The 63502-nt window shown below is 31.2% G+C and overlaps 5 protein-coding genes and 1 pseudogene across 8 annotated transcripts in view; 1 reads left to right on the forward strand and 5 right to left on the reverse strand.

Annotated features, from left to right (window-relative positions):
* LOC101506599 (sialyltransferase-like protein 1) overlaps positions 1 to 858 on the reverse strand; it is a 5589-nt gene extending 4731 nt beyond the window's left edge. Inside the window, exons 1-2 of one of the 2 annotated variants that reach the window (XM_004493016.4) lie at positions 541 to 856; positions 378 to 454 (exon numbers count right to left, since the gene is read on the reverse strand). In XM_004493016.4, the coding sequence (XP_004493073.1) occupies positions 378 to 454; positions 541 to 655 (192 nt within the window). In that variant the 5' untranslated portion in view covers positions 656 to 856. Of the gene's footprint in view, positions 1 to 377; positions 455 to 540 lie in introns of both variants that reach the window. The other variant, XM_027332953.2, reaches the window with a different exon arrangement.
* Positions 859 to 1854: 996 nt separating this feature from the next.
* On the reverse strand, positions 1855 to 7427 carry LOC101506936 (uncharacterized). Its single transcript, XM_004493018.4, has 9 exons — positions 7166 to 7427; positions 6702 to 6748; positions 5240 to 6532; positions 4242 to 4330; positions 3460 to 3562; positions 3280 to 3384; positions 2787 to 2904; positions 2354 to 2527; positions 1855 to 2240 (listed from the first exon to the last, which is right to left on the reverse strand). Exons 1-9 carry the CDS (start codon positions 7323 to 7325, stop codon positions 2086 to 2088), a joined length of 2244 nt encoding a protein of 747 aa, XP_004493075.1. The 5' UTR covers positions 7326 to 7427; the 3' UTR covers positions 1855 to 2085.
* Positions 7428 to 8840: 1413 nt separating this feature from the next.
* Positions 8841 to 18655, reverse strand: LOC101507480 (probable alpha-mannosidase At5g13980; annotated as a pseudogene).
* A 2107-nt stretch (positions 18656 to 20762) lies between these two features.
* Positions 20763 to 32572, reverse strand: LOC101507790 (alpha-mannosidase At3g26720). 2 transcript variants are annotated; one of them, XM_004493019.4, is made up of 29 exons: positions 32106 to 32569; positions 31929 to 32012; positions 31697 to 31785; positions 31050 to 31224; positions 30766 to 30885; positions 30595 to 30678; positions 30429 to 30500; positions 29677 to 29790; positions 29439 to 29539; positions 28752 to 28845; positions 28470 to 28637; positions 28301 to 28390; positions 27745 to 27810; positions 27565 to 27621; positions 26571 to 26790; positions 26144 to 26283; positions 25918 to 25986; positions 25449 to 25508; positions 24567 to 24638; positions 24336 to 24383; positions 24108 to 24227; positions 23827 to 23892; positions 23406 to 23518; positions 23171 to 23255; positions 22749 to 22859; positions 22576 to 22671; positions 21892 to 21939; positions 21314 to 21382; positions 20763 to 21236 (listed from the first exon to the last, which is right to left on the reverse strand). In XM_004493019.4, exons 1-29 carry the CDS (start codon positions 32304 to 32306, stop codon positions 20997 to 20999), a joined length of 3072 nt encoding a protein of 1023 aa, XP_004493076.1. In that variant the 5' UTR covers positions 32307 to 32569; the 3' UTR covers positions 20763 to 20996. The 2 variants fall into 2 exon arrangements, with proteins under 2 accessions (XP_004493076.1, XP_073222216.1); XM_073366115.1 differs by lacking the exon at positions 25449 to 25508 and having other exon boundaries at positions 32106 to 32572.
* Positions 32573 to 35447: 2875 nt separating this feature from the next.
* On the forward strand, positions 35448 to 38036 carry LOC101508112 (uncharacterized). Its single transcript, XM_027332795.2, has 2 exons — positions 35448 to 35824; positions 36597 to 38036. Exons 1-2 carry the CDS (start codon positions 35528 to 35530, stop codon positions 37503 to 37505), a joined length of 1206 nt encoding a protein of 401 aa, XP_027188596.1. The 5' UTR covers positions 35448 to 35527; the 3' UTR covers positions 37506 to 38036.
* A 12306-nt stretch (positions 38037 to 50342) lies between these two features.
* On the reverse strand, positions 50343 to 60322 carry LOC101508428 (histone-lysine N-methyltransferase, H3 lysine-9 specific SUVH4). Of its 2 annotated transcripts, none has more exons than XM_004493020.4 (16): positions 60058 to 60322; positions 59292 to 59936; positions 59076 to 59195; positions 58308 to 58373; positions 57826 to 57880; positions 57563 to 57672; positions 57234 to 57407; positions 55755 to 55853; positions 54718 to 54816; positions 53666 to 53715; positions 53491 to 53579; positions 52672 to 52831; positions 52355 to 52460; positions 52073 to 52255; positions 51713 to 51946; positions 50343 to 50705 (listed from the first exon to the last, which is right to left on the reverse strand). In XM_004493020.4, the coding sequence occupies exons 2-16, from the start codon at positions 59874 to 59876 to the stop codon at positions 50592 to 50594; spliced, it is 2244 nt and encodes a 747-aa protein (XP_004493077.1). In that variant the 5' UTR covers positions 59877 to 59936; positions 60058 to 60322; the 3' UTR covers positions 50343 to 50591. The 2 variants fall into 2 exon arrangements, with proteins under 2 accessions (XP_004493077.1, XP_012569186.1); XM_012713732.3 differs by having other exon boundaries at positions 59292 to 59962.
* Positions 60323 to 63502: the final 3180 nt, after the last annotated feature.

Raw genomic sequence — 63502 nt, forward strand, 5'->3', positions numbered from 1 at the left:
TTCACAGTAGAGAATCTCATAATTGATTTTGCCACCGGCCAACATGATTTTCGTAAAAATACGTTAACATTCATATGTTTTATCACCATTCTCGTAAACTTGATTTTGTCTCCAAAAATTTATTTACCTAGAAATGATCATTAGGCTGAAGAATTTATAAGTAGTTTTTACATAAAACTTGTTTTCAGATAAAAGACATCCAAATATATTTCAGTTCAAACTCAATTGCAACCAAATCAATTTCATTAAAAAACATAACCCAAACACACACACACACACTCAAACTGAGGTTCTCACAAACCAATTAGAAACTATGCATAGCAAAAACACCACAAATTGAAAGATAAATAATGAAATTATTCAGATCCGAAAATTACCACACATTGCTGAACAGTAGACTGAAATTGTAACAAGACGCGAATGGAGTCGGAGTTGCGATCTGAATAAAAGGAGCCTGAAAATGCGAAAAGGAAATAGAAATAAGGAAAGGTGTTAATTAATAATAAGGAAATAGAAAGAATGAGGATTGTTTGTGATTACCGGTGAAGAAAGAGGATTGGATGGAGAAGAGGAGGAAGAGGGAGAAGAATGCAGCGGCACACAACAGATACAGAATCCTCGGTTTCGCGGAAGCTAATTGCTTGTGCTGTCTCATTGGTGTATACTAGCTATTTGCTACAACCACACACACACTCCCACTCAGTGAGAGAGAGAGAGAGAGAAAGAGGGGAAAGTGTTGTGCAAGAAGATACTGGAAAGAAGGAGCACTCAACGACGACGTTTTCCGCTCTGATGTAGTGATGAACTTCGACTTTGCTTCTAATGATGGAACAGAATCGAACTATCACGCTCTTACATCTTGCATTTGCATTTTTATTTTTTATAAATAAGTTTTTTTTTTTTTTTTTTTTTTTTAATTTGTAAGAAAATACATTTCAATGTACCATATATTTAGACATTCACAATTACAATTGAAACAAAAATATCATTCTTTCATAGTATGATTGTTTGTTATTGTCTACGATTGTACTTTTAGATTGATCTAAGTCTAATATTGTTTCTCTAATGCTAATTTATGTCTCACATTGTTACCTATTTCATTTATGTCTTAGTTTTTTTATCTACTTCAATTATTATATTAAAAAGTGTAATTTTTAATTTTATTTTAATATTTTTATTCAATCCTCTTTATTTCTCTTTTTTTTTTGTCTTTTTCTCATTAACGGTTTTTTTTACTCAATGGTAGTTATTATTATATAAGAAGTAAATAAAAAAGATAATTTTGGTAGAAAAATAGGCTACCTCAAATTTGTCTATCTGTTTATTATATGTATCGTATAGATTATTGCTAGTAGTCGGGAATATAAGTTTTACACAAGTTTGATTCTCACCACCAAGATATAGCATAAGTCAAACAATTATAAATCCGATGATTATAAAATTTCTCACAAAGAAAAGGTACCAAGATTTATTTTAGTTAGGAGCAATGTGATTATTGTAATATTTATTTATCAACCATTAGATTTACAAAACATCTGACTGTATATAAATAGAATCCTCAGATCGATTAGCTAAATGCAGTTTCAATATTATTTTTTGAGAAAGGCTGAGAAACGTGATGAGAAAATATTACCTTAAAAGAAGTGCATTCAACACTTATAAAATGTAAAAAGTGTTTTCTTAAAATAAAACGCTTATTTTATTTCCTATTTTAGTTCTTTAAGGACATTTGTTAGCATTGTGTGACAAAGAGATTATGTGTTACAAGACACTATTCCTTTTCAGCCAAAGAACAGATTCCCCAATCACACACACTTGGCATGAAAATTCCACCAAATACTCTTAGAATTGGTCTGCACATGGAACCAAAAACGTCTTTAAAAGAGGACTCTGTATCCAATATCTATGTGTTGTTTACCAACTTGGGACAGCACATGCAAACATTATTCTACAGATCCATGCAAACATTTTTTAACTGAAGTCATGGATTATGTACTGACGAAAACATTTATTTTTCCACACAAGTCTAATTTCCTACAAGTAATAAACTCTGCATACAATACACGTAATCCACAGAACTAATAATCAATAACGCCTGCCACCAGCTGTTGACAGAAGAACTCGGTTTGGTTTCTTTCCCTTCTTTCCCAAGTCATTTGTCTTTGGTGTATTTGAACTTCCATTAGATTCTGGTCTAGATATGACATTGGAGTATGATGGTGTCCCCCCATTTCTCAAACCTACAGGTACGAAATTAAACATGTTCAGGCCCTTGAAGCAGCTTGATTCTTCGCTTATAGCATAACACATTTGGGAAGAAGAAAATATAAAAAATTGCAGAATCATATAATACCTGATGTACTAGAAGAACCAGTGATCGAATTGTTAATATGTAGATCACTAGTTTCTTGAGTTTGAAAGGATGGAGAATCATGACCAGCAGCAAAACCAAGCCTAGCAACACTTGAGAATAATTTTCTCTCCCCAACAACTGGAGGACTTGATGACATAGCTGAATTTCCTAGAGCTAAACAAAATGCAAATTAAAAAATTATATACACCATAACATATCATTAGCTGTAATAAATGAAAGTAAAACAATTGAAGAAAACACAGCCAAAATAGCCATAATGCCTCAGGGAAATAGTGGAAATTATGTAGATCTGTGACACTCGACAACTACAGCTCACATGATTAATTCATTCTCTCACATGCATCATTACCATAATAAGGTTTCTGAATTGTGACCACAAATTCCTTATTTCAACATCAAGAGAGCAGATTACCTTCAAAGTCATCCATGGAGAATGTGGGAGGATCATCACGAGAAATAAACTGATAACTGGTTGATATGGGAAGAGCATAATTGGAAGTAGCTTCAGCCTTTAATTTTTCCTTCAGTTCCTACAAAATAAGAATATAACAATTCTACCGTCACGGCAAAGTGCATAGCTGAATGAAATATGTGCATGCCAGATTCAACTGTAATCTAGCAATAATTGGGGTACAGATTCAGAAACCCATGGTTAAAAATAAGCTGCACAACCCTAACGCCTAGCCTGGCTCAAACACCCACGAAGACATCATTAACACATAATTTCCTCTACGTGCACATCAAACAAAGACTGGCAAGAGAAAATAATAAAAAGAAAAAATTGATGCAAGCATTAAGGGTGTAAAGATAAAGCCAAGAGTTATGAAAATCCTATTAACCTCCTTGAAAATTGAAATAATGCATATAAGTTTGTGTGTGTATAATATGTTGGCCTACACTAATACCTTCTTTGCAAGTTGCTTCCTCTGGATTGCACGTTTCTTTATTTCATCCATAAATGGGGCCAGTGCTTCAGGAGGCAACATCTCGCTCAAATCAACTTCACAAAGCTGAAAAATTAGCAAACGTCTATTATAAATCATAATTAAATACTTTGGAACTAAATAACTCTTTTTGAAAGGCACCTGAAATATTGTGGTCAACGGAAAATGACTTAAAAATCGATACCGCCTCCTCATAGCTTCAGATTGAGTAACTGTCTCCAATTGTAGAATCGTTCCACTTATTCTGCAATCAGTAGATTATAATCAAAAAACATTTAATGCTCACAAATACCCCTCCGGAAAGTAGATATTCATTCAAATGTCAATTGTTTGTCCGAACACACAGAATCACAGATACACTAAAACATTGACTAATACCTTCAACTCAACCTATATATTTGATTAGAAAGACAATTATTACAACTACCTAGTATTACTATACACATTATGAAAAAGATACAAGTTCATGCAACATTTAGTGAAATTTGGCCTTTGATAGAGGCCTAGCAGCATTTAGTTCACGTAGCCAACTCACCTAGTGGGTTAAGGCTTAGCGCTTACTGGTTATTATTGTTAACCTTCTCAGAAAATATTTTTGATCAATCCAATACTGGAAGGATTTCTGATAAGGGGAAATCACAAACCAAACTTACAATTGTATTGAAAACTATCATTTTAGTCTAAAGCCACAGTTTAACTCTATCTTGAAATCAACAGCAGAGTCCCGAAAAACAGATTAGCATGTATATGGTGATCTCATACTAGTTTGCCTCATTCATCATTTTTTGCACCCAGACCTAATTCTGTGTGTACTTAAACCATAAATCTAGACAGTAGACATGACAATCACTTGACTGCCCACAAACCAACACATTTTTACATTATTTCAGCACATATGAGATATATTTTGATTTTCTCCAAACCTGTGAGGAAGCATATCATAGCCACCATAATGGTGCAGTAAACATTTTGTGTTCAAAGGATGAAGAATTAGATGTTGACCATCAGCAGCCTGAAAAAGTCACGAGCATAGTAACAGATCAAATGTCATAAAAAGGGGAAATAAATTGAAATCTTTGAAGCATGCAGCAATCAGGGATTGTACGATAAAATTAAAGTAGCAATTCCACAAAGCAATTGTGACAGATTGCAAGATTAAAGGGCTTACAATGGCAATAAGCAATTTAAACATCTACCATGTTAAACTCATTTAAATGAATGAATAAAGGTAATCAGAGACTGATTATGTGATTCAATACTTGTTCCCTTCTCAAGTTACAACTTACAAGAAACCAATTGCAGAGCCTAAACCACAATCCTTCTCCCAAATTGTTTCAGATTTTAGAATCACAAGGACACATTCTCTATCTTCTCCAAAATCAACCAATAAATCATCATTCAATGCCTGCCAATAACATACTGCAATCTGGTTTCTTCAACATACCAAGTTTTTACATTTAAGTAGTCGTAAGTAATGGGGTGATGATAGGGGAGAGGATGGTCAGGGAACAATTATCCATGTTTCAGCAACAAGCAACAACAACCAAGCTTTTTTCAACTAGGCGGGGTTAAGTAGATGGGGTTGAGTACATGGATCAATCAATGCCATAAAGTCCTGTCATGGATTTAGTCTACACATAAATTATTTCTAAATTACTCTTAATGATCTAGCTTACAGTTTTTCTTGGTCTCCCTCTAACACATCCCAGTCAAGCCCATCATAGATAAAGCACAAAGTTGTCTGACTCTAAATGTCCTACCTATATATTACAATTTACATGACGTCAAATTTCTCCACAAAGTCCTTAATATGAATAATAGACCATAATGAATATGACAACATGATTGTTTTATCCAATTAGGAAAATACAAAGCAAGAAATACAGGATAGACACAAAAAAAACTAACTTCAATCAGTTACCTGATAGAAATTGTATGAATCATTTTCCTTTGCATCTTCGATGCCATTTGAAAGCCCTTGAATACAATTTTTCTCCTCATATGAAGAAGACAAATTCATTTCCTGCTCTACTAGCACCTTATCCACATCCAAAGTTTCATCCTGACTTGATCCAGCAGTTGACTTATCCAATATTACAACCTTACTTTGATCGGGGAAATCAGTAGAGGAAGCTCTTGATCCGTTAGAACAGTTTTCGTCATCAGTATCCACAGCATTTGCAGATATTGATGGTATCTGGAGTGCACAATCAATGAGCTTAGAGGATTTTTCACTGTCACAAACTTTGAGCTCATTCCAGTACTTCTTTCTCTGTTTTAATTGCTGCATTGCAGCACAAACATAAGGAAGCTTCTCCAGGTCGTCAACAAGACCTGAATCAGCTCTGGCAAGCCAACCATCTAGATCTGATATTGCATGTCTCACTGAGAGATCTACATCTGACGTGAGTGTGAACTTAGAAAAAGGATCACATATTTCTCCTTGGCCACATGACGAGTTATCAGTCTCTTGTTTATTTTTATGCGACAGATTAAATGAATCCTTCTTCCTCGTTAAGAAAGTGAACTCAATATTATCTCCTACTTGATACTGTTTGACATTTGTGATGTGGACTGTATATAAATCCTTGACAGATATCATCACAAAGCACAACGGACACCTTTTCCAGCAATCACCTTTGTGATCCTCTTCACCCAACAACAAGTATTGTAGAATACATGGGAAACAGAAAATGTGTCCACATGAGGTTATTTGGGGACACAGGGGATGCTCCAAACAAATTGGACACTGAACTGGAAAGGGGGTCAAATATGTCACACATATAATATCTTCCCACTGCAACATTTTATCTGGATCCATTGACTCCGGCGAATAATTTCCTGAATCTAGCACCATGAATTTAAAATTTGCCTGCAAAAACAAATCTTTGTTGTATGGTCTTCTCTTCCGCTGCCTTCTGGCAGGAGGGGGAGGAGGAGGACCCCTTTGTTGCGAACGGGATATTGGATCATACTGAAAATTGAGCAAGTGATTGCCATTCACCATCTGAGATTTCCTCCCTGCCAAAGGGGTGCTTCCATGAGAATTTACAGAGCCGGTAGTCTGTTGATTTCTATGAGAAGAAACTGTTCCTGTTGTCTTCCCTGCGGACTGGGGCGATCCAAATGCCCGTCTTCCTGATTGACTCCTAGAATGAGTTCTAGAGTTATGCTGAGGTGCCTTCATACCGCTTGAAGACCCTAATTCCGTCACCTAAACGAAAAGAAAATAAAAGTAACACATAAATTAATCAGTATAAGCTTCAAGAAAACAAGTTATATTAATCAGTATAAGACATAAGTTCCTTCAAAACAGACATTTCTGGCACAGTTCTATATAAAATTTCAAATAACCCAGCCTTCCACATGGAAAATTAAAATACCTTTTCGGAGGATCCACCAGTATTCTCTGCAGCTGGAGTTGATGGACCTGCCAAATACAAAATGAGTCATAGGAACAAGCAACAGCAAACAGAGAAAGCAAAACATTCAAGAAAAACTCTAAACGACACCCCCCAACTCATCAACTCCCCATTTTCAATCAGCATACAAAATTAAATATCAAAAAACAAAAACAGAAAATTCCTTAACTTTAAACTACATAATCAAGTCAACCACGACCAATAAATTCACAAAATAGTACTAAAAAAACCTCCCCATTTATTTAGTTACAAAATTCTACTCCAAAAAGGTAAACTCTACTCCCGTATAGCATTTCAAATACATAACCGGATCAACCGTAACCACAAAAAAACTATATTAATTTTTTGTTTCAACTCGTCTTCTATAAATTAAACGGCAAAAGAAAAAAGAAATTAGGGAAAAATGTTTAACGCCGGGTAAGAACCTGGATAATCGGAGATCTGGAGCGATCCGAGAGCGTGATTGAGTATTGGGGAAGGAGAAGAGAAGGTATCTGGAATTCCATATTGGGGATTAGGGTTGGAAGTTGAGGAAGACGAAGAGGATGAAGATGCGGCTTGGGTTTGTGAGGGCAAGATGGACATGAAATTTCTGGAAGAGAGGGGGGTTAAGGGTTCGTCACTGCTATCTGTCTATCTATCACCTTCTTTCTAGTTTATGAAATTATTATCAAAATAAATTGCTTTTATTATATTTTTGTTGCGTTTATTTTCGCGGCATGGTGGGGTTTCGGGGAATCCTTGCCGCATCTTTGCCGAATATCGGTTTTCCCGTCACCGGTCTTAATAATTCTTCTAATTACGATTAAGTCCTCCTAAATTTTCTTTCTTTCTTTGGTTTTCTATTATTATTTTTTATATAATTATTATCTTTATTTAGTGTCATTACATTAAAATATATATATATATATAGCGTGAATAATTAGATTTTTAAATGTCTCAAAAGTAAGATTGTAAATTTAAAAAATATAGTTGAATAGACATTCATTTGTGTGATATGTTAGATAATATGTTATAAACTTCGTTTTGTTTTCTTTTTTAAATTGTTAAATAATATGTAAGGTTACAAAGAATGTTAATTTCAATAAAGATTTATGATGTAACTTACAAATAGCCTATTACTAAATAAATATAAATTTAAGTCACAACTAATGTAAGCAAAATACTCCCACTAAATTTGCTAATTTAATTGGATTTGTAAAAAAAAAAATACTCGTTTACATTTATAATATATAACACATAAAAATAATTTATTACACAAATATTTATAGTTTAGATTATGTAATAATATATATAGATGTTGATGTATTTTTTTTATATTTAAATGCTTTTAAAAATATTTAATATGTGTCTAGATAGGTCAATCATATTATAAAATAGATGTTTGGATGGACAAATTCAAACTTATATATGAAGGCTTTTGAGAAAATTAAGAGGTGACAGAATATTTTTTTTATAAGTATATGTATTTTTCAAGATTCAAAAGATATTGTATGGTATGGTTAGGAGAAATTGTTTATGCCCAAAGATAGTATGGGTTTCACATTTTGCAAAATCTATGTTTTGCCATGTTTGGGAAGTGTTAAGATATTCTCCCTTAGGATGATTAGAATTGATTAAGATGATGAAATAGAGGTGTACAAACTAAACTTAAATTGAAACACTACATCGTACCCAAAAAAAATAAAATTAAAACACTACATTTAATCAATTAGATTATATACCTTAATCATTTAGAGTTTAGACAGCTATCTCGAAGCTAAAGATGTAAAATTTTGGTAATTTATTGGGCCTTTGTATAAATTAAAAATATAGACATAAATAAATATCAAAATGACCAATCACTTTGTTTTATAAAAACAAAGTCATAAATATCAAAATCATACAAAAATGCATTCAAAGACCAAACTAAATTTATAACTAATAACAAAATATTTTAATCTTCAAAGACCAATCACGAACCAAAAAAATACATATTTCATAGATTATTTTGGAAAAAAAAAACTATAAGAACTAAAAAAAACTAAAAACCAAAGACATATTAAAGGTCTTTATGGAAGCTGATTAGGAAGAATTGAAGATATGGTTTAATGCAAAATATCCAAGAATCAAAAGCTTCAAACTTTATAACTATGACAGATTATCATGGTCATATGCTAGTTAAAAAAAAAACAAAGACTTGATTCATTCAACAAGTGATTTTACTCTACAATGCATCAAAAAGATGGTTACTATGATCAAAGTAAATGATAAAAGTGCGGATTTCCATTGGAGTAAGCTCCACAGTTAGCTCTTTCGGATCAACTGGACCTCCCCTTGTAACACCTCCATTTCCAGAAGAGCCTTCTACTTTCCAAACAAGTCTTTTCTTCTCCATCTCTCTCCTTTCTTGATTTGCAGATAAGTTCATCTCTTTCACTTCTTGAATCTAATAATACCAAGGAAAAACACACTTCAGTCAGAAAACAAGGTGAACAATGTCTTCGAAAAAGTTTTCATCCTTTTCTGAAACCTTTCATTGTTTACCTTCTTTCCTGGGAAGATCTTTTTCAACTCCACACTTGTTATTACAGACAGATCCTTGTCTTCTTCAATCTGTGCATAAATTTGTGTTAGAACAGCAGAACCAGTTCTGCAGAAAACAGATAAATAGAAGCACACAAGAACCCAAACAATTTATCACAAAGTTCGGTCAATCGTGACTACATCTTCGACAATAGAATAATTGTTGTAGTTTTTCAAATATGCAATGTTTAAATACTACAATCTAGATTATAAGTTTACTCCTAAACCGTACTGCGGAGGCCAAAGCCCTCCACACCCCCAACCCTCCTAGTTGAAACCCAATATTGCTTATCAGTGAATATGAATGAGTTATACTCAACAATTTGGACGGTCAAGAGAGTGAGGGAGGAAAACGTAAAAAAAAAAAAAGGAAAACATGCAACTTGTCAACAGCATTGCAACTCTGAGCAATCTTAAGTCAGAGCAAAGCAAAGTACACATTTGAACTTTTGAATAAGAATTAAAATAGAGACCTCATATAAATGTGCTAATCGAAGAAGAACTGTCCCGTGATCAAGTTCCTGAAAGGTCCAAGAAAGTATAGTTACAAGCTAGAAAGTTTCTGCCCAACAGAATAGATGTGCACTTCCATACGCACACAAAACAGTTAGCTCTTATGTATACTGAACTAAGTCAACTAACACTATAGGGTGTACGGGAATCCCAGTATTTAAGCAAGAGATAAAGACATGAATACCTGTAATGTTATAATAACAATGTTTTCTGGTAGTGTGTAAGAGTCAAATCCTGAAAATGTTGTTACATGGGTATTCATCCAGTCATCTTTATCATCCTACCAAATGAAGTTGATCTTTCAGTGAGTAACACGCATGATATCATTATACACAACAAAATTCATGCATGTATTTCCAACATTGAATTTCACCTTTTCAGAAAAGGCTAACAAAAGTGGAGAATATATTTCCTGGCCAAAAGTACGGCGCCACTTAGCTCCCTCACCCAAGGGATCTATTCTATAATAATATTTACCTTGGACCTGAAAAATAAGAAGTATATTATAGATTCCAAACTTCCAAATTTAATTGACATAGCGGCGACATTTTTTTGCATGCATAAATTGGCAAAAACACTGGTTGGGACTAATATCTTCTTTTCAAGGACTCAATGTAATTGAAAATTGGTTACTTTCATTCTCAGTATATCATCATTAAAAACAATAATGCAGGCCAAATTATTCACATGATATGTCAAAACCTTTTCTAGCTGTCAGTATTAAGACCAATTGCACAGAAATTATGAATTTGACCAAGTAACAATTTATAACCAATATATACATCTAACATTGCTAGGAAAAAAAAATGATAACCTCTATTTTGTTTTCTAAAGTTGGTAAGGAATTCTTACAGTTAGACCCCTGCAATTGTCAGCAACGCAGTCTGTTTCATTTAGCGCTTCTGCAACACCTCTGGAATCATCAAGCAGCAATCTCCTATTGATAACAGGAAAAGGAGAAATTTGGTTAACTTTCGTGAAAAATAAAAGGCCCACATTTTCAAGAAACAAGGCAGTGTTAAGCTAATATGACATTAAATTAACTGTAAATGCTAGTATCGTTGCTACACTTAATTTGAAATCAATATAGAGACTGCTTGCGTGAAGAATAAAATATACCTGTGGACCATTAGCTCGATTTGTCCATCTTCTAAGCTGGACCCTCCGATAGATCTATCCGCCAAAACTGAGAATTCTTTCTTATTATCCTTTATGTATATCCCGAGATTAATCTGAAGTGCAAGAAAGTTGCATATTTTATCATATGAAAACAAAACTAACAAAGGAAGAGGGAAGTTAGATCTTGTGAGTATTACTGATTATTTTAACTGAAATGTTCTATAAAAGTTAACATACAGGGTAATAATTTCCAGCAACGGGCTGGTTCACTTCCAGGTCCCAGTCTTCTCTATAGTCGCGTACCTGCAGAAAGATGAAATCCACAGATTAAGTTCTGCCCAAATCAGAAGAAAATGAAAGAATTGAAAGTTGCAGAGGTGCCAATAAGAATTTTTTTGATTAAAATACATGTAGAGAAAATTGTTTCCATTTCTTATATCTCTGAGAGGGAACTAAACTATATTCTTACAATCGAAACATAGCATCAAGAAATATGATGATATGATGATGACAACTTACTCGCTGTACAAGGTAGTAACAAGTGTCAGCAAATTTTAGATGATCAAAACTAATTAAATGCAGTATTGCAAATAATTTAATCTCAGCTGCTTACCCTTTTGATAAAATCACGGCCATTAGAATCTGTGTAAAATGTTTTATTGGTTTCCATAGTAGTTGAAATCCGAGTGGAAACTTCTTTACCAATTCCATCTTCAATAGGTATAGGACCAACCTAATGTTCCATATAAATACCATGAGTTCAAACAATTTAATATTATGTATATAAAATCCATATATGAAAATATATCTCATTTTTTGCATGGCAATGAATACAAGCAACCCCGTCGAGGAAAAATCAAACAGTTATAGACAGATCTCATACAATGACTCTGACAAATGGCACAAATGTAAATAAAAAGGGATAATTTGGAAAGCTTACAATAAATTCTACTTCAACATGTTCCTTTCCTTTGTACTGTCTGGTAATCTGCATAGATATTTAATGCAGACAAGTAGATACAAAAGCCTTATTCCTCATTAATATTGTTATTGTTATTCCGTTTCTGCTAAAGATGAAAGTCTTGTAGCTAATACAAGTACATCACCTGATATATCCATGGATTGATTTGTTGATGCACTTCATCTACTATTGGTCCACGTAGAACAGTCACTGGATCCTATAAATTCAGTCGTTTTTAAGTAAATGTTTTAATAGGACTTTATTTGTAGGGATATTAAATTTCAGAAAGCATTTCAAACCCGTTTTTCATGGTTTATGAGATATGTGCCATTTGGACGGAAGATATAGGCGCCAGCATTCTGTGACAGAAATTAAATGACAAATTTAAATTCAACATATGATGTGTGGAATGGAGAAGTAAAAAATATATTGATATCTATGGTAAGAATGTCAACCTGCGGATCTTTTTGATCAGTTCCGTTAAATCCTGAATAGTAAAGGTAACTTAGTTCAACCTGTTCCTCAACCTTCCATGTCAAAAAGTAAGAGTGTTTAATCAAATTTTAATTTTTTATCCAACAGTGTAAGAGGAAAACTAACGAAGGAATTACAAACGTGATGAGAGGAAAGGAGAAATGACAAATACATGTGAAGCAAAGTAACTAAAATGGAATCATGTGAAGCATCACACACCAAGTTTCTTGCATTAACATAATCAGTACGCTTTTCAAGATCTGTAGAAAACTTAAGCTTCAGATTTCCTTGACCAACTTCAAATCTAGATTTGTCATGAATTTGATGTGTATATACTGATGATCTGGTGGAACCTAAAAACAATCAGAAAGGACTTATCACAAAGTTCATGTTACGAACATGGAAAGCAAATAAACACTTGTTTGATGAATAATAAATCAATTAACCAACTTATATCTGAACCTGTTTTTTTGGCGGTCAAGACAGTGTAGGTGCTAAAACCAAAAGGTGGTACAGAAACTTCAAATGCAAGCCAATACTTGGGTGTTTTGACTGGATTTTGTCCCAAATATGCCTTGACATAATAGTTTCTCAAGTCTACATATACCTCAGCAAGAGGTAGAATTTGAGATTCTATTTCTACACCGTTAGAGTCATGAACTGTAATTTTGTCATCAATAACCTGCATATATTTGCAGTTTCAAAAGACCGATACACCCGTACATAGAGTAAAATACTATTATAATTAAGTAGATCATAAATAATTATTATCCTGTCCTCACAAGTATATACATGTTTATTTTGAAGCTACAAACATGATAAGATACAATTTGAAATATTTCTTTTTATAATCTATGACCAGATTCAAATACTAGAATGACATCACTCACAGGAATTCGAATCACTTCATTCCTCCACCAACCAAGTGAGTTATAAACCACAATAACCTAAATATGGAAAGAGCTGATGAGCAAATCAAAAATTAAATATAAAACAACTGAATGCTAAGAAAAAAAGAGAACAAAATATGCGGTGACTGGTGACAGAGATGTTTGCTTACCAAACTCTTTCCTTGAACCAGTTCAACTTCTGTTGCAGGACAATAAGTTATGTTCAAAAGCGGACACTGAAAAATGAATGAAAAAAACAAGAGGAAAAAACAAAGAATGCGAGTTAAATGCCTTCATTTTCTTTCACTTACAAGTTAATCAAACTTCATCAATTAAATAACTGTTCAATATTCAAGATATTTTACTTGTCGAAACTTTGTAACTGTGTTCTGACATCCAGTAAAAGATGTTGATTCAACCAAGCAAGCCAGTGATGATGAAACTAGTTCCTCTGCCTGCACAAAGGCAATATCACTAGATGACATACTAACAAATTAATATAGGCAATTACTTGAATATGGATAAAGTGAAGAAACTGCACCTCCTTGTAGCCTATCGCCAATCGTTTAGAATAATCATTAGCCACATGCTGCTTTTCTGTGCCAGTGACTGCATCATGGTGTTGAGCAATCGCTAAAGCATCAGCTAATGAGTCTGTATTTGGCCCTGGGTTCGTTCTCCCTCTAAAATATTCTAGTTGTCTAGCAGCCTGATAATTTATCAGTGTAAAATAAATATTCAAATACTAGTGACCAAGAAGACTTCAATTACCTTATATAAACCTATAAATACACAAGTCATACCACATAATAACCACTCATTAATCTGACATAGCGTTTCAAAGCTGGCCTACTGGTAAAGTATCCTGTCCAGTAACCGTTTGCACGATCTGCATAACTGGGTTTGTTTTTCATGCAAATAAGAGAGAAAACATCATACACAGAAAATAAAAATCAAGAAATAAGCAAACAGATTATGCAATAATTACATATTAAACTCACGGGAAAAAATCGTGAGTCTTGATTGGCCAGGACTCATTTGCAGCATATTTTGCATCAGTATATATGGATGGCGTAGAGTACAGAGCATTGACACGTCCATCCTAAAGTTGTCCATCCAAAATCACGAGTAAAAACACAGTCAAATGAATTCTTTTTTATCTATGGATTACTGTTTGTCTTTACATGTGTGTGTGGGTGTGTGAAGTGAATCCTAAGTATTTCAAGGAGGCAATATTTCACATTCTTCTTTGAGAAAGTTACCTTGTTGACATAATGAATAAGCTTGTCCAACTGCCGGTACCATGTATGTGCGTATTGATACTTAAAATCAGTACCCATTGTCCACATGACATGATTTGTTCGAGTTATGTTTGCCTGAAAATAAAACAATATGGGGCAACAATATAGATAAGATCATGCATAGTTGTTAAAGTTCCTTCCACTTCAAACTCAAATAATATAATTGAAGTTTTTGCTCAAGTTCCAAGCTAGAATAATTTCAGTGTGGTTGAGGTAGATTGTCACTCGAAAGCACTCGTTTAAAGAATATCTAAAGGGTAATTACGAGCTAAAATCATAATCCAACATTGCAGTAGACAAATGATTGCAATACATTCAGAATTAACCCTAGAAGTGTTCAATGTGTATCGCTAGATATTCTGAAGCAAACATCGCTCACTCACTTGACTGACCCCAAAACAGATTCAACTATCAGGTGGAAGAGGCTCTAAAGCCATGTCATAAACCAAATCTCTCAAAAACTTAAGCTATTAAGCAGTGGCGGGTAATGAAATAGTTATAATATTTTCACAAACTGATCTTGATAAAAAAAATAAAATGTACCAATTTGGTGCTCAAAAATGTTAAATTCAGTCACATTAGTCTTTCTTAAGATTATTTTTAGAGACATTTTAATCATCATAAAAAACTATTTGACCAACATTTGAAATTATTTAGAACCAAATTGACATGTTTTATTACTAAGAGACCAAATAGATCTCTGTATTTTTTTTTCTTCCAAATTTCAATGACCAGTTTAAGCCATTAGTCAAAATATTATAAGCTTTTCTCTTTCATTCATTCCAAATATCTCAAAATACCTTCTTGTATCACAAAAATCATATATATTCTACAGCAGTTTGAAGACATGCTCAACTTACTTGTGACAATGCAGCAGCAACAAAGTCATTCACTCTATCTTGCACATTGTAATCAAACAAATCCATGTTATCCTTCAACGGGAAGTAGTCAAAATTTAGCACCCAAAAAAATATATATACACAATAGCAAAACTAACAAGTTTTTATTATTTACTTGAACTATTGCTGAATCATCATTAACTTCAAAGTAAAATCCAGAAGGAGGTTCGTAGTTCTCAGGGAATGCACCAGCAAAGATCTGGCAGAACACAAAGGCAATAGGCACACATAAGAAAATTAAAAGAAGTGTTAGAACAGTAACCCTGGTTCAATAGAAAATAGATACGAAAAGCGTAAACAAAGAACACGCGAGATTTAATCACGGAGTTTGGCCAATTGTCTCTAGGTCCCCGATTGCAGAGCGGCTGCAGTAACCTATAAAACACAGACTCCGACACGGACACCTGACACGACATGGACACGTCGACATTGCTGATGTCAAAAACATAGAACACTGACACCGATACATATAAGATAGTTTTTCACCTTTATTGATGCATCTACTACCGAAAAACTAAACATGTAGTTAAATTTCATGGTTTTAATCCACATCATTAATCATCATTAATTTGAGACATCTTTAACCCTTGCAGTTGTGTTTGAGATATGTCCAAGGGATCTAAGGTGTGCCGAAGCAAAGAAAAACAAGTTTTATTTTTGGGACACTTATTTGAGGTGTCGTACCGACGCGTGTCGGATACAGCAACACGCCTAATCCTAGAGGTGTTTGTGCTTCATAGGCAGTAACTTTCTATTGTGATTCAAGTTTAGGGTTACAAGTTACAACTTGTGTTTAAATACTACGGTCCAATTTACGAAAACCCTCCCGCTCAAGCGACCTGCCCGCTTATCACTAAATTTGAACCATACCCAACAAGAAGCATATAGTTTAATAGACGCCAATCACAATGAAAAACAAAGGCAATCATACAAATCTTATATGAGAGAAAAATGATAATTCTTGACGCTCACTTGAGAAGATGAGCCAAGGCTCTTGCTACCCTGCCAGATAACCTCAAGACTCTTCTCCTTTTTGCGTTTAGTCCTATCTTGGTAATCTATCCTACCAAAGAAAAGTGAATCAAAGCCAACCTGCATCCACAGTATAACCAGTTGATAGTTGTTATTTTTTGAAATATGTTAAGCACAAGATTATATGGTTGAAGATTTTTGGCATACTTCAGCTCCCAATAAGTAAGCCTGAACAGCGGAATGTCCAAAGGGATCAATTTGCCAACCAACTCTGGGAGTCACACCGAACTCCTCTTTCAGAAATCGATGTCCGAGTGTAGTCTGATCAATCATGTCTATGTAGTGAGTTACTGCCTCATCGTGCATACACATGCCCCCATTTCTGTGACGTGGAAAAAATAATGAAAGAAATTAGGCAAGAGAATAATACAAAATGGTGAGAGAAGGTAAGGCATATTATTTGAAACCCTACAAACATGAAGAGTGACTTTGTTCTAATCATAATGAAATCGTATTCGGAAATGTGATTTACATGAACTCTAGTTGACCCGAACTAACAAGCTTCTTAACTACATCCTGAACAGCTTCACTCTGATCTCTCCACCATCTCTGGAAAAAGGCCTGCATTGCGTCCACATGTAAAATGGACATATGGTTACCTCCTATGCTTAGATACATAAACAGTGGCAAGAAGGAATGCAAAACAGTGAGTACTTGAGATACAAACACTTGAATTGAATCTGAATATTTATTGTGATATTTACTGAGAGTTGTACAAAACTACAAATATATATAGAAAAAGAAAGAGTATATGGATCCCTGAATTTTGAGACCAAATCAATTAGTCTAAGCTATCTATGGTAACTATGAAAATGTATTAAGATATAAGGAAAGAGAAGTAGCAAACAAAAACAATTAGTGCTAATTATGATTAATTTACAATCAACAATCCCCACAGGATGGAGCTTATATGTAAGATATATCCAGCTTGTCACACACATACTATACAATCAATTTTATAAGTATTAGCAAGCCTATCACACAGCACAGCAGTAGCCATTGATCAAGTATAAAGCATTTTACAGTTAACTTTCAGACAAGCTTTGAAAAAGGTCCATATTACAAACAAAAAAAAAAGAATGTAGTTTCTAAAAGTAACAATTCCATGACTCACATAACTACATTGGACCCTAAAAATAACAGCTTTTTCAGTTACATATTTTCCTCTATGCACAGAAGCAGTATCACTTCACTCCAATAAAGATTGTCAAGAGAGCAAAATCAATCTATTTTTTATGTTTCCTGTTTTCATTTTCACCAATAAAATAACCATTAGAGAAGGTATTATGGAAGTTTCTGAAAACACATTCTAAAAACACATTGAATATTTTTGAAAACTTTCAAAACATTATTTTCAATGTTTCTGGAAAAGCATTCTCTCTAGTTAGCTTCTATTTTCTCTCTATTCACAACTAAAAATTAAAATCTATAACCAAATGTCATTCCAGCTACCCATGTACAAAATAAAATAAAATAAAATAATTGTTAAAAAGTAAACAGCCCTAAATTAATTAAAAACTTACCATTTCCACATAGATAAACTTTCTGTTCTTATCAGCCAATAGAGCATGAACCATGGAATCCAACACATTTTGAACACAAGCCCCCTACACATTGCATCATAAAAACTCCATGAAAATTTGCAATCAACACATACATTGCTCACAAAAAAAAAAAAGAGGGAACCAAAAAAATACATACCTGAATAGAATTGTTGGAACCAACATAGTACTGATCAACAGTTTTCAACCACCCAACATCATCGTGGGTATGAGCAACAAGATGAACATTGAGCTTCCCAGAGACTATTCCCTGCGAGGTGTTGTAAACTATAAACTTGGATTGCCCTTCATAGAAGAGTATTCCCAAAAGGGTCAACAAAAAGATCAATTTTTTATCCATTCGGTTGCTGAAAAATGACGAGTGAAGTGGCGTCTTCACACCCCAAAAGCGAAAAACGTTTTCAGATACTAAAAATGTAACCTTTTTATTAATTAGTCTGATAAAATGAAAGAAGGGAACTTCCACTTGGTGATCATGCACAGTGCTGCTGTTTCAAGCTCACAAGAGCACTTCCATGTGGTTTCAAAGGTTACAGATACAGGTGCTTTTATCAGACACTGTATAAATGGTAAGTTTCACTTTCACACCCAAAAATATAAATGTAAGTCTCTTCTCACCAAAAAAAAGTCTTCATTTTATAAATTAGGTATGTAAAGGCACATGGCTATATTTTAAAATTTATCGTTTTTACTTATATTTTATATTTTATGGCTATATTTTAATTTTTAATGTTATGGACAGTGTATATTATATATCAATCATTAATGTTAAATAAGCTAAATTATATGTGGTCCCTTAACTTAATTTCAGGTAAAATTTTAGTCATTTTTTTTTCGATTTAGTCATTTATTCCTAATAATATCAAATAAAGTATGAAGATATGAGTTTATTTGAAGATTTGCATTACGGATTTGATGAAATTTGTATTATATTGAAGAATATAATTAATTTTATGAGTTTTGATTGATTTTTTTTTTTGAATTTTTGTTTAAAAAATGATAACGTTGTTGAAATTTTAAAACACAAAATATCAAATTGTCATTACCTGAAATTAAGTTAAGGAACAACAGATGTAATTTAGCCTATTAAATATCGTGGTTTTTCCTTAAAATTTGTAATACTATTGCATTTTTAATACTCAATCTCAACTCGTTATTACTAATTGTGTTAAATATAATTTTTTTAAATTAAAATATATTAATATGAGATCAACCATCTTATCTAAATACTTAAATAAATGGCGAGTTAAGTTGACTTAACTTCTAATGTAAAAACTTCGAAATCAGTGGAAGCATCCTTTCATGGGTTGGTATAGTCAATAGTGGATGAACTTTTTTTAATCCAAATAATTAATTACTTTTGGATAACTTATTTTTTGACAAAATACTTTTGGATATCTGGATAAGAGTTATTTAGATCCAGACAAGTGATATTGCCTTTTGGAATTCCTTTTTCCTTTTGCTGAGTCACCTACACATTGAAAGTTGTTGAATGCAAAATATAACTGCCTGCTTCAGCAAGGATTTAAAACGATTTCCTTTTGCTAGATTCCATCACTATTATTGTTTACTACTCCCTCTGCTCCTTAATTATAAAAAAAGATTACAAACATCAAGAAGCTTATATAATATTACAAAATTAGATTGCTATTGTTTACTACTCCTTATTATATAGTAAAAGATTACAAACATCAAGCTTATATAATACTACTTCATTCATTCGTTCTTAAATATAACCGATGTTAAATATAAGAATTGTATATTTACTCTTATTAAAAAAAAATAGTAGTATAATTAATGTATTTATTTTATATAAAAATATGACTAAATTGTCTTTTATGTAATATTGTCATTTCATATTTTAAGATAATTTATATTTGAAAAAAAATGCATGTAGTAATTTGAAATGGACTAATATTTAGGGATCATTTTTTCCAATTAGTGTTTATAATTAGAAACCAAAGTATAAAATTGTAATTTATTTCAATTATACTCAAAATATTAAATATTTTATATATACTATGTAACTTTCTATTAAACATATATCTTACACTAATTATTGATGATTGTTTATTGTTGTTTTCTTTTAGACGTTATCTTTCTACTTTATTTTAGAGCACTACTATAGTCTACAAAGGATTGTCCCAAGAACACGCACGATGAAGACATGACTGTGTTTTCTTTCTTTTTCTTTTCAAACAAATATTAATTAAAATAAATTTGAAAATGTGAAAAAGTGAAAAAAAAAGTCCTTTGGAGAAATACAATGCCTTGTGATTTCGAGGAAGATGATGTTGTACCATTTAGCATTTTTGTTTATTTTATTAATGATTAGAACAAAGTTCCATTTGCCATGTAAGATATGTAACTTTCTATTAAATATCACTGTAAAAAAACAATAGTGGATGATCAATATCGATTTTATTGCAAGAACTCTGAAACAACATATCTATATTATAATTGCAAATGGTGCGTACTAAACAAATAATATTCGTTACGAAGTTGTACATATGTAAAAATATGGTATACATAATAAAAAGTTTCAATTGTTGTTTGGTTTTAGAGATTAACTTTCTAATTTTTTAAACCACATAAGTATACTCTTAATATATAGTTTCTCATGCATTACTCATGACAAATCTTTTTCCTATACTATAATTAACATGTGCATTGCATGGCAGCATGAATCTATTTGAACGAAAGAAAGAAAAAAGAGAGAATCATAGAATGAGAAGAGACCAACATGAGTCAGGAGTGAGTGTGACTGTATCTCAGAGTTCACTACTTACAAAGACTTAAAACCTCTAGAAAGTTTTATTGTGTCCAACATGTATTTATATTCATACTAACTCATATCACAAAACTTCTCATTTATTTACAAGCCAATATGGAAAATACATATCATTTCAAGCACAACAATAAAACATACATGCTTCTCTGTTACATCGCTACACGAATTTCTGCTGCAGGAACTGTTTGGAGGGGATTAAAGTCAACAAAGAATGTCCGAATCTCCATTGGAGCAAGTTCAACAACAAGCTTTGTAGGATCAACAGGTCCTCCTCTCACCACCTTTGATTCTTCATTGAAGCCTTCTTCTACCTTCCAAACTAGTTTCTTCTTTTCCATTTCATCTCTTTCTTGATTTGCAGACAAACTCATCTCTGTAACTTTACTTATCTGAAAAAGTTGAGTTGTTAGAAGGAATCTATACATGTATCGAAAAATAGATTTGAATAGTTAGTTATCACTCTTACCTTCTTGTTAGGGAAAAGCTTTTTCAATTCTACATTTGCGGTTACCGAACAATCTTTGTCCTCTCCAACCTTTACATGTGGTAATACCCAACATACATCAATTCAAGAATATATATATATATATATATATATAGAGAGAGAGAGAGAGAGAGAGAGAGAATCTTTGAAATCTGATTTGATAGTTAATGAAGCTGATATTTCATCTGATGCATGCGGAACATATAAACCATTCATTGCGAAACTAAAATTTATTTGCAAGGGTCAGCTTAACGCTGTAGTTGGATGGACATACTATTATTGATTTCTGACTGTTACATCCATAATAATCTGTATATTTCCATTACTAAGAAATACATGAATGCTTGTTTGTTTTTGAGATTATATGGTATAGGTTAAAATGCAAGTAAAACAGGTCAAACAAAAATCACTCTGATCATGGATAAGAATGCAAGACGGCGTTCCTACACAGTGACATGTAGAAAGAAGCCTTCACAGATTATATTGTAAGGTAAATTTAACTCTAAGAGAGAACCAGATATTATTATAATTTATAAGTAAATCAGCGAAATAATTACAACCTCATAAAGATGAGCTAGCCTTAGGAGTACTTTTCCATTTCCAAAATCCTGCAAAAAGGATTCATAAAAACATCAAATACAAATCAGAGAAAAGATGAAGTAAAATGTTATAGGGCATCTTAAAGCACGATCTATTATATTGTGGCAAAGGAATAAATTGGAGGGTCACATGATGTAAACATGGCAGCTGATCCCATTAGTGATGGAATGTAGAGTGATTCTGTTAGGCACAGTAACAGAATTAGAAAAATGTCATTACAGTTGAGAGTGAAAGGGAGTATATGTAATTGAAAATGAGGGGGTAAAAGTGTTTAGAAGTTTTGTGTGGAATCTTCAGTGTTGTCCCTGGTTTTCTCACTGAATTTGTTTTCCTAGTTGCATTGTTTTCTGCTGTTTTTCTGTATTGAAAGTTATTTCCAATTCTGCCATACTAATTTTCATAGAACTAATATCACTTGAAGATTTCTACAGTTCTATGCTGTGTAGTTTCTGATTGTGCAGGGATAATGTTGCAAATAACATATATTTGTAATAATCGTATTAGACTCATTAATCAGACCCATTAGATTTATAATAGTTTATTTAATTGAATTAGTGTTTGTATCCTATTCACAACTTTGGAAGATATCAGAAATATTTTCTGCAAGTAATATAATAGTCTCCCTAAGTCACTCCCCAGCATACCTGCAGAGTTAGTAGTGCAGTGTTGTTTGGTAAACTGTAGGAAGAATCTATGCCAGAAAATGTTGGTTGTTGAAAATGCAACCAATTATCCCCATCCTGCAAGACAAGTAGAAAAAAGTTATGATATGGGTTTAGTTACCATATTTTTTAAATTTTCCCCCCCTTCAATTTACCTGCTCTGTGAAGGCCAACAGCAATGGTGAATATAATTCCTGGCCAACTGTACGACGCCATTTAGCACCTTCACCTTTATGGTCAACTCTAAGGTACAGTTTTCCTTGAATCTGGTAATACCAGATAAACAAGTACATGTAAGTGGCAAGTTGGTCAGCGAAATTTATTGGTTTATAAAATACGTAATCTATGTCGCAACCACATTGGGAGTCATATGCAAGAAAATGCTGTTCGATGACTTTGATCAATAAAGCAAAAATGTATAATCGCACATAAAAACACCATCCATATCTTTGATAAGATTAAATTAATAAAGGAAACCTTCACTGAGCATCTTCAAAATGTCCTCATATAAGGAGGAAATAACCACAAATCATTATGCAAGAAGAGGTAAATTTGTTCGTCAGAAAATATACTTAACTGTTAAGCCTTCACATTTATCAGCAATGCAAACAGTTTCATTAAGTACCTCTCCAACACCTCTTGCATCGTCATGAAGCAACCTCCTAGAACAATATAAAATAAAATTATAGAACCAGGAGATGTCAATCATTATTAATGCATTATTATCTTCCTATATAGTGAAGTGCAAAGCAACTAGTAGAGATCAATGTCGTAAGAGATGAATGAGAAATATAGCCAATAGTTGACCCAACCTGTGGAGCATAAGCTCTACTTGGCCATCTACCAAACTGGAACCACCAACTGAGCGGTCCACCAAGACCGAGAGTTCCATAGTGCTATCTTGCAAATATATTCCTAAATTAACCTGAAAGAATGATAGGAAGCCATAATATTTTAAAAATATCCATTTAAAGCAAATGGACAAAATCTTATTTGAAACTAAGCAAAAGCTTTATTTATGTGACAAGTGAATCATTGTGAGCTCAATGATTGGAACTCAGAAAATATGAAGAAAAAAAAATATCATGAGAACTAAATTCATTCTCTCAGCAAAAACAGAAGCTTGAAGTAGATAGTTTACAAAATCCTTAAATACACATAAGACTGCACCAGGATTTTATATAAACAGGAAATAGAAGTGTTATTGTGAGTCGTTATTTAAATGAAACATACTGGGTAATAGTTTCCAGCTATGGGTTGGTTCACTTCTAGATCCCAGTCAGACCTGAAATCTCGAATCTGCAAAACAACATTATATTTCAATAGAAATAGAAAATAGAAAATAGTATTAAAATTGGGTTGTTCCTAACTCAACCCTACAAAATCGTCTTTTAAGGTGAGGGATGCCTCTCACTTATAAACATATATTCAGAAAGGAAGGGAACAAAGCTAGAGTTTAAGACATCTCTCAATAATAATACAAAATAGAAGCACAGCAAATAAATTTAACACACCCTTTTGATGAAGTCGCGTCCATTAGAATCTGTGTAGAATGTCTTGTTGGTCTTCATTGTAGTTGAAAATTGAGTAATAACTTCTTTCCCAATGCCATCGTCCACAGGTATAGGCCCAATCTACATAGGCATAAATAGCTTTAAAACGAAAAATTCCAACTGTTTCTGAGCCATATAAGTGAAACTATCAGTTGCTTTCCCAATCATATAACAAGGAAGATAACCTACTGTGAACTCAACTTCAGCATGCTCCTTTGCCTTATATATCCTCAGAATCTGTACACACGATGAAAGCAAATTAAGATTTCCATTCTTAAGCTCCATAGGAAAAGATATCACAAGAAAAACAATTTGTAATTTTACTAAAATTTGATGAGACAGGTGATGCCATGAAATGCAGGAGTGATGTTAATACCTGTAGGGAAGAAACTATTTACGGTTAAGTGAACTACAATTTACCTGAGATACCCATGGATTGAGTTGCTGATGTACTTCATCCAATATCGGACCACGCAAGACAGTAAATGATACCTGAACGTAAATAAATACACAAAGTAAACATTTTCTTAAGCAAAGAATTAGAGCGCAAAAGCATCACGTGATTCTCAAGATATCCCAATTATGTTGACATCTCTAAAAAATCACCTATCATTTGCAATTCCCTAAAAATTTATTCAATAAGAAAAAAGACAGATTACAAAAAATTGGGGGACTAGACCAAAACCCAACATAAACAATCAAGGATATATACAACATATGTCTCCTTAAAAACCTTACCAGAAAAACTCAAATGGGTAAAACCTTGGTTAAGGGAAAAATAATGTTGAGCAAATAAAAGTCTAATCCCTTGAAAAATATCAACAAAAAACGATAATCTGGAAGCCCTAACCTATTACAGTTATACAATTCTAAAAGTCAAGAAGGGACAGTACCCCACCAAGTGTGAGTGATTAATCCCACATCGATTAGGAACGGAGTAAATGTTGGATATATAAGAGAGGTGACTCATATACCCAATGCCTTAAGGTTTTGGGTCGAGATGGGGTGTTAAAGTCTCTTAGAAAGTTTAGCTCATTGTTGTTGTCACACTTCCCCGGACTTCCTAACAAGTGGTATTAGAGTCATTGTTCGACTTGGTGGGAGAGTGAGAGCGGGAGATCCTAGTGTGGATCAAGTCTAGTGTTGTGGGTTACTCACACTTGAGGGGGAAATTATTGGAATTCAAGTGTGTGTGGTTAGTTCCACATCGACTACGAAGACTCCCCACACAGTAAATGTATATTCAATCATAAACTAAAATTATCATTTGCTATTGAAATTTTGAAAGGAAAAGTTTGTAACCTGGTGATCAGATTTAATGGGAAACGAGCCATTTGGACGGAAGATGTATGCCCCGGAAGCCTTAAAAAAAACACATTTCACAATCAAAAAATATATTTTTAATTATATGAGCTTGCCACACATGTAAATATACCACACTCTTAATGTTAGGATATATGAAGTTAGGTAGTTAGAGATGATTTTGTATAAATTGGAGAAAAAAGAATAGAGAGAGGCATTCTCTACATTTGAAAAAGCACAGTCATTTTGGGAGCGGTTTTGGTGCTCTTCACATTTATAAAAGAAAATACCAAAATGATTATGTAACAAAGAAGTTACATCATCTGGTTGAGACCGTCAAACATATATCATCATCTGGTTGAGACCATCAAACATATATCATTGTACAACGCACAAGGATAAAGACAACAATAATTAGATTATGGCAAGAGATACTTCAACACTGAATTTTTTGTGTGCATATGACTACCTGAGTATCTTTACCATCCCCGACATATCCAGAGTAAAAACTGTATGATTGTTCAACTGATGCTGCAACCTTCAGCCATAACCAAAACAATAATAAACTTCAGCATTACTAACTTTATGCCTTAATGCAAACTGAAATTTTAAATTATTAGCATAACATATTCAGATAAAATTTGATCATGGAACATATTTTTAGGAAAACAAATACATTGATAATGAAAACTTACTAGATTTCTACTGTTAACATATTGAGTCAATTTTCCTTCATCTGCAGAATAAAGTAGCTTTAAATTTCCTTGTCCAACTTCTATGCTATTATTAGTACTTCCGTCTGATCTAAACTCCTTTGACATAGTTGAAATACGACCTTAATCATTTGAAGAGTCATAAAAGTTTGAGTTAATAAGTGTAATATTTCAGTCCAACATTACCGAGACAGATAGAAGAAGAGAGAATGTGTCCGGTTATTGTTGATTTATTAGTCCCTTATTCACATCTTATACAGATATATTGCTTTATTCAGCTATAATTCAGGAAAATAATGGGTGTCAGTCTCTATTAATAAAATACCAATTTAACAGTGAACTATTCAGAAATAATATAAATACATTCAAATTCTACTTTAAAGTTGAAAGCAAAAGTAATATCACTAACCTCTCTGTTTAGGCCTTGATACCATATACGTGCTGAAACCAATGGGAGGTACAGATACTGGAAATGCAAGCCAATACTTGGGTTCCCCAGAAGGGGCTGTTCCAATATATGCTTTGGCATATTTTTTTCTTATGCTAAAAGTAATATTAGATAGAGGCAGAAGCTGAGACTCAATTTCCTTCCCAGCAGAGTCCTGGACAAAAACCTCTCCAGTGGAAACCTGTGGCAATTATGTTCTGAAGTCAGTCATGTAAAAAAGCATAAATCAATGTCTAAAGACTTCAAAACTTAATCAAATAAATCTGTCGGAATACCATATCCAATGTGTGCGAGTTCTGTCTCCATTAGGGTGCTTATTGGACGATGGGTGCATTAGTGCATTAGAGCATACATTTATGAGATAAGAGGGAAGAAAAGGGGCATATAAATTACTATGAATCCTGTTAGAATATATGAAATATCTCAAAACATCTTTGATATTATGCTAGAAAATTTTATTTTATCTCCTAGGATTAGTTTCAAATAATGGAGTATCTTAGATTATCTCCTAGAATTAGTTTCTATATTACTTAGTTATTATCATGACTTGTTTCCTGATTTCCTTATTTAATTAGGATTAAGAGAATTTTATTCCTATAAATAAGGGTAAGTGTTTAGTCTTTTATATCAAAGTTCTTATTATTTCAATCCCCTTTTATCTAAAATCCATAACTTCAATAGATCCCTCAATTTATCTCATCTCAGTCAAACTTGGAGCAATTATTTGTTTTATCTCAGAATCTTCAAGCCTTCAACATCTCATTGCAAAGCTATTTAATGCACACAAAAATATGGCATCATCAATGCAAAGTAGTTGGAAAGAACACATCTAACAACTAACAATTAATAGATATATCTTTCTAGGTTAAAAGATTCCAATGAATAAGAAAATGAATCTTTAATTATATGCCCAATAAAAATTAAAATAAAATAAAATACCATTAAAAATACCTACAGGAATTCGAATTACTTCCTCCCTCTTCCAAGCAAGAGGATTATAAACAACAATCACCTACAAAAAGCACAAAAATTGAGAGACATTTTAATAAGATTCATATTTAATCGTACTTTAGAGTGATGCAACTCTAAAATGGTTAAATGATGTACTGATAATATGATAAAATATTATTCCTACCACACTTTTCCCATTCGCCAAGGTAGCTTCTGACGGAGGACAGTAGCTTATATTAAGGAGAGGGCACTGCCAACATATTCACATAACAAATTAAGGGTAATATCAGTTTTCTCAAACTCAATAAGATTTCAGGATTCTGAGATCTTGCTGCTAAGCAAGCCCTAGTTCATAAAGAAAAATAAAGCAAAAGGTTAAAAATAGATCTCAATAGCCTATCCTAAAGTGAAACCATAAAAAAGAAACAGAAAAGCACACTCCACAAAATTATTTTCAGTAGGTTCAAAAAAAATCTCTCAGACTTGTTTATATAATTTATTATGGACAAAAACAAAAAATAGGAAACCTTATCAGGACAAAAAGGTCGATGCAATAAAAACTGAGTAATCAAATTTGGATGAGTTTATTTTGCTGACACAAATTTGGCATGGAACATAAAATCAAATCATTAAAATTGGATTTATAGTGGACCTATGTCAATATTAACAACTAGCAGGTATATTACGAAGGTTCTAGCACCAAAAAAATGAGAGAAACTTATTCTATGACTAAAGTACACCTGCTGGAAGCCTTTCACCGGGTTTATCACATTTGAACTTAATCTTTGGTTTACCAATGAAGCAAGTGCAGATGCAACCAACCCTTCTGCCTGCAAATTAAGAAATTGTAAACCACTTCAGTTGGCATTTATGAAATCAGAAGTTAAACAGAAAATTATTTACATGCACCTCAGCATAGCCTATTGAGATCCGCTTTGCATAATCAGCAGCAACATGCTGTCTTTCTGTACCACTAACAGCATCATGGTGTTGAGAAAGTGCTAAAGCATCAGCTAATGCATCGGTATTTAGTCCTGATTCATTCCTCCCTTTAAAAAATTCCAATTGCCTTGCCGCCTAAATATCACGTAGAAAGGAATAAATGTTTCCCAAAACAAGGAAGAATGAACTATGCGAGCTCAGTAGCATATAACAAGTTACCTCATAATGTCAGAGAGTCCAAAATTATACCTGATAGTAACCGCTCATCATTCTCACATAACCCTTTAAAGCTGGTCTACTTGTAAAATAACCAGTCCAATATGCATTTGGATGATCAGCATACCTGCAAAATTGTGTCTTCAATTCAAAATTGAACTCTCTAAAGTATGTGTGGCAGCTTTGAGGGGGGGGAGAGGGAATATTTTTTTAAAAGTGTGTTTGGATCAAAATTTTAAGAGCGGAGGGAAGCAAAATCCCTCCTAAAGTTGTTTTTGCTCTCCAACTTTTTTGGGAGGATTTGGAGGGGAGGGGAGGGAGCCAATATAACTTAAAAAACATTTAAAATCCCCCCTCCCCTTGAACCAAACACAAAACTATAAAAAATCTCTCCCCTCCCCTCTTAAAATAGTTACATCCCTTTATTTAATTTAAAATAAACATTTTCCATATTCCTTCCCTTCTACCTCCTTACCTCTCCCTTTAAACATAAATCTAGAACTAAAGTCTCGAAGAAAAACCTATTAACACCAAAATTTTAGAATGACAGTGTGATTGGTGTCTGACACTTGTTGGTGTTCGACTTTGACATGACACCAACACATGTAGTTACATTCCATTACTTCAATTTTTTCAAATAGTTACTAGTGTTGATGTGTCACTGTCAAGTTTGGAGCCCGTGTTCATGTTTGTGTCAACTCTTCATAGAGAAAAACTCACGGGAAGAAATCATCAATTTTAAGAGGCCATTGCTCATTAGCTGCATATTTTGCATCAGTGTAGATAGATGGTGTTGAATACAGTGCATTGACTCGACCATCCTGAGAGTAGGACAGTATGGAACAAAAAAGTAAGTAAGAATTTTAACTCAAAAGGAGATAAACTAGAAAGAGACATTAAAGATGTCAAACAAGAACTTCAGAAAAACATTTTACTCAACAACTGCAAACCAGAGCACCTGATTGACATAGTGAATAAACTTATCCATCTGCCTAAACCATGAATTAGCATATTGATAACGGAAGTCTGTCCCCATCATCCACATTATGTGATTCGTCCTGGTCACGTTAGCCTAGAAACAAATAGACAATGTAAATATTAATAGCCCATCTCAAACAACATAAAACCAAATTAAATAATAAATAATTAGTATATAAAAACAATATTTAGTCTCGTAAAGTTATTATTGCATTACGAGGCCTTCTATAAGACCTCTTTCGAATTATCTAGCTTTTCAAAAAAGCTAGAGTGCTATAGGTCCAGTGAAAAAGCTACCTTGCATAAATGTTCAAAAGTTTAATTAAAAGCTATTGAATGTGTTGAAAATTGTACTTTAATAAATAAAGTGTTCATTCCATTTATGAAAATGATAAACTTTCGAGAGCATCTAAGGATTTCTTTCGGAGATGGGTTTTGGATGCGAATGGAGGTGTGGGGGAGGCTTTTGGGAAGGTGAACACTTGTTGGGGAGTTTTTAAACTTAAGAGGAAAGGTTTGGGTTATTTTAAAAAAAAACCCAAAGGCCTCCTATGGCCCATTTTTGGAATTATTAGGGGGTTTCAAGAGTTAAATCATACATATTTACAGTAATCCCTTCCAAATTTCAAAAATTATTTGCATTTTTGTTCTTCTGATGTGCAATAGAGCTGACAATATAAAAAGAGATGATCTAACAAAAGGAGGGAGGTTCAATAGTCAGCAAGACCTCACCTGAGCTAAGGCAGCAGATACGAAGTCATCGACTCTTTCTTCAACATTATAATCAAACAGTAGAATGTCGTCCTTCAATTTAATTTTACAAGAATTTTAGAAGAGGAGTGAATAGAGTATTAAATGTATTCTTCCAATAACTTTAAAAAAAATAAACGAACTCTACCTGAATAGGAGGGGAAACATCATTTATCTCAAACGTGAAACCATCGGGAGGATCATAGTGCCTGGGAGATATCCCAGTAAATATCTGAAATGAAGTTCACCACAAGAATGATTCATGCAAGAAAGAACCGAAAAATTTTTTTAGTAGACACAACATCATTAAGCAACTTACTTGTGAAGAAGAACCAAGAGACCTGGAACCCTGCCAAACAACCTCTAGCGTCCTCTCCTTTAATCGTTTGGCTCTATCTTGGTAATCAATTCTGGCAAAAAAGAGTGAATCGAATCCTAGCTGCAGCATAGACACAATCACTTAGGACGTGGAAATTCATAATGACACGCTACAACTTTAATACGATTGTGCGAAGATCTAGTGCATTCAAACATGCTACGATGACAACTAGTATGCATAAGTTTCCACACGGTTTAATCATAATAAACAAGAACATATCATGCCTCAGCTCCAAGCAAGTAAGCCTGAACTGCGGAATGGCCAAACGGATCAATCTGCCAGCCAACTCTTGGAATCTTGCCAAATTCATCTTTGATGAATTGATGCCCAAGCGTGGTCTGATCAATCAGGTCAATGTAATGCGGGGTTGCCTCATCATGCATGCACATACCACCATTTCTTCAAAACCAAAAACAACAATTAAAGAAGGAGAACAATAATATACTAATCATATTCAAAACTCAAAAGTCATCAATAATCGATAATCCGGGGATGGATTCCTCGTGACCAAAATACCACAAAGTCACAAATCAAAAACATTGCATGACAGTCAAACAGCTCACATCCCGAAAATCCAATTTATCCAACTTAAAAGATAAACTGTCTGATTTTCATCCAACAGTTCCGACTTACTAATTGTGATGAATGTGTGCTTATACTCTGACAACTAACCATCCAGGTTCAATCATTAGCTAATGTAATGTTACACTACATAACAGGTTTGAAAAACAGTTATAACAATGTTGTCAATTGCAGATCAAGGAAAACACTTTGTATTAAATAGCCTATCACAAACCAATAGCAATTTGTACAAATTATGTTTATAGCCGCAATTTGACATAATGAGTGATATAAAAGGTAGTTAAATTACATGAATTCCAGCTGACCCGAGTTGACAAGCTCTTTGACTTTAAGTTTCTTAGCTTTACTTTGCTGCCTCCACCATCTCTGGAAAAATGCCTATACATATTTTTTATTAAAAAAAAAAATTAACATCCCAATTAAACTCACACACTTCTAGTTCCTACCCTTCAAAAACCCTCGCTTAATTTTTTTTCTACAAAAACAAAAATCAAAAGTTTAGTATTTATTATTATGATTACCATTTCAACATAGATAAACTTGCGATTTTGATCCTCCAAGAGAGCGGATATCACAGAATCAAGCACATTCTGCACACATGCACCCTAAGCAAGAAGAACAAAAAGAATTAAACATCATTTTCATCATGAATGAACTTTGAAGCAAAAAAAAAAAGAAAAATAGAAAGACAGACAAACCCGAATAGAGTTGTTGGCTCCAACGTAGTACTGATCAACGGTCTTAAGCCATCCAACATCATCGTGTGAGTGAGGAACTAAGTGCACGTTAATTTTGTGAGGGACGATTCTATGTGTGGTGTTGTAATCTATGTACTCTGATTTCGCTGCACAAATCGCCGCCACCAAAACGACGAACAGCAGTGCCGTATTGGCCATCATCGTCACATTCACTGTGGTGGGAATGAGTTGGTTGGTTTGTTACGGATTATTGCACAGACTAAGTGTTCGTTTTATTGTTACTGAATTGGGAAGTTTAACTTTGGAGTTTGCAGTTTGCAGTGTAAGGAAAGAAATAAAAGAAACATGTCCACTTCATAATTCATTATACTCGATTAATTAATTAATTAATTACAAAAATTAGGATAATGCTAATTCGAGATAAACACAATAATAAATTATAACTAGTGTGTCCTCGATGTGTTTGTGTTTGGTGCGGACCGAGGAAGTGGCAGCTTAAAGCCTTAAACAAATCAGTGTAATGAAGTTTGGGGTTGTTGGTAAGAAACTAACAACATAAATTTATAAAGATATTTGTGAATTTAATAATACCTTTTTTAAATTATGCAATTTTGTCTTAACTGAAAAGTTGACAAATACTCAAAAACGATTTTTTTTCTTTAATTAATTATGTCACATGTTGCACTTCCAACCTCATATAAGAATTTGTATTCACGAAGTCGGAGTGATCATTTGATCTCAATCAAATGGTTCATATCTCAAATTGTTTTTTATTTTCTTTTAATAATAAAAATTGTTAATTGAATATATAAGCTATCCGATCATAGAATGCCTACAAAAAATAACTTATTGTATAAATACGTGCAATAAGAAATCTAAGTCCCTAACTTATATAACCTCCCATCAAATACTTTCTTGTTCCAAGTGACTTTCTTGCATGAATGCGTACAAATGTTGTCACTTTGTGGGCACATTTCCCTTGTGTAAAGAAAATGTGAATACATCTAGGTGATTAACCATGTAGTGTCTTTTCATATGTGATAAACCATCAATTTGTGCTTTATATGGAGAGAGAGATTTTGAGTAGAATTAATGATACTTGTGTTTGATGCTAGTCCATTTTTCCTATTTTAACTTTATGTTTTCTCTATTTATGTGTGGAACGTGAAGTAGAGTAGTTTTAATGTGTTTTTTTTCTTTTTAATATTTGATTCAGTTAATTTTAATATCGTATTTTGTTTTTATTTCTTCGATGAATTGTAAGTTTAATAAATATGAAATTAAATTGATCATAAAACGAGACATCAAATAGTAATATTTAAATATTTTTTTAAAATTCAACATAAAGTAATTCATAACAAGTTACCACTTGACAATCTATTTAAAAATAGTAACTCAAAACATTACTTTACAAATTCTAAGTCTAATTAGTAGATTTTTTAGATATAGTGAGTCAATGATAACATAAAACAATAATTTGTCCTTAAAGTAATTTTAACAAGCTTTTTTTTTTATATTATCTCTGTCTTGTCCTTTATTTTTTATCCTTGTTTTTTGGAGACCGAGTCAGACCCGATTTATTACTTACGAGTCAAGACAGATTCACACGAGAGGCTGAATTCTATTCACCTCTAATGTAGTTTAACATTTACACTTCATTACTATTTCGGTTGAATCTAGAATTACGGGTGTTCAAACAGAGTGTTATTTACGACGTTAAAAAGTTCTCAAAGTGATTTTCAAAGATACATAAATTGTCAAATAGTGTACTAATTTTACTATTAAAAAAATTCAAATAAATAAAAGTTCGCAAAATACACATGTGGTCTTTTAGGTTTAGCCAATTGTTGTGTTTAGGTTTTTTTTTTTTTTTTTTCATTTTGATTTGGTATTTAAAGTTACATTCAGCTTGCACAGTTAGTATTTAAGTGGCATTAAATTGCACATGCAACTTTTTAAGTTTGACAATTTTATTGAATTACTATTTTGAGATGTTAAGATTTAATTCAAACGACGCAATAAGTTGACTGTCAAAGTTATTATGTAAGTAGAGGAAATTAATTATATTGATTATGTTTACATGGATATAATTTTATTATCAAGTTTATAATGTTATACATGTGTTTGAATGGTTGTCGGGATAATCAAGAAACATATAGCATTTATAAGATTCATCGAATATTTTTTGAATGATTAATATATATATATATATATATATATATATATATATATATAAACAACAACAAATTACAAAAATATTTAGTACAATTTGAAATAATTAGATGTATTCAATTAAACTAATTGTTGTTGAAAGTAAGACAAATGACTAATGATACAAATATAAATGTAACTTGAATATCCAAATTGAAAAACAAACTTAAAACCTAAACGAAAATTAGATTAATCTGAAACTACCATAAGGGTGTGTTTGGATGAGAGAATGTAATTTTTTTTAGAGCAACTAAAATTCTTCAAGGTAAAACATATTATTTTGTCTGAATAATAATTTTTAAAAATTTTCAAAACGATAATGGTTCACGAGGTATTTATTCAAATCTATATAGTTAGAGAATGTTAAATACCGCATAAAAATTAGGCTAAATTACATTTGTGGTCCTTTAACTTAATTTCAGGTGACGTTTTAGTCATTTATCTTTTTTTTTTCCCGACTTGGTCCTTTATTTTAATTTTAAGTGACAATTTGATATTTTAAAATTTCAACAATGATATCATTTTTTATACAAAAATTCAAAAAAAAAAAATCAATCAAAACTCATAAAATTAATTATATTCTTCAATATAATACAAATTTCATCAAATTCGTAACGCAAATCTTCAAATAAACTCATATTTTCATACTTTATTTGATAATTTTAGGAATAAAGGACTAAATCGGAAAAAAAAAAATGACTAAAACGTTACCTGAAATTAAGTTAAGGGACCACAGATGTAATTTAGCCTAAAAATTAAATGATTTAAATGTTATCTTTACTATATAATATATGAATCATAAAAATATATCTATAACTTGTTTTCAAATTTATAATTTTGATCCTATATATTTTAAATTTTGCACATAAACCCCTAAAAAAATTCAAAATAGTACCTCAATTTTTAAAAAATTTCATTTTTGATTCAAACAATTTCTTTTTATCCCAAAATATTTAAAATTTATAAAAATACTTTAATTTTAAATAAACAATTCATTTATCAAAATAAAAAATATAGTTAAAACATTTAAATTGTTTATAACTTTAAATAATAAAAAAAATTGAATTGGACTTGTCCTACAAGTTTGTTGGGGTGGAATAGTTTAATTCCAATAACACCCTTACCTTCTCTCATACGGTGACACTCGACCTTGCAAAAATCAATCATTTAAATGAATTTTCCGTTGTGAGTTCGTGAGCGTGCAAATCAACATGGAAGACAGTTTCAGAGTTCGAGTAGAGAAAGCTTTTGGTTCTCTTCCAATACCTTCTTCCGCATCTCTTTGGTCTCTCACCGAAGATGAAATCAATAACCCACCCAAACCTAAACCCGAACATCAACCCAAACCCAAACCCTACCCATCTTCATCTTCTTCTTCTCTCGACCCTCATCTTGAAAACGACCTCCAACAAGACCAAAACGCAGGGCCTTCTAAGCCGCCCGATTATAATGATGAACAGTGGCAGATTAAGTCTGGTATTGGCCTCGATTGCACCCTCGATTTCGAGGTACCTTTTTTATACTTTTGTTATTTGAAAATTGCTTTTTTTATTATTATTTATTTTTACTAAATAGTATTGCTGTTGTTATGTTCTTTAACTAATTTTAATTTTAACCCAACTTAGTTGGATTAATTAGATGACCTAAATTCAAGTTCATTCACTCGTGTAAGAAAAGGAACATCACGGTGGCAAATAAATTAACGAACAGTGTATCTATTGTGGCGGTGTTCAAGTAATAAGATTATGTGATTGAAATTCTAATTGAATCAGCTTCACTCAACTTTTTAATACTATCAAAATTTGTTATTATTGAAGTGTGTTTGATTATGTGCTATGGTTTTGTCTCCTCTTAATTGAGCATTTCACTTTGGGGATGGATTCCCTAGGGTGACATGAGAGGGGAGTTAAATCCGAATCGTGGAATAAAAAGGAGGTGGAAGGGGTTCTTAATATGAAAAATAGGCGACAAAAATTTTAAGGGCAAGATTTGAAATACTTGAGATAAATAAGATGGAGAAAATCCATTCCCTTTCACTCACTTTAGAGGCTTGTAAAATTAAAAATACTTATTTATCCTTTAATAAAGTGAAATGATAAATTTGAAAGTAATACGCATTCTCTTCCTCCTTTTTAGTTTTTGTTTGATTTTGATTTTTTTGTTGCTTTTGAATTTTTGTTTCTTGTTTAATGTGGTTACTGTTTGTTGCAACTTGCAAAATTTTCATTCTCAAAGTTGGTTTGAGATTAAGAAAGAACTTGACTGGATCACTTTATGCAGGAAGAGGAAGATCATTATGACAAACAGGCCATTGGCAAAGATGACAATGGGGATCGTTTGTATATGAGTGATATAAATGAAGATGGGATTGGAATAAGTTCTCGTGCGTTCGGAGATTTTGCAAGAGACCCGCGAGCAAATCACATGGCTGCTAGGATTAAGCTGAAGCAGGATGATGAAGCGGCTAGAAAAAATGATACATTGCATGTATCTGAGAAATCTACACCAGAAATTGTTGGTGGGGGTGATGCAGTTAACCCCAAGTCAATTTTGAAGAGTAAAGATAATCCTTCAGAGTCTCGGCCCAATAAACGTGTTCGATTTGATTCTGAATGTGATGATAGAGATGGTAATGATGATGATGATGGTGAGAAGGACGAAACCAGGGACGTTCGCATGAAGACCTCTTCAATGGAAGAGGATGCGACTTTAAATCAGCCATCAAAGTCACGGGAATTCCAATCAGCAGTTCCTGACTATATTCGCAATCCTTCAAGATACACGCATTATACTTTTGATTCTTCAACTGACATGGATGACAAAGCAAATAAGGAGGCATACATGAGCTTTCTTGCACAGATAAAAGGTTCAAATGCATCATCACAAGCAGATGATGCTTTGGATGATCTTCCTGCAGTTACCTTTATACCGAAGAAGAAATCTGGTGATGTCACTATGGGAGAGACTGAGACAGTGTCAAAGGTAAAGCTTGATGTTGGCAAGGAGTTCATGAATAAAAAAGCCTTCCCTGTTACCATTGCTGCTGCTGGTGACACCGAAAACAGTGATGTATGTGCAATGGAGGAGGATGAACATGAAGTTATTGAGGATACTAAAAAAAGCTCTCAGAAGTCAAACCGCAAGTACAGGAAGAAAACCGAGGAGGAGTTGGAGGAGCCTAGTGTGTAACTGCGTAGCAAGTTCCTAGATTTATTATAGTATCTTGGAAGCACGGTAGCTCATCTCCTGCTGTGCGGTTTTCCACCCCCCCTAAGTGTAGTTTCCAACTGACTACATGGTGCCACTGCGGTTTCCTTCATTTTCAAGCACTTGCTTACATAATTTGGTATAATCAGACTTATCACTAGCTTTTTTGTTCCTTCAACTTTGGGGTCTTATAAGGCCAACGTGCCCCTTCATGATTTGTGGAAAGACATCAATGTACCTGGATTTCGACTGGGAAAGTTATGTAGTTTCTTTGTAACTGCTGTAGGTGTAAACTTCAAATCAAACTAATCAAGCATAATAATTTGAGTGGAGCTTTAGAATTAAGATTATTGTCTCTTTGAAGTAACAAATGGTAGCAAGGTGCTGTGCTGATGGCAATTTTCACTGGTTTATGATTAATAGATTTAAAGAACTTTCTGTCAAGAGCAACTTTTCTGTACGTAAATTGTGTTAAATTTGGCGAATGAAAAATATATATCGGATAATTTTTTATTTTTTTTGGGTTCCATATTTGAATATTCGGCAACCTCTATTTTTTGTACTGCTACTTGAATCAATAACATGCAAAATAAAATGCAATAACTGATAAATGAGAAATGTATCATGCACCCCCATTTTAACTTTCCACCTCTCTATTTTTGTAGAAATACTATTTTACTATTTTAACTAAACAATATTTTAAAATATTCGAAAGTTTTGAAAAATTCGAAATGACAATTTCTAGAATTTTTAGAATAATTAAAACTTTCGAAATAGAAAATCTCAAAATTTTTGAATTTTTTCAGAAGTTTCAAATTTTCGAAATAAGGATTACATTTCAAAAATTTAGAAAGTTTCGAAAGTTTCTAAATATGGAAAATTTCAAAAGTTTTCAAATCTGAAAAGTTTCGAAATTTTTCAAATATGAAAATTTTCAAAATTTTCCTATTCCGAAAGTTTTGAATTGTTCGAAAGTTTCGAAAGTTTTGAATTGTTCGAAAGTTTCGAAAATTCTAAAATTTTCTACTTTGAAAATTTCTATTTTGGAAGTTTCGAAACTTTCAAGTTGATCAAAAGTTTTGAAATTTTTTATCAATTCTAAAAAATTATGTTTCAAAATTTGTGTTTATCAAAAGTTTCAAAAATGTCAAAAAAATTTACTTATTTATATTTCGAAAGTTTTTATTTATATTTCAAAAGTTTTAAAATTTTGGAATGATAATGTAAATTTTTAAAATTACAAAAAATAGAGTGATGGTTAATTTTTTTAAGGGACAAAATAGTATTTTCATTTGGAATGGGGGGGTGAGAAGTTAAAGTGGGGGGTGCATGATACATTTCTCTTGAGAAACATGTGAAGTTAAAAGTTAATTTATACTTTCAACGAAGGACGATTCAACTGGTTAGAAGTTAACTCGTAGTATAGGTCCAATCCACATATTTGAGAGGTTAAAAATTTCAGAAAAATTTACCTGTACACCAATTTTTATACCTATACTTAGGGGTGTGCATGGTTGGTATTTTTAAAAAACCAAACCATATTCATTTTAAAACCAATATATTGATTTAGATTTATAACCAAATTCATTATTTGGTTTAAAAGTGGTTATAAAACCAATTGTAAAATTGGTTATGGTTAAATAACCGGTTTATAATTAAGCAACCGGTATTGAAAAATTTAATTTTAAAATCGGTTAAAGTTTGATTTTTTTTAATATTTATTTTTTAAAAAATCATTTATTCATAGTTTAAAAATCGGTTATTTAAAAAAAAATTATTTTTTTGATAATTTTTTTTAAAAAAAATTTTAATCAAATTTTTTGAGAAAAAATTCAATTTAAATTTTTTTTGGAAAAATAAAGTTTTATTTTTTTTCCGATATTCTTTCGAAAAAAATATATTTCAAAATTTTTTCAAGAAATAAAATCTCAAAATTAACAAAATATTGGTAGTGGATAAAAACCAAAATCCAAATATAAAACATAAGTGGTTATCCAATCGGTTTATAAATAAACCGTTTATAAACCGGATTATAACCATATGATTTTAACTGGATATTTAAAATGGATTTGGATCCGGTTTTTTATTTGAGCCTTATAACCAGATTTTTTGCACAACCCTACCTATACTCCCATATATTTTTGAAAATGCCAATTATACCCTTAAATTTTTTTTTTACTATAATTCTAATACACACTTTATTTAAGATTTTCGGTACAAAAGTAAAAAAATTGTACTATCGGAAAACTTCATTCAAAAGATTTCCGGTACATAAGGTGTTTTCGGAAAACTTTCTCGAAAAGATTTTCGGTACACACCATTTTTTTTTATTTTTTTATTTTTATAAATACACCATAAATAATTAATACACCATAATAGTTAATAATTAATACCCCATAAATCATGGTCCGAGAGATGCTGTCAGACTAATCCTTTCCAAAACAGGATCTATAGACGATGAAGATTCAAAGTCACATATTCTTGCTATCAACTGGAAAAAAAAAGTAGTTAAAATCAAATAAATTAAATAAATACTAATTTAATAAAAAATTAAAACAAAAAAAAACATTTTAAAAAAAATCAAGTTTTTCGAAAAAGTTAAAAAAAAAAAAAAAGATTTCCGGAGATGATATTCTGTACCGGAAAACTTTTTTTAAGTTTTCCGAAATGGAAGTTGTGTACCGGAATATTTCAAAAAATATTTTCGGAAATGATGTTCTCTACTGGAAAACTTTTTTTTAAGTTTTCCGAATTGTTTTTTTACACTTGTTTCTGTTCTGGAAATGTTGAAATAAAGAATATATATAGGTACACAATGGATTTTAGTATTTTCCTTTACTTTTTGGGGTACATGGATAAAGGAGGGAGTAGGGTAAAATTTTCAAAATTTCATTCTAATTAAGTCCTTAAGAAATGAAGTCTCCAAAGTTAAAAAATTGAGCTCCCTTACTTAAGTTTACAAAAAATAATAAAACAATGGAGTGAGACTTTAAAAAATTTATTACAATAAAAAGTATAATATTAGAGATTTAATGGATGATTTTTTAAGGGGAATTTTAGACTTTAGAGTTTGATTGACGGTTTTATTTGTAAGTACTTTTGTCAACGTTTTTTTGAGTTTTGAGGTCTTCTCTGATCTTGATGAGTCAACTTTTTACAATCAAATTTTCTTGATGTTTTATGTTATCATGAGACATGTTTTCATACACAATTTGTTTGTTTGCTTGCATATGCATTAGATGGACATGGTTAACATTTATAATATAAGTAATAATGTGGATATATATGATCTAAAACAAAAGATTCACTCCTTCTCTCTCATAATATTAAGTAAAAATGTAGACATATATAGTCTAAAATTTAGATCACATACATTTATTTTCGTTGACTTATTTTTTGTTATATTTGAAGTAACAGTGTCGATTTACAAGAAAGGGAGGTTTGAATTGTAAATGCACCTTTTAAAAATTCCTGTTGAAACTTAAGAAAAATACTCAAGATTGATCTTGGTTAGGAAAACAGAAAACGGAGAACGTTCTTGGTTTTTTATGTAAAACAGAGAACGTTCCTTGATTAGCTTAAAACAGAAAATCAGTTTATGTTCTATCTTGGTTAGTCAATTCAGTATGATAAATAAAGAGATATGATAGAGAATACCACTCAAGAATTTTATCCTGGTTCACTCAACGTGGGTTACGTCCAGTCCTCACACTGTGAGATTTTCCACTATGTGTTTAAAAACAAAGTACCTTCTTGATCTTACAATACTTAGTCTAGATCAACCTTGATCTATTTCAATCTCTATTACTTTCCACCCAGAAAGCAATAACAACACCTATCTAACCTTGATAGAATGTAATCTTAAACAAACTATGAAGAAACTCTTATAGTTTGAGTTTTTACAATTTGATTGTTTTGACAGAATCTGAGATTTCTCAACTCTTGTTTGAGAATTGATTCTTTACAAAGGATCTAATGATAATTGCGCAAACTAATATATGAATATGAATCAGTAGCTGTTTCGCAAAAAGCAGGATGCATGATTGCCTTTGTTTTGCAGAATTTCAAGTATGTATGTGATTGATTTATGGATTTCTTAGCACTTGAATTTCTTATTTTGATTCGGGATATTGGCCTTCTATTTATAGGTTGTAGAGGCACTGTATGAAGGTACACAAGAGCTGTTGGAGAGGCTCTGCTTTTTGACTGAAATATTATTTCAGAATAAAAATAATCCTTCTTTGAAATAACTTTTTGACTTTATTGGTTTAGCATTTAAAGCAGATTTGTCCTTTTTTAGAAAGTACTCTTGACGTTTCTTCATTGATCTTGGATGGTACATTCTCTGTCTTGAGTGTAGCTAGAGAAGTTTGGAGATGAATTACAGGCTATTTCAGAGGAGATGCAATGCTGCTGTTATTGTGCAGAAAACGGAAAATGATTAACGCTCTTGGTTTGTCAGTTTGAAATTTCTTGAGCTTCAATAATCATTCTGGAGTTCCCATTTTAATCATTCGGGATTTCCTTTGCAATTGTCTTGTCATATGTCAAGATTGATCGAACTTTCTTGACATTTGATTTTTGGAGTTTGCAAACTGTCATGACTTTGATCTGTCTTTGAGTCCTTTTATTTTTGAGATCAAATAGCCTTTTTGAGCTTGGATAAATCCTACTTGTTCCTTGCCATGTACTGATTAGATATGAATAAATTTCCAGGGCAGACTCTTTGTTAAGGAGATAAAAAAGGTTTGACCAATATGCTGTGATGGACAATTTTTTAAGTTGGAGATCATTCTCTGTTTTGATGCAGAATGATCTTGTTGCTGTCTTTTCTGTTTTGCTTGATTCTGTTCTTAATTAAATCCACTCAAAAACACATGTTAAATTAACATAACATTTTAGAACCATAATTAACTTTCTTAATTAACCTTTGTTTATTTTCATCAAAACTTTAAATATAGAGTTTGTCTCAACAATATTTTGAGACAGATGGAGTATATATGTTGAGAATATGATGCCGTTCAATGTATGGAATATGTGGAAGAGTCCCAACTAAAGGTTGGACATATGAGGAGGAGCCACAACTCCAAGTACATTGGTCTAAGAACAAACATGACCTAAATCCATGTACCTTGATTTCTAATAGGATTTAGGTGATCAATCTTTCTCCAATCATACATAGTGAGATCTCCCTACATTCATAAAGAATATATAGAGGTAAAAATAGAAAATAAAATATAATGTATTTCAACATTTCAAATTATACGTTATCAAATAATCAATTCTCAGATAGAAAATAATTTAAGTTATTTATGGACACTAGTAAAACTGACCGAATTCACAAATATAAAATAAAATATTATTTCGATTCTTATTTCTTCAAAAAGAAAATACATATATATATATATATATATATATATATATATATATATATATATATTCTTTTTATTATGTCAATAAATTAAAGGATACAACATGGTTTTTTTTAGATATCCAATTTTGAATTCAATTTTCAAAACTATATATCAAAATATCCTCTTTTTTTTTTTAGTTACAAAATGCTTTTGCAAATGACGACTTATTTTACCCTTATTATATTATTTTTTAAAATATATCTCCAAAAATTTATATTTTAAAATGTAATTAGACACATGCAATTATGTGTAAAAAAAATTAAATGCATACAAATTAGTTCTGGTAAGAATCTTTTAAAAATGTGTTTCATTTTTTTATGTTTTTTTTATGATTATTCTATAGATATCTTTATCCGCTAATAGAAATCTTCTAATGCATACAAAATAAACCGATTCTTTTATATGAATCTTCTAATTGTGTTAAATATTTTGTTGTTTACTCATACCATTCTTGTTTTATTTTTCACTGACAAGTTTAATATAATATAATAAGCTCTATCATTTCATCAATATTTTAAATTATTATTCTATGTGTTTAAATTATAAATAAAATATATACTAATAAATATTAGAGTGAAAAAAAATATATAAAAAGCTCAATAAATCATATTTTAACAACTTAAATAAACAAGTTCAATACTATATATTTTAACAACTTAAATTACATATAAAAAACATAACAAAGAGTAAAAATATAACGTTTCGTTATCTCTTCTCTTATCCGATATGTTGTCCAATCCTACTAAAGAAGAATCAAATCACAAAAAAAAAAAAAAAAGATGAGAAGAGAAGAGGCTTGTAAGTAAGTTTTCTTTCTACCTCTTTACTAATATTTTTTTTGACCTTTATCTGAAGTCTCACAATTTTTATCTAAGATGAAATGTTATAATGCACTGTACTTTTATAGAGGGGAGAGGGGATGTTGGAGTTAGAGTTGGAGTGCATTCTTTGAAAAAACAAACGGTACAAATGGAACATATCAAAAAGTATACTTGGAGGAAGTAGTTTTATGGAATATTAACAAAAATAGCAAAAAAATAAATTCTTAGTTTTTGGCAAAAAGCAGGAAATTTTTCGGTACATAAAAAATAAGTATAAAGAAGAAGATGAGAAGAGACTTGTAAGTAATTTTTCTTTCTACCAAAGAAGAATCAAATCACAAAAAAAAAAAATTAGAAGAGACTTGTAAGTAAGTTTTCTTTCTACCTCTTTACTAATATTTTTTACCTTTATCTGAATTCTCATAATTTTATCTAATATGGAATGTTACAATGCACTGTGTTTTTATAGAGGGAAGAGAGGATGTTGAAGTTGTAGTGCATTCTTTGAAAAAACAACCGCTATAAATGGAGCATATCACAAAGTACACTTGCAGGAAGTAGTTTTATGGAATATTAACAAAAATAGCAAAAGAATAAATTCAAACAAAATTAGTTTTTGGCAAAAAAAACAATAACTTTTTTGGTACATAAAAAATAGGTATAAAGAAGAAGATGAGAAGAGGCTTGTAAGAAATTTTTTTTTCAACCAAAGAAGAATCAAATCACAAAAAAAAAAAAAAAAAACTGAGAAGAGGCTTGTAAGTAAGTTTTCTTTCTTACAAATGAGTTCATAAGAATCTTCTAAAAGTCTGTTTAATTTTTTATGTTTTTCTATGATTATTCCATAATCTATATCTTTATCCGCTAATAGAAATCTTTTAATGTATACAAAATAAATCGATTCTTTTATATGAATCTTATAACAATGTTAAATATTTTGTTGTTTACTCATATCATTCTTGTTTTATTTTTCACTCACAAGTTTAATATAATATAATAAGCTCTATCCTTTCATCAATATTTTAAATTATTATTCTATGTGTTTAAATTATAAATAACATATATACTAATAAATATTAGAGTGAAAAAAAATAATATAACAAACTAAATATACCATATATTAACAACTTAAATAAACAAGCTCAATACTATATATTTTAACAACTTAAATTACATATACAAAACATAACAAAGAGTAAAAACATATCGTTACTTTATCTCTTTTCTTGTTCGATATGTTGTCCAATGCTACTAAAGAAGAATCAAATCATAAAAAAAATAAAATGAGAAGAGGCTTATAAGTAATTTTTCTTTCAAAGAATAATCAAATCACAAAAAAAATAATAATAATAATAAATAAAACAGTGAAGAGGCTTGTAAGTATGTTTTCTTTCTTACAAATTAGTTATGATAAGAATCTTCTAAAAGTGTGTTTTATTTTTTATGTTTTCTATGATTATTCCATAATCTATATCTTTATCCGCTAACAGGAATCTTCTAATGCATACAAAATAAATCGATTCTTTTATATGAATCTTCTAACGATGTTAAATATTTTGTTGTTTACTCATGTCATTCTTGTTTTGTTTTTCACTCACAAGTTTAATATAATATAGCAAACTCTATCATTTCATCAATATTTTAAATTATTATTCTATGTGTTTAAATTATAAATAACATATATACTAATAAATATTAGAGTGAAAAAAATAATATAACAAACTCAATATACCATATTTTAACAACTTAAATAAACAAGATCAATACTATATATTTTAACAATTTAAATTACATATACAAAACATAACAAAGAGTAAAAACATATTGTTTCTTTATCTCTTTTCTTGTATGATATGTTGCCCAATCCTACTAAAGAAAAATCAAATAAAAAAAAAAAAAAGATGAGAAGAGGCTTGTAAGTAAGTTTTCTTTCTACCTCTTTACTAATATATTTTTTTACCTTTATCTGAAGTCTCACAATTTTTATCTAAGATGAAATGTTACAATGCACTGTGCTTTTATAGATGGGAGAGGGGATGTTGGAGTTAGAGTTGTACTGCATTCTTTGAAAATACACAGTACAAATGGAGCATATCACAAAGTACACTTGCACGAAGTAGTTTTATGAAATATTTACAAAAATAGCAACATAATAAATTCTTAGTTTTTGGCAAAAAACAGTAAATTTTTCGGTAATAAAAATTAAGTATAAAGAAGAAAATGAGAAGAGACTTGTAAGTAATTTTTCTTTCTACCAAAGAAGAATCAAATCACAAAAAAAAAAAAAATGAGAAGAGGGTTGTAAGTAAGTTTTCTTTCTACCGCTTTACTAATATTTTTTACCTTCATATGAAGTCTCATAATTTTTATCTAAGATGAAATATTACAATGCACTGTGCTTTTATAGAGGGGAGATAGGGTGTTGGAGTGCATTATTTGAGAAAACAAATGCTACAAATGGATCATATCACAAAGTACACTTGCAGGAAGTAGTTTTATGAAATATTAACAAAAATAGCAAAAGAATAAATTCAAACAAAGTTAGTTGCAGTAAATTTTTCGGTGCATAAAAAATAGGTATAAAGAAGAAGATGAGAAAAGTCTTGTAAGTAATTTTTTTTCTACCAAAGAATAATCAAATCACAAAAAAAAAAAATAATAAATAAAACAGATAAGAGATTTGTAAGTAAGTTTTTTTTCTTACAAATTAGTTCTGATAAGAATCTTCTCAAAGTATGTTTTACTTTTTATGTTTTTCTATGATTATTTCATAATCTATATCTTTATCCGCTAATAGAAATCTTCTAATGCATACAAAATAAATTGATTCTTTTATATGAATCTTCTAACGGTGTTAAATATTTTGTTGTTTACTCATACCATTCTTGTTTTATTTTTCACTAATAAGTTTAATATAATATAACAAGCTATATCCTTTCATTAATATTTTAAATTATTATTCTATGTGTTTAAATTATAAATAACATATATACTAATAAATATTAGAGTGAAAAAAAATAATATAACAAGCTCAATATACCATATTTTAACAACTTAAATAAACAATCTAAATACTATATATTTTAACAACTTAAATTACATATAAAAACATAACAAAGAATAAAATATATCGTTTCTTTATCTCTTCTCTTGTCTGATATGTTGTCCAATCGTACTAAAGAAGAATCAAATCACAAAAAAAAAATGAGAAGAGGCTTATAAGGAAGTTTTCTTTCTACATCTTTACTAATATTTTTTTACTTTTATTTGAAGCCTCACAATTTTTATCTAAGATGGAATGTTACAATGCATTGTGCTTTTATAGAGGGGAGAAGGGATGTTGGAGTTGGAGTTGGAGTGCATTCTTTGAAAAAACAAACGGTACAAATGGAGCATATCACAAAGTACACTTGTAGGAAGTAGTTTTATGGAATATTAACAAAAAATAGCAAAAGAATAAATTCTTAGTTTTTGGCAAAAAACAGTAAATTTTTCGGTACATAAAAAATTAGTATAAAGAAGAAGATGAGAAGAGTCTTGTAAGTAATTTTTCTTTCTACCAAAGAAGAATCAAATCACAAACAAAAATGAGAAGAGACTTGTAAGTAAGTTTTCTTTCTACCTCTTTACTAATATTTTTTACATTTATCTTAAGTCTCATAATTTTTATCTAAGATGGAATGTTACAATGCATTGTGCTTTTATAGAGGGGAGAGGGGATGTTGGAGTTGGAGTGCATTCTTTGAAAAAACAAACGCTACAAATGAAGCATATTATAAAGTACACTTGCCAGAAGTAATTTTATGGAATATTAACAAAAATAGCAAAAGAATAAATTCAAAAAAGTTAGTTTTTGTCAAAAAGCAGTAAATTTTTCGGTACATAAAAAATAGGTATAAAGAAGAAGATGAAAAGAGGCTTCTAAGTAATTTTTCTTTCTACCAAAGAAGAATCAAATCACAAAAAAAAAATTAAAAAAAAATTAGAGAAAATACTTATAACTACGTTTTCTTTCTACCTCTTTACTAATATTTTTTTTACCTTTATCTGAAGTCTCACAATTTTTATCTAACATGGAATGTTACAATGCAGTGTGCTTTCATAGAGGATAGAAGGGATGTTGGAGTTAGAGTGTATTCTTTGAAAAACAAACGGTACAAATGGAACATATCACTAAGTACACTTGCAGGATAATTTTATAGAATATTAACAAATAGCAAAAGAATAAATTCAAACAAAGTTAGTTTTTGGCAAAAAGTAGTAAATTTTTCGGTACATAAAAAATTAAATTGGTATAAAACCTATGCCACCAGATATAAATAAAAAACATGTTAATGTAGTGTAAATTATTAATAAAGATAAAAATTATGATATATTGTGTTAATGTAGTGTAAATTATTAATTAAAAACAATCTATAAATATTTTTGCTATTAATTGCATGTTTGTCTTGTATTTTACAAAGACTAAGTTTAAATTATTAATAACGTACCATTAAAAACTAACGGTGTTAAGCATCGTAGACTTAAACGAAAACCTTTGTATTTTGCATAAACTTAAACTAAAAAAATTATTTTACAAAGACTCAAATCAATCTTTTTTACATTATGTAAAAACTAATTACATATTTAAGGCTTAATATTTTAACTTTTTAACGTTTTACCATTTTCTGTTTTTATTTTTTTCTATTGTCCCTTAAACTTAGTGTCTAATTGGTTTTGCTTGCGGTTATAATTAATTTTGATAAAATTAATTTTAATAGAAATGAATTGAATGCAACTTCATCTATGTTTGAAAACATCAAGGTAAAAGTAATTCTTAATATTTTTATGTTGTTTGAATATTTTTTATTTATCAAAATTGCTTTTCAACGTTTAATTACCAAACTACAGATAATAATTAAGTACTTACATGATATTATACTTACTGTTAATTCATTTTATTTTGTTTTATATGTATTTCAGTTTGATTTTAATATGTTATTTATTAATATTATTTTTTAAAAATAATTTAATTGTGTGTAGCTTATATTATAAGACTTAAAGATCATGTAGAGTGAGTATAAATATTTTTACATTAACAATAAACACAAAACATTAATTGAATAGTAATTTGATAATATAAGTTATAATTATATTGTGAACAATGAAATCGACATAATCAATCACTCTTGTTGTAAAATTATGTTAGATACATTGTATATTTATTTTTCTCTATATTATAACATTTTTTATAAGCAAATATTATATATTAACATAAATTTAATAATATAAATAAAAAAAGAATTATATTAAGAGTTTAATTACAACGTATAATGTAAAAAAATTACACTATCAATAATTGTGATTTTTTAATACAATTATAGTAAAAATTAAATATATTTAATAATTCAACGATTGAGATTAATGGACTATATAGAAAAATTTACAGTGTAAATGCATACAAATTAAATAATTATATTAAAGTTATTTATATTTTATGAGTAAATTATATTTTTAAGTTTATGTAAGATTTAATAAATAAAAACTCTTTTCTTTTTTAATGATAGAATAAAACAAAATATGGTTATATTTGGATAAAGGGCAGTTAAGAAAAGTAGTATTTTATAAAAATATGTAAGAGATAATCAATTTTGTAACAGCTCTTGAAAGGGACAATTGATTCTCTTTTTCAAAATCAAACACCATGTTAATTTCATGAGTGGGATTAATTATAAGAGTTCAATGATTGTTAGACTGTGTGATACTAAAACCACACTTTCGGTGAGTGGTGTTTTTGTTTTGTTTGATCTTTTAACTACTCTATAGTTTGTTTTATGTAAATTATTGAGTTTAATAGATTTGTAAAAAATAATCTTGTATTGACATGTAAATATATTTATTTATTTTATTATGTTTAACTAAAAAAATCAGATAAAGTAATAAAATGTAACGAAATTTATGTATTTTAATGAATAAAATTATTTTATATTAAAAATATACAATAATTTTCTCTAAATTATTTTATTTTATAGTAATCTGGTTCAAGTTCATAATAAGAGAAAGGGATTGGTCAGTTGAAAAAGGCTTGTCCCATTTGACTTCATTATCATCATTATTATTTCTACAATGTATTATTATGACTCTTCTTTTTTCTTTTTTACTTGTTAATGCTAATTAAAGTTGAAAAAGACTGGTCCAATTTGATGGAAATTTCATCCACAATACACCTTATTCTTATTTTAGTTTCCCTCTTGCATTTTATTCATGTATGATAAGACAACTTCGAGTTGAGATTAAATGAATATTAATTGAATCACTATATTTATTTGCTATATTCTCTTTCTTTCAATCTAACAAGACACTAAAAATTTCTAAAAGAATAAAAATTTAACGAACCAATATAAATCAAGTAAAACAAAATAGGATCAAATCATATGTTTAAAATAAAGCTATCCAAATTGAAACGGATCAGATTACTTTTGTTTCAAAATCAATCTAAACTAATAATTGGTAGAGTACAAAACATATGGTCATGCAATTATTATATTCTTACTAATTTAAAGAGATTTGCTTCGCTTGAATACAGTAGACATTTTGCACCCAAATAATAAATTGTAACATTCAATAAATAGGCTATTTTGATGGGAAGAAAATCTAGACCATTCTCTCGAATTTACATAAAAAATTACAATTTCATTTTCGGCCCAAATCTATACTGTAAATGAACCAAGTATGTCAAGAGCACTAGCTAATTAAGTTTTAGGAGACCATGTGTTGATGCACACCAAAAATAATACACAACCGCTCTAATTGACAAAAGGACCTACAGCTTCTATCACACAAAGGTAAGAGAATTAGAATAATCGCTTCCTGCAGCCTGTAGCTCCGCAATAGCACGGCATTTGCTTTATCTTGCCATCAGAGTCTAAGACGCTATCAAGCTCATAGCCATAGTCATATGTCAGCTCCTGCAAGTAAGAAGATATTTAAAACATTTAAAGAAAAAATACAAACTGATAGTGAACTCACTCCAAATGAAATTCGGGAGAAGCTTTGAATTAAAAATGAAAAAATAGAAAAGGGAAGCCTCCACCCATCTTTTAAGAATAGTGGTTAGCCTCGTACAATTTTCTTGATGAAATAAAACAATATTTTCATTTGCAATACTACCATTTCTTTTGATTTACTTTTGTATTTTAAGAATAATAGCATTAAATAGGATGGAATTGGTTACATAATGTTTAAATTTTGGTTCACCAAATAAGACCTGTCTATATTTAAGTAGAGAGTAATACAAACTAATTACAATATATTTGAATTGATGTGTACATATGTGAGTCAGCTAATATTTAATGGAGTATACTATAAACTAAACCTAGGTTATATAAAAAAGACTAAAATATGATTTTGGTCCTTCATCTTTTACCCAATAATCATTCATTTTCATCATTTATTTTTCAAAAGGTGCATTTTAACCCTGCAAAAAATGAGTCTTTTTGGCCTAAGGCAAGATCAATAATTTGTACTACCTCCAGACTAAAAAATCATGTTTGATGGACTCAAATATAAGCAAATTATAACTAACTTGACCATATTTAATATTATCATTCCGAAAGTAACCTTGAACTAATGTTCTTATAAAATAAAATCTCATAAAAAATTAAATGAAAAGTCAGGGTAGTGTGCAGAATATGTAATCATCATTTTGACAACAGAAAAAGAAAAATAAATGAAATTCACTAACATTCTTAATAGTGTGCATATGGTTACTTTTGCTTATATTGGAGTCCGGAGGGAGTATAATACATGACTTACTTATATATCTTAAGAGAACATACATTATGTTGGGGGCCTAAATAACTCATTTGTACAATTTATATATATACGGGACGAAATGATTCTTCTAAAAGATAAAGGGATGAAATGAGCATTAGGAAAAAGATAAAAGAATCAAAATATAAGCAAAATAAGTTACCTGTAAAGGGGGTATGTTGTCAGCAGCAAAGAGCATCACTCGAGCCAATCGCAAATCATGGTGTGTGCTCAAAACACATTGTACAAACAAATTAGGCTCACAACAATGGTTTATAAACCTAGCAATATTTCCAGTAGATCCTGCATCAATGCAAAACTCTGGTGCACTTTCAGAACCTTGGTCATCATATTTGTCCAACAGATTTACAGCAAATGGTACATTTTGTGACCGCCTCTGTCAAAATAAGCATCACCAAATAGACAAAGAAAAACACATTGGCATAAAAAATAGAGAAGAAATATCTTAACACCAAACTGAAACAGCAGACAAAAATACTTATGGTGTCATAGAAATCAATACCTCTCTTCCACCAAGTCCCTTGATTGTTTGCAAGCAATCTATCTCAAAAATATAGTTGTTTTCCAATACACTGTCCATATCTTCTGTCCTTGCAAGTATTCCTGTGTACTCACAAACTGGTGCTCCAGAAGGTATAAAATCCCAGGATCTAACAGCCCATCCTTTCTTTGCAGTACGGAAAACCTATGTAATAATTTGATTGAATACTCAAATTCAAGATCAAAACTCAATTTTTTTATAACTAATATTGAAAAGTTGCAAGAAAAAATAACAGTATACAACCTCAAGACGATATCGAAGTCCTTTTTGAGAAGTTCGGTTCACGCAACGATCATCACAACCACAATTGGGACCACATTCAAACACAACATCTTTGGCTTCAACTAATCTGTCAATAAATTAAAAAAAATAATGTATCAAACATAATATAAAGGAAGCTATATTTCCTTATGTGCTTTGTAATTATAACAAACTTTTGAGAAAATTATGAATTTGAAAAAATCATAGTTGGTTAAGTTAAGAATCATACAAAAAGCGCCTGAGGAAATGCTCCTAATTTTTTGTCCTAATTTAAATGCCATTTCAACGATGTTTCTAACCTGCCACCATCCTTAGATACATAGGGAAATTCAGAGCCATTGCGCTTCGCACATTCGCAAGTTGTTGGATCATTACAAATGCCTTTGCATTTGCACCCAGGGGCATTCACGGGAAGCTTAACACTTTTTGCAACCTTCAGAGACTTACAATATTTGAAACCTATATTATCATAATAAAAAATCAACCTCAAAGTATGCACAAAGGGAAATTTTGCTTCATAACATTGACTACAATGAAAAGACTGAACTTTATAAATATCTTCTTTAGGCTATTCTCCACCCATAACAAGATTCTAAGATGGAATCAAAATTTAAAGCCTAATTTAGATATATTTCAGGCCACCAGGATCACATTCTAGATGTCCATTCCTAGGTTGAGGGGTTGTTTGGGAGCCTCCACAATGGAAATTGATAGTGCATGATTAGAGTTTATGAAGAAAAGCTTGATTATTGACTTGCCAACTAAGTTATCCATGCACCAAGAACAATACTGCAAGGCTTGAGGGGGTGGATTGTAAAAAACCCAAGACCCACAATGACTAGAGATGAGGCATGGAAAGAGTTTATAGACAATGGATCTAATAAGTTGGTTTTATGGGGTTGCATTAGACTCAACTAAGAGCTAAAATGATAATGAGCAAACACAATGCAAATAAAAAATCTGAGCACTTAGACGTAGCAGAAATAGATTACACATGGACTCAAACTTTGATATGACGCACAGAACCAGTGTGAAATGTAAATTAAAAGCACAAGCACCCCATCACCCATAACCATAAAATGCATGGGAATCAAGCCAAAACAACAAATCCAACTTGCCTGTGGGTGGAACAGGGGGGTCATCAACCAAATTTGTAGCAGGAATAGGCACATCTTCTTGACCGCCACTGATATCTTCACATACCAACCTGAGCAAAGTATAACAAGGATGTAAGGCAAATGTAATCTTGATAAAGCTTAATAAAATTCAATTTGCAGAAGTACTTTTCATTACCCTCGTATTTCTGCTACAGACTGAGGTACACGTCCACATGTGAAATAAACCTATCATCGCAATAAAACAAGGTAAAATCCTTCTAAGCACCACTTCTTAAATAACAAAATCAGCCAAAATAAACAGGTCAAACATGACAATCTGTAGAAACTAAAAGAAATAGAATTGCAGTTTGTAACCTAAATCTTTCTTTTCAAATATTTGTGCATAAAGTCAATAAAACAACATTCAATGCCAGTACAAATATATGAAAATAAGAAATAAAATGAAAACAAAGTGTACTTCTGTAATTATTAAAAACAGACAACGGAAACACAAGCCAGTTATGAAAAACAAACTATTTCACATTTTGTAATTTATTGAGACAAAATCTCATTCTGTTCTATGCATACACTACATATTTCTTGTAAGTAGTATCTTTTGATGTAATTAGATTGCTACAGGATAGGTTGAAGTGGATGAAAAGTTTCTTTGTAGGCTTAACAGTAAGCTCACAACAAAACCAAATTGTGGTAGAGGACTGACCACCTAATATCACCATGGACCAACCTGTCATTGAAATTTGTTACTCCAGCATTTGTTTTTGCATCTCCCTGCAGCAAACAAAACACTAGCTTCCTTCCCATCTTCAGTTAGTACACCATCTAAATATTTGTGTACTTTCAACATCATTCCATGTTTCCAAAAATAAAGGGGTTTCGAATGCCTCTACTTTTCTCGAGTTGCTCAAATTCCTAACCCAAATGACCACAATAAACATAAAGGCAATAATAACTACAATTATGACTAGGGGGAGCATCGTGTAAAAGGAAAAGAACCAGAGATGGGTACAAATAGTTTGTTATGAGGATGTGGAGGCAAGAGTATAGTTGGGGCAAATTTGATAACATTATATTTTAGTAGAGATTAAAATAAAAATAAATGGCATGCAATACGACCAAAAGTCCAATATAACGTTGAAAAAATTCACAACTAAACACAGAAGGAAGCAACACACAAAAATACTCACAAGTCACAATTGAAAAATGAAACTAGAAAATTTATAATTAAACCTGATTTGTGGTTAATGTAGGCTGTCCCTCAACCCTCCTAAGCCGAAACTTGTAGACTGTGAAGCCAGATATTCCCTTCTCTGCCCAATAATTGACAACCTGCAAAACAAGCATAAAACATTTAAAGCAAAGTGTGGAATTATTATTGTTGATCGGATAAACGAAGGAGTAAAGTTGACAACTTAATACTCCCTCCGCACCACAATAACTGATCCACTTGCAAAAAATATTTGTTTCGAAATGAATAACCCTTTCAATTTTCAATGCAATATTAATTTTTTCCCAATTGTAGTATCATAATTAAGACTACTTGCATCAATCTCAAGCCAATATCTTCTACTTGCATTTATGGCGATTGTGAATACACCAATACTTGTGATATGGATAATTTGGTAAAAAAAATCTATTCTTTACAACTTAATAATTAATAATACATGTGCATTTAATTACCACAAGCATAGCCTTCAATTTTCAATCAACAATTATTACCCATAAATTTAACTCTATAAAGCATACCCTCTCACTTTACAGGTGTCATATTAGCTATATTGCCTATATAAATACACAGCACAAACAGTGAAAATAAATACGTACAAGACAGCACTTATGTACTAAAAACTGCAACAGAAACCATAATTAATCTATTAATGGGCCATTTACTTTGTGAAAACATTTTTTGTTTTCATTTCCTAAAATTTCCATTAGTTTTACTCATTTTTAAGGAGGTAAACTTTTTAAGTAAACAATTACCTATATTTTTATAAACAATGAAAATGCCAAAAATTGTTTTCATTAATTTTTGAAAATGCATCTTCATTAATCAGCATTTCATCTTATCTTGATGACAGTGCTTTACTACTAGAGCCTCTCATCAAGGTAGAATAAACACATTTAAAGAAATGAAAACAGAAAGTGCTTTCATAAAGTAAAAAGCCAATAAAAATATTTGATATTTTCAGCTTTTTTTACAAATACATACATTCGCAAAAAAAGTGACCTAATTACTATTGGGAAATTTAAGTCTTCAAAGAACTTACCTTGTACAAACCATCATATGTGTAGACTTTACGAGTGTAACTGCTAGAAGATTCATGACCTCGAACCACCCTAACTGGCACACATTGCTCTGCACAGTTCTACACTTGAGCTCAAATCATGTTAGATGTGCCTTTGTACATCAAATAGAGTACAATTGTTTATAGAAAAGAATCGTACTAAAATAACATAAAAGTATATGCAGACCAGTAGGGTTCATTGGCTGGTTATTTCTGCTAATGTGTATTAAAACTGAATTGGGCTTGATTTAATCCGTTCTAGAATCTAATTTATGAATTGTTGGTAGCATTTGGCATACATAGAATACTGCTCTTGTTGTTCTCACTGGTTCAACCCAAAATGTACCACTTGTTATATCCCATGTTCTATTATGCTTTCAATAAGCATGAAACTAAGAATAGAATATGTGCATGTTCTATTTTGTCGTGTTCTAACACACTACTAAACACTGTCACAGATAATGATGGCATTTGTTTAATCCATTATTACGAAATCATAACTTTTAAAAGTGTTAAGGACGTTCAATCAATCACTCGAAAAAATAGAATCTAAATATAACAACTAAAGATAATTTTGCGAAACAAAGTGCTGAACAAAACAACTATAATTTTAACTGCCTTTTAAAATAAGAATTGTTTTCAGTAATTTGTACCCAAACAAAAAATAATGTTAAACAAAAAAACTTAAAAAGGAAATTGCCATTTACATAAATTCAAAATAACGTTCTTTAAAAGGAAATTGCCATTTACATTTACAAGCATCATAGATATTATTGTGAACAATGGCATAAATCTTCCCCAAAAATAATCCAGAGAGAGAGAGAGAGGAGAAAGGAAAAATCTTCCAAGTTTAGTTTATGAAAGAAACATAGGAAAAGAGAAACAGTACCCATCAGGACTCACTGTTGTTTCAATCTTAGCTGATTGTAAGGAAACTCTGGATAATGATCACTGCCAGTGAGGATAGGAAGGCAAACAGCGAGCAGGTCACAGGGGAATGCAAGGGGTTTTGATGGTAACAAATATGCTTACTAGAAACAAAATGAATTGGAGGACACAGGAGAAGTGGGCAGTCTGGACAGGGAGGAAGACGCAGGTACAGGTGCGGAGGAGAAAACCACTGCCAGTGAGAATGGGATGGCAAGCAGGATGCAGGGACATGTGATGTGAGGGGTTGTGATGACAACAAAATGATATTATGTTTAACTAGAAACAAAATGAGTTGGAAGAGACAGCATTAATATCATTTATAAACATAATAATCATGGCAATTGTGAATACACCTAATCCACTCCCTTTCTTCTCAGTTCTCACGACTCTCTTTCTTCCCACTTTCCCTCTCAGACCAAACCAAGTGTTGGTTATGTAGATAACATAATAAAGCATTGATTAAACCGCTACGAAGAAACAAGAAATTACTATCAGAACTCAGACATATTGAGCGGCCATTCAAATGCATACCTTGAGTGCTAAATTGCCCCGCTCCATTTTTTGATCTCCCATTTGACGCTTATCACCAGTCAGATTATGCCCACCTTGACCAGTGTACACAACATCCTCTGCGTTATCCAGATCATCCTCATACATGCCTGACAAAACAATGGCCACTGCAACTGGGAGTTCGTAGCAGCTGTACTGTGACAACCAAAGATAAGAGATGAAAAAAGAGGTTTATATGGAACATTATAGTCAACAATCTATTATGGGTGATCATATGAAAAGGTTGAGATTCATTTGATATTCAAAATTTGACTATTAAATGGTAACAAGGCAGCGAGAAGTTGTATTACCACTTTGGAATAAGACTGGCCGATAAAATCAATGCCATTTAACCAGTGGCTATGAAAACCAACAGCTACCATTTCAGCACGAGAATAGAACTGATATCCAACCTCAATACCTTCAATTAAGAGAAAATTATAAATAATTAAATAACAAGCTAATCATAAAAGATAAGAGATACAATATAAGAGTTGAGAGACAACAAGGTTAATTATGTCTAATAAGTCATACAAGTTAAACAATAAATGCGACACAAAATGAAACTACGAACCTGGAATGTTGCCAATTCTTTTCTCAGGATACAGTATCTCATTATTTTGCATCATCTGTCAGATCTCCAATATGAAGACAACGTTAAATAAAACAAGCGCAGATATAACAAATAGATTTTGATTCTGGCTTAGCTTATTTTGACAAAATAATACTGTTTTGCCAACTTATAGATTGAGCATTTAAAAAAATCATTCTCCCAATATCAATTGTTACAAAAATACCAAACAGGAAGAAAATATATAACTTTAAGATTACCTACACTATCGATACACATAGTTCTTATCAGCTATCATGTCTTATAACTAGAAGAGGTCAATTAAATTGTTTCCAAGAGGAGGAGAAAAAACTGACAAAAAAAAGATGGATTAGGTAAACTCGTTGAAATGTGAAATCCTATACAATGATGAGATAGAAAAATATTGGGGGACTCGTAGTCAAGATTCTACCAAATTAAAATAAAACCATTGAATTTTCACTTGCCTTGGTTAAAGCCTTCAGATCAGGTCGCTTGGCAGCGTGCTTTGAATCATTGGGTTGAATGTCTTTCTACACAGATTAATACAGAAAGTTTTGTAAGTAATATAATGTAATACAATATAAAACATTTATTTAAACAGAAAAAAAACCAGTCAAGTAGCTCAGACTTAAATTTCAGTAAGCAATAAGTATTTAAAGCTTGACATCAAAACAAACCAATAACAAAAGCAACAGATCATACATACAGTCTCAACTGCAGAGAGATTAACAGTTACACCAAGACAAAAAAGAAATTGTAACTTCAAACCATTAACAAATAAATGTGAACTCAAAACTAACTTTGACCTCATTCGGCATAGAAACATGCACCATATTCCAAGTGGTAAAATTGTCGAGGGCTTGAGGCAGTACATGTCATTTAGGGAAAAATAAAAAGGTGAACAGCTAAATTATGAGCCATATGATATGATATGATATTCTACTTTAGATAACTCGGATAAGATATAATGCAACTACGCTTGTAAAAATAATTGGCAATACTCAAGGAAAAAAGGCCAGTTATCATGACTACAACAAAACAGAGGGCACAACAGCTGATAAACTGTTCAGCTGTTACAAGGCTTAGGCAAACACCAAATCAAAGTAAAATGAAAAGCAATTTACAATGCAGAACATTTATTGTAGCATCTAGTTCATAATTGCCATCCTGAAGTAAGATCACCTCTATAACAATATACAAGTAACAATAACTTATGGTAATCAGTGACCAACCTTTGCTGAATCTTTTTTACCAGTTTTCTTCTTCTCAGCTTCAGCCTTCGAAACTTTTTTACCAGCTTTCTTCTTCTTCTCAGATTCGGCTTTCGCTTTAGCACACCTCTCCTCCTCGTCCTGTACATTCCAAAACACAAATTACTCAACCAATGGAAAACACAGAAACACAACTATATCAACAGTAGAAAACCCCAAAACAGAGAAGAAACTAACCTTAATCAAATGAAGATAGTGTTTATTAAACACCCTAATCGTATCCTTCACCTTAGCGGTTAAGCTCTTGTCACCCAATGCACCAACCGCATTTTCCGAACCCACCGTTATTTCTTCATTCCGAACCTCCATCAGCTCACGTCTCGCAGTAGCTGGCGACTTCTTTTTCTTCTTCTGTTGCTCCGAAACTACCTCTTCCTTAACCACACTCTCCTCCCCGTTAGTTTTCTTCTTCTTCTGTTGCTCCGAAACATCCTCTTCCTTAACCAGACTTTCCTCGCAGTGACTTTTCTTCTTCTTCTTCTGTTGCTCCGAAACAACCTCTTCCTTAACCACACTCTCCTCGTCGTTAATTTTCTTCCGCTTGTTCGACTTCGCCGTCACTACCTCGCCGGATTTTTCTTTCTCCTCTACGACCTCCGCTATCCTCCGAAGCTTAATCTCCTCAACCTCTTTTTGCTTCGCTTGAATTCTAGCACTCGATCTCCGCTGCTGCATTGGCGTATCCTTCGATTCCGTTTCTTTTCCGCCATATTTCACGGTGATTTTGAGCTTAGGGCTCATTTCACTCTTCTCAGAAACCATCAAATGCTGCGGAGCAACAACAACGCCACCACCACAGTCGTTCGCAACCGAATCCTGAATCTATAAGGATTGCACAACCATGTAAACTTGAAAAAAAGAGTAAAATAAAAAACAGATTAAATCCAAATGCCGAAAAGCTAATCGAAACAGAAAATCAAATTAAAGCGAAAAGAATACTTACAAGAATGAAAATTTTGAGCCTAGAGAGATCGGGAGGAGTAGCTTCTATGAGAAGTTTCTAGGGTTTGGAGAGTGAGAGAAAGAAGAGAAAGAGGTTGTTCTCGTGAGTTTTTTTTTGTTTTTTTAGTGATGATGATGCTAATAATAATTATAACTCCACTCTCGGTGTGTGGAAAGGGGAAGCGCCATTGCCGAAAATTTGGGAATTATTTCGTACCATTTTGCATTTACATTAATTGTTTTGTTTTTCATTTTGGGATTTTTTTTTTTTTTCTCTGCGCGTTCCCGCTTCGCGTTATTTTAATCTCCCACACTCGCGGTATACCGACGAAAAATGTGTTTTTCGCAAATTGGATGGATGTCACGTGTGAATTTGGGATGAATGATTCGGTGCTTCGCATGAGGACATGCTTGAATTGGATAACTCTTTTACCGTTTGATCATAATTCGACGGCGGATCCGGTGCTACTCCATATTCTTTTTCTTTGATAAATTCCAACGTATTCTCTCTCCAAATCCAAATGCAATAAAGTTTCTTTTTTTTTCATGAACGGGTGGAAATCGGAAAGCCAGCTGGCAGTACACGTATTTTGTCTTTCCTCTATTTTAATTTTAAAATTATTAAATTACACCATTAAAATATTATACTGATATTGTATCATTCAATAATGTTTTTTTCTTACATCATTAATAGCGTTTTATTGAATATATTTTTAAATTTAACTATTAAATTGAGAGGTTATGGAATAAATTTTCTACTTGAATTTTTATTTAAATTTAAATTTATTTGATGTATTATTAAGATATATCAAAAATAACGTTTTAACTACATTAAATTTAACAAAAAAAATAAGTTTTAATTTTTAAATAATTTTATTATATGACATTAATTTTAATGTATAAAATATATTTTTATTTATATAAAAAAAAATTATATAGATAATTTATATGATATGTTCTTTCAATAGTAAATCTTATAAAATATGTATTGAATAATGAGTTATTGAAAGATGTAATATTAATGTAGTGTTACGTCGATGTGATTTAATCACTCCTATTTGTATATATATTAAGAAGAAAAAATAATAATAATTTTATCAAACTATCTTTATAAACTATATATTGGTGTATTTTTTAGATAAATATTTGCATAATCACAACCTCAAATAACAATTATTTGGACATTACACACAAATACATATCATGTAATTATTATAATTTTTTTTATGTGTGTCTAAATACTTATTAGTTTAGTGATAAAAGCTATCTTTGTTATCTCAATGTACCAAGTTCAAAAATAAAAAATTTCCTCTTTGTCAATTTTTAAAAAAAATAATAGTATCCAAAATCTTGTGATCATAAAAGATTTTGTTTGTTTTTCATTATCATATATGTAGTAAATTGGAACTATTATTTTGAAAATAGTGTAAATAATATTAATTAGATTTACAATTGAAAAAAAAATAAAGTTACATTGAAAGTTTAATTTTAAAAATGGCATTTACTTTGAAATAATTTAGTAATTAAAGTGACAATGGTTGTGAAACTTAGGAAGTATTTTTTTTTATGTCAAATGTATTTCAATTAACAAAGACTAATCAAAACACAAAATATGTGAGATGGCATATCTTTAATCAAAGTTCAAGCATACACTATTACGATCAAGTATCTTAATCATAAATAAAAGTTTATGTGTAATTTTAATTAGAAAAATATTATTTAAACACAAATACAACTACTCTACACCTATATATCGTATATCATACACAATTATACTATCTCTTCATTGATACATTCATATTACTATTTATTCATTAATTAATAATAAAATCAAATTAAACAAACAAACACCACACTCTCTCTCTCTCTTCTCTCTCTTCCTTTTCATCTCCATCGATCTTCCTCCTCTTTCATTATCTCTTCTCTCTCTTCCTTTTGGATCAATCAGCTAATGTGTTGACCTAGACTTTGTTTTTCACTTGTATTTCTTACGCATTGCTCTCAAAATCTATACTTCTTAGATTTTTATTTTATTTTTTTAAATAGATTTTTATTTTATTTTAGTTCTTTTGTTATTTTCTTAGTTGTTTACTTTTGATGTTCTTGGCTCATACAACGTTATTAACTCATACACAATTTTCCGGGATTTTTTGAGTTTTTTTCTTGTTAATAGTGTAAACATTATTGGTTAATGAAGTACAATAGGTGGTTAATGCATTATTTTTTACTAAAGGTTGGGGTTGCGAATTGTTAATCCATGTTAATTATTTATGTCTAAATATTAAGTTTCATCACTATTATTGTTATTGGTAGGTCTAACACATTGCATATTTTGTTATTAATGGTGTGCTAATTATGGGTATTTCTGGATTCATTTATGGTTAATAGCGTAAATATTATTGGTTAATGACGTACAATAAGTGGTTAATGAATTATTTATGTCTCAAGTAAATACACTTCCAACTAAAATAAATAATTGTCCCACCAAAATTGCTATTAAGTTGGATGAAGATGGATTGTGGTACATTACAAAATTTGAACCTTATCATACTCACGAGACGAGTCATACAAAGGCAAAGTTGTTCAAGTTACCTTACAAGTGAGGAGATAAAGTTGCTCAAGTTACTTCATAAAAAATTTAATTAAAATAAGTAAATAAAAGGAAGAAAGATAAATTATAGAAGAAAAATAAAGATAAATGTGTGAGGTTTATTTTTGTAGAGGAAGACAACAACAACAAAAAAGTAAAAAATGAGAAATAAAAAATGGGGAAAGTAAAAAAAAGGAGGAAATTAAATAAAGAGAGAGATTATGTGGGAGGCACATGTATTTGTGTTTGTATATTGTTTAAAATTGTATTCAAATATAATTGCTCTTTTAATTATAATAAAAATTAGTGTATATAAATAGCGCATTTTATAATAGGCAAAGGCATATACGATAAATGTTTAATATTGGACCTCCTGTCACTCCTTGCGATTAATAGGTAAAAGTCGTTGAAACTATAAACGATATAATTGTAAGTAAAATAGATTACGATGTTTATTAAAAGTATAGACGCACATTTAGTGGGTGGATTGTTCATCATCTTGATGTGATATTGTTTAATTTTTCATTTTAATATAGTGCTATTAGAGTCAAATGATCGGACTTATGATTAACTTGAACAAAACATAGGCCATACATCATCGATTAATTTTAGTTTGAAGTTCAAAAATGATATGTAAGTTGGTGTTTGTGTATGTATATATATGTATATATATACACTGTGTAATCTAAATATAAAGTTATTGATTTCTTTATCTTTTATCGTGTGTATAATTTTTTTGCGATTGTATTCTAGAAGATAGATCTCAACTGGATTTAGTCTTTTACTTTACAATGGTGTCTTGTTAATATATTTTTTCAAAAACAAAAAACACAAGGTGATTAGTAAGCCTCTTTCC

The sequence above is a fragment of the Cicer arietinum genome, chromosome 3 (genome assembly GCF_000331145.2).
Source record: "Cicer arietinum cultivar CDC Frontier isolate Library 1 chromosome 3, Cicar.CDCFrontier_v2.0, whole genome shotgun sequence".
Classification (NCBI taxonomy): Eukaryota; Viridiplantae; Streptophyta; class Magnoliopsida; order Fabales; family Fabaceae; genus Cicer; species Cicer arietinum.

Excerpts from the sequence above, each read along its gene's own strand:
- LOC101506936 (XM_004493018.4), bottom strand. The coding sequence starts at position 7,325 with ATGTCCATCTTGCCCTCACAAACCCAAGCCGCATCTTCATCCTCTTCG. Across the intron at positions 3,563-4,241 it reads TATGATATGCTTCCTCACAG|AATAAGTGGAACGATTCTAC; the intron begins GTTTGGAGAAAA and ends TACTGATTGCAG. Across the intron at positions 3,385-3,459 it reads CGTTGACCACAATATTTCAG|CTTTGTGAAGTTGATTTGAG; the intron begins GTGCCTTTCAAA and ends CTAATTTTTCAG.
- LOC101507790 (XM_004493019.4), bottom strand. The coding sequence starts at position 32,306 with ATGATGGCCAATACGGCACTGCTGTTCGTCGTTTTGGTGGCGGCGATT. Across the intron at positions 31,786-31,928 it reads AGTTTATCTATGTTGAAATG|GCATTTTTCCAGAGATGGTG; the intron begins GTAATCATAATA and ends AAATATGTATAG. Across the intron at positions 26,284-26,570 it reads ATCAAGGCCTAAACAGAGAG|GTCGTATTTCAACTATGTCA; the intron begins GTTAGTGATATT and ends CAAATGATTAAG.
- LOC101508112 (XM_027332795.2), top strand. The coding sequence starts at position 35,528 with ATGGAAGACAGTTTCAGAGTTCGAGTAGAGAAAGCTTTTGGTTCTCTT. Across the intron at positions 35,825-36,596 it reads ATTGCACCCTCGATTTCGAG|GAAGAGGAAGATCATTATGA; the intron begins GTACCTTTTTTA and ends CACTTTATGCAG.
- LOC101508428 (XM_004493020.4), bottom strand. The coding sequence starts at position 59,876 with ATGGTTTCTGAGAAGAGTGAAATGAGCCCTAAGCTCAAAATCACCGTG. Across the intron at positions 59,196-59,291 it reads ACTATCTTCATTTGATTAAG|GACGAGGAGGAGAGGTGTGC; the intron begins GTTAGTTTCTTC and ends TGGAATGTACAG. Across the intron at positions 52,461-52,671 it reads GTATCTAAGGATGGTGGCAG|ATTAGTTGAAGCCAAAGATG; the intron begins GTTAGAAACATC and ends ATTTATTGACAG.